Source organism: Phoenix dactylifera, chromosome 17 (assembly GCF_051530095.1).
Source record: "Phoenix dactylifera cultivar Ajwa chromosome 17, Ajwa_hap1_PhDact_Kaust_v1.1, whole genome shotgun sequence".
Taxonomy (NCBI): domain Eukaryota; kingdom Viridiplantae; phylum Streptophyta; class Magnoliopsida; order Arecales; family Arecaceae; genus Phoenix; species Phoenix dactylifera.
Window position 1 is genome coordinate 5256871 of NC_143206.1, and position 72089 is coordinate 5328959.

At 39.4% G+C, this 72089-nt stretch overlaps 1 protein-coding gene, 1 long non-coding RNA gene and 1 pseudogene across 8 annotated transcripts; 2 read left to right on the forward strand and 1 right to left on the reverse strand.

Annotated features, from left to right (window-relative positions):
• The first annotated feature begins 23155 nt into the window (after positions 1–23155).
• Positions 23156–23773, forward strand: LOC148699595 (uncharacterized; annotated as a pseudogene).
• A 2251-nt stretch (positions 23774–26024) lies between these two features.
• On the reverse strand, positions 26025–56915 carry LOC103723014 (glutathione gamma-glutamylcysteinyltransferase 1-like). Of its 7 annotated transcripts, XM_088713794.2 has the most exons (10): positions 56577–56791; positions 56070–56226; positions 54298–55914; positions 53341–53395; positions 51432–51670; positions 45224–45387; positions 34649–34700; positions 34059–34286; positions 33467–33976; positions 26025–26368 (listed from the first exon to the last, which is right to left on the reverse strand). In XM_088713794.2, the coding sequence occupies exons 5-10, from the start codon at positions 51642–51644 to the stop codon at positions 26279–26281; spliced, it is 1257 nt and encodes a 418-aa protein (XP_088569920.2). In that variant the 5' UTR covers positions 51645–51670; positions 53341–53395; positions 54298–55914; positions 56070–56226; positions 56577–56791; the 3' UTR covers positions 26025–26278. The 7 variants fall into 7 exon arrangements, with proteins under 7 accessions (XP_088569920.2, XP_008812019.2, XP_026655739.2 ...); XM_008813797.6 differs by lacking the exons at positions 53341–53395; positions 54298–55914 and having other exon boundaries at positions 56577–56915; XM_026799938.4 differs by lacking the exons at positions 53341–53395; positions 54298–55914 and having other exon boundaries at positions 34059–34190; positions 56577–56911.
• A 10281-nt stretch (positions 56916–67196) lies between these two features.
• On the forward strand, positions 67197–70433 carry LOC149751007 (uncharacterized). The gene is made up of 2 exons (XR_016398811.1): positions 67197–67412; positions 70401–70433. It is a non-coding gene; the product is annotated as an uncharacterized LOC149751007 (long non-coding RNA).
• Positions 70434–72089: the final 1656 nt, after the last annotated feature.

The following is a 72089-nucleotide window of genomic DNA, read 5'->3' on the forward strand; positions in this document are numbered from 1 at the left end:
TGGTTGTTGGTTCTCATCCGGAAGGGAATGGACATGCGGAACAGGGGAGAGGATGCTGGGAGGATCTCGGAGGCTGGTAGGAGCTGCACTTATCCGTGGGCGATGGAAGGAATCGGCGCTTCTTCAATGCGGAGAGGATCTTGGATGTAGCTGGGACGCGTTGGATTCATCATGGGCGATGAAGGATTTGCTGGACAACTACGAATGGGAGGGAGTTTGGGACTTATCCGAAGCGGGGGATAAGGATGTAATCCGAACGGGACAAAATCTGGGAAGACATGATGCTCATAGGATGCTCGGACACAGTTGAATGGGGTTGATCCGGAAGTTGCTGATGTTGGTTCAACGCGGTGGAGATGAAGATAAGCCCGAGGGAAAATCTGGGAAGGATTCGGAAGAGGAGGAAGGTTGGATTCGCTGATCTGTAGGATAATGAAATTCTGCTGGGATTTGAAGCTTATCTAGAAGCTGATCTTGCAGCAGAAGGAATCTTGGACTCGGTTCTATCTTGGGAAGATAAGATCGGAAAGGATGTGAAGGAGGTCGCAGAGAAACAGGGGATGTTTTTGTTCTAATCTAGATTCGGTTCTGGATGAATGTCGTGGAACAGGGGAGTTGGGAAGGTAGGAAGATGGTGGGAAGCATTAGAATTTGGAGAAGAGTTCTTGGAGTCGACTCCGGAGGATGTGAAATTGTGAAATGATGCAGTGTCAGTTTAGGCTTTACCTAATTGAGCTTGACTCGACCTGCATACATTAAGCTTAATCAATAATCAAAATTGAATTAAAATGCATTGATGAAGGTGAACATATTTTCTCATGTTTAAACTTTAATATATATATATAAAAATACTAATAAATGCTAGGTAAAATATATTTATTTATATATTATTCATCACTTATCAAGCAGATCCTATGGTTCTATAGGTAAGGATTTCGGCTCAAAGAGTCCTAATAGAATGCTCTATTTCAGGGTCAAAAGGTACTAATCAGGAGATCTGGAACGGCACCCTAGCATACACTAAAACTCTTCTGATCAATCAAGTGCAGTCAAGCATGCATTAAAAAAAAAACATATCAAATTCTTGTGTTTGCCCTAAAATCACTAGACAACTCCTAACTAGTTTGAAGAGGGCACTTAAGCCTCCAATCCGATCTAATGAACTGAGTTGACCAGGTAAGCTCCCAGGTAAGTACGGGGGTTATGATGCGTTCGCAAAGGTCCCACTTAAAAATCACTTGCCTCAAACAGATGAACTGTCTTCCTTATAGGGATAAAACTTGCCTAGATATCAACTGAGCCATAGAGCGAAATTGGTGCAACTTTCGGTGATCTTCGTCCTATTGAGCTCGAATGTCCCTAGGGGCCAACGTCTAATTGATTTTAATTAAAGTGATAGCTATGTGAGAATTGACTCACCTAATTTGGGCAAGAATCTGGTGATGAAATCCAGTTCTTATCTTGTTGGGGTAATTGCCCTTACTATGTGCGTGATATATTAAGTTGTGTGTCCAGCAAGCATACACGCCTTACTCAAATTAAATCAAACAATCATAACAAGGATTCAAATGCATGAGCAACCTAAAGAATATCTATTCGAGCACTCGTAGTTTAAAAGGGGTGACAGACTAGACACACATATGCCAAGACGTATGTGCCGAGCTTCCCCACTACGTTTGCAAGCTGATGCGCGAAAGGACAAGAGAGGTTTAGAGGTTACCACGCAAAAATTGCAGCAAGCTAATTGATCAAACCTCGTCAGTATGTGTCCTTTAGTCATCCAAAATTCATTCCTTCTTTCTTTTTTTTTCTTCGATAGTCCTTAAAAAACAAATAATGATTAGTACATCTCAAAAATATAGCAATATAAGGAAGTCGATGTATCCAATCGCTAAAAAGAAACAAATAAAAATAAATAAATAAAAAGAAAACAACCATGCTTTCAATCCCTGGCAACGACACCAAAAATTGATGGTCAACTTTAAAGACCATGCAATAGCACGTATCCTGTAGGATAATGATTAAGGGTATCGATCCACAGGAATTGGGGTACAGTTATTTTTCTTAAAAAAATATTTTAAAAAAAAGTTTGTGACTACTAATAAACTAAGAAATTTAATAAGGAATGCAATTGAAAGTGATATAAGAAGAAGAACCTAGGATAAGGAATTCACCACTATCATGGCAACAAGGATTAATTGTATTTTAGTTTATTCTTGGATTAACATGCAAATAAGCTACAAGTCGAATAAGCATTCAAATAAAATGTCACAAAAGCAATTTAGGAATATCCATCTTCAGTTTGTATGAAATGTCTACCCTAAACTATTGTGGTAGGACACTGTATCTTTCTTAAGCATAGATGATCTTTATATTTACTTAATGACCATGAAAACCAGTTGTATAAACGTCACATTTAACATCACAGAAATTAAATATGAGATAAAAGAAGATATTCATTAAAAGCATTAAGTTCATTCAACTTTAAGAACAGAAAATTAAATATACAAAACTCTTGTCCTTTTGTTAGGGCTTCAACTATCCTAGTGATGAGCTTAGGCTTCCATGTAGTGGTGGACGGCAGCAGCACAGGAGGCTTGCATCTCTTCTTTCATTCTCCCGTCTCTGGTTCTTTCCTCCCTCATCTGTCTCCCATGGGAACTCCTCAAAAGGATGGATGGGATCAGCCGGCTCCCCTGGAATGCCCCCTTCGATCAGAACTTCCCTCTTTATATAGCTTTACCAGCCCCCTGTTTTACCTCCTGTGGCTGTTCCGAAGCAAGGGAGATAAGAACACGGGATTCATGCGAGAGCTGATCACGGGAAGTTGATACGTTGCTGGGATTCTGGAGGTTGGAATCAATCCGTGAACAAGAGAAAGGGTAGAGGCTGCTGACGTGGATGCAAGGGATGAGAGCGGACGTGTGGCGAAGATGAAGGCTGGTTCGGATTCATGAGCTGCTTTCCGTGAAGTTTGGGGCGCATGCGGAGGCTGGGTAGCTGGACTTGGGAGGATGGAGTTGATCGTATCCCGAAATGGTTGCGGCTGCAGCTGAATTGGAAGAAGCCGATGCTGCTTCAATGTGGAGGAAGACGTGGGCGTTGAGAGGATCTCAGTGGCTGGAAGAAAATCAGTCGTTGAGGATGCTGAGAATGGACGCCTGAGTCTTATCCCGTGGATGATGGAAGTTCATTATGGACGGGATGAAGGCTGGGTCCGATCTGGAGTAGGGAATCTAGGAGGATCAAAGCCAATCTGGACCGATTCAGAGGGTTGAGGCGCTGAAGATCGCGCGCATGGGATGAGCGTGGGACGGGGATAATCCATTGCGGGTGGCAACCGATTACGAATGGAAGGGAGTTTGACTTGATTCGGAAGAGAAAATCTGGAAAGGTCAAGTTCGGAAGATGAGCTAATCGCGGAGGTTGGGGCTTGTTTTAATCCATAAATAATGTAGTGTCAACATGTCCTTTAGAAAAATCATGGTCCAAAAGAAATTTGTTTAATCTCTCATACCAAGCCCTTAGAACTTGTTTTAATCCATAAAGTGCTTTGTTTAATTTAAAAATATGATCTGGATAATTATGATTTTCAAAACCGGAAAGTTGTTCCACATAAACCTCTTCAGTTATATACCTATTTAAAAATACACTTTAATATCTATTTGAAAGAATTTGAAATTCATATGACAAGCAAATGCAAGTAAAAGTGTAATTGCTTCAAGTCTAGCTACAGGAGCAAAAGTTTCATCAAAATCTATGCCTTCTTCTAAAGACCCATTTAGTTATATCCTTTGGCTACAAGTCTAGCCTTATTTCTTATTACAATTCCATTTTCATCAAGTTAGTTTCTAAAGACCCATTTAGTTCCTATTACAAAAATTTCATTGGGTCTTTCAAGTAAGTTCCAAACATTATTTCTAGTGAATTGATTTAGTTCCTTTTGCATTTCATTTATCCAATTTGAATCATTTCAGCTTCTTCTAAAGTTTTAGGTTCAACTTATGAAACAAAAGCTAAGTGATTATTTACATTTCTAAGAGATGCTCTTGTTCTTATCTGTTGAGATGGATCACTAATGATTAACTCTTTAGGATGACTTTTTGCATATTTCCATTCTTTGGGTAGATCATGATTTTACTGTTCAATAGTTTAATTTTCAATTTATTCAGTTTCTTCTTCATTATTGTAGCTTGAAGATTTATTGATTGTTATTTTTTTAATTTCATTTTCTAAGATTCCGGCTTCTATTTCAGGGTCTTTCTCTCTTGAGAGATGATTAAAAGTTTCATCAAATATGACATGAATAGATTCTTCAACCACAAGTGTTCTTTTGTTAAGGACTCTATATGCTTTACTAGTTAAGAAATATCCTAAGAAAATTTCTTCACCTGATTTAGACTCAAATTTTTCTAGGTTGTCTTTATCATTATTATGTATGAAACACCTACATCCAAACTCATGAAAATAGCTAATACTTGGTTTTCTACCTTTCCAAAGTTCATAAGAAATTTTTCTTAAGATTGGTCTGATTGAAACTCTATTTAAAATAAAGCATGCTGTGTTTATGACTTTAGCCCATAAGTATCTTGGAAGATTTTCCTCATATAGCATGGTACGGACCATATCAACCAATGTTCTATTCTTTCTTTCCACTACCCCATTCTGTTGAGGTGTCCTAAATGCTGAAAAATTGTGAGTTATTCCATTTTCATCACAAAAATTTTCAAAATGGTGATTTTCAAATTCAGTGCCATGATCACTTCTAATTAAAATAATGGTTGTGCCTTTCTCATTCAAAACTTTCTTATAAAATTTTTGGAAAGTAGAAAACATTTCATCTTTATGTGCTAAAAACAGTACCCATGTATATCTAGAAAAGTCATCCACTATTACAAATCCATACTTCTTTCCTCCTAGACTAGTAGATCTAGTAGGACCAAAAAGATCCATATGAAGTAAGTCTAGTGGTCTAGAGGTTGACACTATGTTTTTAGATTTAAAAGAATTTTTTGTTTGTTTACCTAATTAACATGCTTTACATATTCTATCTTTTTCAAATTTTAACTTAGGAATTTCTTCAACTAGTTCCTCTTTGATTAACTTTAATATTAAATCCATACTAGCATGACCTAACCTACGATGTCATATCCAACTAGCTTCATTAATTCTAGTATCCATGGCAACTAGGCAATGACTACTCATAGTAAGATAATCTAGATTTATCATGTATATATTGCCATGTCTATATCCCATGAAGATGATGTCATTATCTATGGGGTTAACTACAATGCATAGAGATGCTTCAAAAGTAATCCTAAATCCTTTGTTACACAATTGACTAATACTAATAAGACTGTGTTTTAAATCATTAACATATAATACATTATCTATAAAAGGTAAAAGGTGTGATTTGTATTTTACTAATACCAACAATGCGTCCTTGGCTATTATCACCAAAAGTCACCACTCCTCTTTCCTTTGCTTCAAGGGTGAAGAATTGATCATTGTAACCCGTCATGTGTCTTGAGCAGCCACTATGAAGATACTAACTTCTTTTGCTATGCTGGCTGCAAGACATTTCTAGAAGCAACAATAAAATGGATTTAGATACCCAAGCCTTCTTGGGTCCATCATGGTTAGTTTAAGTGGTTCCTTTTGGAACCCAAATTTTTTTTTATTTTCTTTTGTTTTTTTGTTTTTCTAAAATTGCATATTTTTGCTTTGTGACCTACTTTACCACAACAGAAGCAAATTATATTTTCAGTTTTAGTCTCTTTTGCTTCAACAAAGAAGTTTGAAAGAAACTTATGTTTGTTATTTGATTTATAACCTAAACCGGCTTTGTTAAAAATAGCTCTTTGATTGTTCAAAATCATTTCTAATTTTTCTGAACTATAAGTGAACTTTTCTACAATATTGTTGCCCAGTAGATACAACCCAAGAGGGGGGGTGAATTGGGTCTTTTAAAACTTTTATGCTACTTCTAAAACTTTTTGATTAACTATGCTAAGTTGTATAGATGCACAGTGAAAGTTAAACTTAGCAAGGGTTTGATGTATAGACTTCGACTTGATTAAATATGCTTGCAACTAAAGGATGTGCGGATAAGAATTAAGCAAGCAATTTATCTAAGTAAGTAAGTGTGTTAGTTAGACAATAACTAGAGGCATTACAAACACAAAGGACATATAGTGGTTCGGTGCACCCCAGCACCTACATCCACTCCCCAAGACCTCTTGGGAATTTCACTATAATCCTACCGATTACAGCCGGTTGTTTTACAAGCTCACAACCCAACTTGTTGTTTTACGAGCGCACAACGAACTCGGTCGGTTTTCCCAGGCTCATCGACTAGAACCTCCCCGATTGTTTTTCCGGGATCACAATCAAACCCTTACACGTTGGTTTTACCCTCGGCTCACCAACAAACCTATCACCGTTGGTTTTCCCTTTGGCTCACCAACAAACCTTACACCGTTGGTTTTCCCTTTGGCTTACCAACAAACCTTTAACCCCTTGATTCAATTCCTTGATTGAATCAAGTTACAAGATATTAAAACAAAGAATAAAAACAAATCAAAGCTTCTTAAACAAGCAAATATAACAATATAAACAAATAGAGTAAAGAGAAGCCCTCAAACGAGTTTTGAAGATGGAGGAGCTCGGCTTCTTCTTTACTTGATCCTCCTCTGATTTGGCATGAAGTAGAGGATCCCCGAGGCAGCACACGGATGGAGAGGAAGCTTTCGGATTCACTTGGATGCTCTTCTTCTCTCTATTTCGTTTTGGATGGCCCTTTTGTGCTTATGGGAGATTTCCTTTGTAATCTCTTTGAGATCTCTTTCCTAGATGATCTCTCCCACTTCCATGAGTTCTCCCCTAGCTCTCTTCTTGTTTTTATAGCTTTAGATGGCGTGGAAACAAGAATATAGCCGTTAGAGACAAGAAAAAAGAGCCGTTGGACACAGTCTGCATTTCCTGACAATGTTACCGTTGGGATCGGAGTCGACTCGCGCGATCAGGAGTCGACTCGCCTGTTGCAAGAGTCGGCTCGTGCTTTACTGGAGACGACTCGGCCACTGTTCCAAATTTGAATTAAAGTGCATGCCTTGACTGGGAGTCGACTCGTCTTAACCTGGAGTCGACTCGCCAACTTCTGGAGCTAACTTGGCAATTTCGGAGTCGGCTCATCCACTGAAGTCCGTGGATCCAATTTTGAATTTGATCCACTCGAGTCGACTCGACTGTCCTGGGAGTCGACTCGAATCTCAGAGCCCGAACTCCCGATCCTCTGTCTTTTGGCTCATCCAGTCTTGGAGTCGACTCGAACTTCCTCGGAGTCGACTCGGCTCTCAGTTTCTGAAAGTTGGTCTTCTCCCTTTTGACGTGAAGCTATCGTGGAGTCGACTCGAGCTGTCTGGGAGTCGACTCGAATCTCAGAGGCAGTAACTTGATCTTCTGTCTGTTGATGGTCACGCAGTCTCGGAGTCGACTCGTGCAATGCGGGAGTCGACTCGAATCTCAGAGTCCCAAAAATGCTCTCTGACTTTTTCCTTGTGTTCCGCTGAGAGTCGACTCTTGCTTTCTTTGGAGTCGACCTACCAACCATCGGAGTCGACTCGCGTTCCACTGGAGTCGACTCGAATCTCAGACCCGAAAACTGCTCTCTGACATTTTTGCCTGTGACTCCTAGGAGTCGACTCATACTTCCCCGGAGTCGACTCGGTAAACATTGGAGTCGACTCGAATTCCTCAGGAGTCGACTCGAAGACTATTCTTTTGAATTTTTTCCTTTGATTTTACTCCTCCAATTTGAATCCTTTGAACTTTAAGCTTGAGAGCTTTGGAGGCCTTCTTGTGTTCTCCCAACTTGCTATGTTCCTTGCAAAATAAATATCTTTCTCCTTGCAACATAAACATTAGTATCTATACTTCAAGGTTTTGTGATCATCAAAATCAATCTATGAATCAATCTTTGGGTCATCAATCTCCCCCTTTTTGATGATGACAAAACTTGGAGTATATGCAATATAAAAGATATTGATTTCTAGAAGTAATACATAGCTAAGTTGCATGAAGTAGAAAACATATATATGTAAAAACATACTTCATGATAATGCTTTAGATTTAATCAGCTTAACACAATTAACATATTTAAATTTTAAGCTGATTTGTATTCAATTCAAAGTAATAAAGCATTATGAGTATATGTAGCATATACTTAGATATTTCTCCCCCTTTTTGACAACATCAAAAAGATAGTGAAACATTAAGCACAAAGATCAGAGCAGAACACATCGAGTGTGAATTCAAGAGGTTTTCTAATTTGATACCACAGATAGTTTTCTAATCAAGTGTAGGTGGAATCTTCCTTAGGTTAATTCAAGACATGAGTGGAAATCTAACCTCTTCAATAAGTATGAAAGCTTGTTCATTTAAGACCTTTTGCCCAATCTATTAAGTATTTTGAGAGCAATTTAATTAAGTTTCAGAGTAAAAGATCAAAACTTATATATGTGAAAGACATATCATCATGTTGGATCATTAATTCTTCTATGACTTCAAAGTTCTTCTATGATAATAAGAGCATTGGAGCACAAATACCAAAATATGAAATCATGCAATTTTTTAATACATCTTAGAGCTCTTTTAAAGACTTTCTTTTATTTCTTTAGAAAGTAAGCACAATTTGATACATAAAAATATGAATTGGCACACAATTTAAGTTCTAAAGATCAAGTCAATTAGGACTCATTAGTGAATATCAAAATAGGTTTTCTAAAAGATGCTCAAGAAAATTTTACACGTTATTCTCCCCCTTTTTCATTAAATTAGAGGCTCTTAAGATTTGCAATTTGGTTCAAGAGTGATGCATGAGATATACTAACCAAATAACACGCCTCAAGGTGTATCATAAAGATTTTCAGATTTAAATTTCAGATGATACATATTGGAGAGTATTAGAATCACTTTTCATTTAGTATTCTTTCTCTCTCCTTTAGTTATAGATTTATGCGATTAAGTTCCATAAGACCTCTCCTTCTGAAATTTTTTTTCTCCCCCTCAATTGATCATTCCATTTAAGAGTTTAGAATCCTAAGATAATGTTCAATAAAATTGTCAATCTCAAAAATATATTTTCTATAAGTTTCAGCTTATTTTCATAAGACTCAAGGTTTGAGATAAGACAACCTTTATAGAACTCATCTCAAGGTAATTTAAAGCATGTCTTGCAATATAAGGAAGTTCATAAAAATCAATCCATAAGATTTAAGGTATACATCAAATTGAAGTAACTTTAGGATAAGATACTGAATATCTAAAGCTCCCCCTCAAAAGATGCGTACTTCTTTAATCATTCTTTTCTTTTGTTGAATTTCAGATTTTAATGACAAACGTGAATAGAACTGAAATTCTATGATATCGAGAATGGAGAGTGATCAAGAATTATTCAAAATTTATAGCAATCACCCTTTTTAATCTATCAAGAACAAGTTATGCTTCCTCTTAATCTTTGAGAAAATGTACTGAAATATTAATCAGAAAATGATTCATTTGACGCTCAGTTTCTTTCAACAGCATTTACATTTTCTTTCTTTTAGAGTCATTTGAGTGAGGTGAAATATTTCTAGCTTTTAGATCATTCACTCTATTGATGGAAGTCTTTAATAATGTAGGAGAGAAAAATATATAGATGATCATTGAGGTATATATATTTATAGAACTCAATTTCTTAATCATAGTTTTTCAGCAATGTATACATGAAGCACAATAAATATTTTTTTTTATATCAAAATAGAATCATAAAAAAAAATTGCTTGTAATCAAGATCATTGAAAGACACATCATTTAGACCAATATTAGTACATTGTAACGATAAGAAAAGATATGTTTCGGATGCGTACCGGAGCAACCAACCAGGGCATCAAAATTAATTCTGTTTTTCTTAAATTAAGATTTTATTTAGAAATCATATTGAGTTTAAGCTTTTATACAAAATCAGATTCTGAATTTCATAAAGATTTTCAATAGAGGCTTTCAAAGTCATAATTTGAGATATGGATCTTCCACATTGTAGCTCATCTTAAATCATTATGATTGAAGACACATATTTCACACATATAAGAGGATATTCAGAATATTTGTATTTATGTTTAGCACATTATATACCAAAGTTAAGAAAGTTGAAGGATAGAACAAACTCAATTCATTTTGCCTAAATAGAAATATCCTTCTCTTCTCCTTTTTACAAATTTATTCACCTTTCAGATTTTAACGATGATTGTGAATGACAAATCTGAAATTTCTTTTTAATAATAAAAAAAATTTTATATAGTATTCCAAATATTCAATCAAATTATCCAAGCATGAAGCATTGTAAAACATTGAGAACCCATAATTTAAAACATCATGCCACATGCAAAATATATTATGTGTTAAGTCATGCATTAAAATATTAAGAACAAGCATGTCAAGGATCAAAATCAATTCTTTTCAAATAAACTCCCCTTATTTAAACATTATCTTGCACTGATTTCATCCTTAAAGTGTGTTTTCAAGTGATTAAAAATTTGACTTGATTATTCTTATATATTTTCATTTACTTTGTCTTTCATTTTTATTTTTTTATGCTCTATACTCTATTTGCTCCCTATCCGGTGGAGTTGAGAAGGGGCACGAGGTACTACCACTAGCCTCCCTCTTGTGCCGTCCCTAATATGCCCTACACCGAATAGTTGGGTCAAATAGTGCCGGGTACTACCACTAGCCTCCCCATTGGCACCATCCCTATGATGAGCAATATAGAAAGGTTAAAATGTTCACTTCTAACTTTTCCTGTTTGAGTGTAATTAGTTACAGATTTTATCTCTTCCAAACGTCTCACAAATGTTCCGAGTATACTATGTTTGTTTTGCTTTTCCTTAAGATTGGAGTATTTGCCTTTACTCAGATTTTTCATCTCTTGAACAATGTCCATTTTCTTTTCTTTATCTCTCTCCCTTTTTGTCATTCTCAAGTAATTTACATGAAAGAGTAGAATAAAGAGATAATCTTATGTATCATATAGATGTATATTATGCAAACAACATTTTCATTGTGCTCAAGGATTCATAACTTCTCACAAGTTATTTTACATCAAAATTTTAAGCATATACTTGTGTATTTCATGGTTATGACATAGGCAAAGATATATTTTAGTTTGGGCAAACCATGAGATAATTTCTAAAAGTATAAGTCAGTCAATACACATATAGACATGATATCAAAAATTAATAATTAAAGACCTTAATCATGCCATAATAAGATTTAAGTTATTGACTTTGCTCAATTAATTTGTGAGAAAGGTATCTAAAATTACCTATTCATTATATGTTCTTCAAGCCAAACTAGATTTCTTATGTGTGAACTTTTGGCTGAAGAAGATCCTCTCTCTTGTTTGCATGTGAATGTTTAGTGTATCTTACATGAAGATATCCTTCAAGTTGAAATTTCTCATTTTTCTTTCTTGAAGGAAGGTCATTAGTTTCTTTAAGATACAAAGCATTCATCCAACATATATATTTTTTTTTAACTAGATGACTCAATATAAGATATGACAATAGTTGCATGTTGAGTCACTTTACTCAAGAGATTCCCTAAATATAAGCAAGCACATATCACTTGAACTAAAGAGATAGTTTCATTAAATCAGATGGTTCAAGGACAAGCATGTGAGGCAATAGGTAGATTTATCAAGGTCAAATCAATTTCTTATTTTCAAAATCAATTTAGTTTAGATTTTATTCAATAAGGCACGCTAGCTAAGTTTTAATCAACTTATCTTAAACAGTTGTTTCTATCACAATTCAGATTATGATTTATTTGTTTATCAATAAAATATGATTCATTAAAGTTAGATTGATGTCTTGCACAAGGTCACATAATGAGCATACAACCTGGTCTACTAGCTGTATGATAAAATAATTATTCTATCATGCTTCAATACAGCTTTAAACAGTAGATCTATTTTGCTCATTCTTTTCAAATTCTACAAGATGGGGTCATAGACATACCTTCTTCATGCCAATCTTCTATGAGAGTTTTCTTGTGGCCTAACATTGGTCAATGAAGATCCCCTTTCCTGTTTGTCTTAATTTGGAGTTTGAGAGAAGATGTTAATTCATTCATCATACATATTTCAAACTCACCTTGCAATATAACTCTTCATTAGTAGAACCAGAAATGATGTCATTAATGTATACTTTGAGCAAGTGAGGTGTCACACATTTTTTGATGCAAAGAATTATCACTATTACCTTCTATCAAAAAGGTTATTTAAGCTTTTATATCATGCTCTTGATGCTTGTATCAAATCATATATTGCTTTATCATATTTGTAATGAGTGTTTTCAAATATGGTGGTTATTTAACATATATCTTCTTTAATAAAGTAAGCACATAGGAGTCCATTCTACACACTCATTTGATGGACTATAAAGCTCATAAAGCAAGCAAATGATGATGGTGATCTTTACTTCTAATCATGCAAAAATTTCATCAAGATCTATTTCATCTTTTCTTGATTTAGTCTTTTAGTAGTCATCACTTTTTCTTCATTAAGAGCATATCTGAAAAATCCAAGTTGGTTCTAATTATTAACAAGTTTTTCAGATTGTTATATGTAAAAGATTAACCATATATATACATAATTTAATTTTAGTATCTTGATAATAAATCATTAGTCTCATAAAGAATAAAATACCTTGATATTTTTGCAACTAAAAACTTTTCATTGAATACTCTATATGCATTGCTTGATGAATGATATCCAAGGATAGACATATCTCTATCAGATTTGGCATTATTTTCATAAGAGCATATCAAGCATAACATGTACGACTGAAAAATATGAAAGATATGCAATGGTTCATTTTTCATTTTTTCAGAAGATCAAAATTTTCATCAGAAATAGATCTAATAGAAATCATATGTATGACAAGCAGTGATGATAGTCTTTTAAAAATTATTTAAGTAGATGACTATCATACATAATTGTCTTTTTCATTTCTTCAAGAATTCTATTAACCCCTTTTTACTTATGATGTCCATGGAGCTGAAATAATTGAATTTAATACTATTTTCTGTATAACCTTAATCTGGATTTTGGTTTTCAACACTGTGCCATGATCTTCACAGTTTGGAAACCTTTTTCATTTGAAACGCTTCTACAAGATTTAGTAAATACAGAAAAATACTTCAGTTTTATTCTCCAAGAACAAGTCCAATGTAAGCTTTTGAAGACTTAGAGATGGAAACAACATCTTTAGATTTAGAAATGATTTTTGTTTGTTTCCTTAGTTAGCATGCATAGCAAAACTTTGACCTTTAAGTAGATAATCTAAGCAAGCCTATGGCAAGATCTTTTGAGATTAAGTACATACTAGCATGAGTTGATTCTATGTGCCAAGGATGGTTTCTTTAATCTTGGTATTCAAAAGCATACCAAGTACACATTATCATATTGATGATCAATAAAAATAATGCCATGGACAAAAATTCTTAATCAAGCATATAGAGGGTTCATAGAGTTATTTTTAATGAATTAATTAATCATTTAGCAACTTATCCAATAGTGAGTGGAGCATACAAAAAAAAGAAGTGATTTGAATATATTTTCTTTTCATACCCAAAAAGACAAATATCACTTATATCACAAAAATGATTAATACTTTCAAGTTATGTTTTAATCAACTAATAAAGTAATTTCAATACGAGAAGATGTAAGAATTACTTATTTCATCCTTTCTTTCATTTAAATCATTCTTTTTAATTACATTTTAAATTCAATTCTTTAACACATGTCTAGAGCACTCATTGTTTAGATAACATCTTTCATTAGAACCTTGGATAGCTAGACATGCTTGCTGAAAGAATAATCATATTTTCAACTTAGGAACCCAAGCTCTTTTGGGTCCTTGTAGGTTAGCTATAATTGTTCCTTTTGGAACCCATATTCTCTTAATAGCTATTTTGTCCATGAATTTACAGATTTTAGGATTACAAGGGATGTATTTCTGTATCCTCTTGTTGAATTTAACAAACTTAGATCGAACATGAGTAGTAGGAAAACTTTTAATTTTCTGTTTCTCCCTTTTTGGTTCATCAAATTTGTAATGTATAGATTTAGGAACAACAGAAGAGATTTTACTTAGCTTTTGTTTATGAGAATCTGTTTTAGAGTAATTAAAAACTGTTTTAACAAACATATTCTTAAAAGGTTTTTGGGTGTACCAAGGTTGATATCCTAATGTAACTTTATCAAATTCAGCTCCTTGATCATTTATCATTAGGTTCAATTTTTCAGAGCTGAGGGTAAATCTTTCAACAACAGGTTTTAATCTGTCAACTTCTTTAGTTAATCTTCTGTTATCTTCTGAAAGTAACTCATTATTTTTCTTAAGTTTATCATGACTTTCAGTGAGAAGTTGATCTCTTTGATTTAGTTCTTGATTTTCTTTAATTAAGATTTCAGTTTTACTGGTTAGTTTCAGTTTTTCATCTATTAGAATTTGATTTTCAATCTTCAAGTTTTTGTTCTTACAAATAAGTTTCTTATATTCTAAATACAAATCAGAAAAGGCATCATGGAGTTCATCAAATGTAAAATTACTTTCAGTTTCAGCATGTACCTCTTGTGCCACCAGGCATGAATTTTCAATATGATACTGCTCTCCTTCTACACATGATGTTTCAAATTTGTTAGTGCATTCATATTTGTCTTCAAGCATATTCCATATTTTTTTAGCAGTCATGCAAGAAGATATGCAATTAAACTCATTCCTATCTAATACACAATATAAAAGGTTCATGGCATCAGCATTCAATTGTGCTAAATCCTTTTCATTAAAAGTTTGAGAGAGTGTGTGAAGATCATTTATTATGATTTTCCATAAATAATAGTTTTGTGATTGAATAAAGATGCGCATGCGTATTTTCCAATGTGTATAGTTTATGCCATTAAATAGTGGTGGTGTATCAATTGATTGTCCTTCTCCTAGAAAACTATCTATTTGAGTTGTCATGATCTTTGGCTCTAGTCAGTTAAGACTACAAATAATATTTGAGCACCTGCTCTGATACCACTTGTTGCCCAGTAGATACAACCCAAGAGGGGGGGTGAATTGGGTCTTTTAAAACTTTTATGCTACTTCTAAAACTTTTTGATTAACTATGCTAAGTTGTATAGATGCACAGTGAAAGTTAAACTTAGCAAGGGTTTGATGTATAGACTTCGACTTGATTAAATATGCTTGCAACTAAAGAATGTGCGGATAAGAATTAAGCAAGCAATTTATCTAAGTAAGTAAGTGTGTTAGTTACAATAACTAGAGGCATTACAAACACAAAGGACATATAGTGGTTCGGTGCACCCCAGCACCTACATCCACTCCCCAAGACCTCTTGGAAATTTCACTATAATCCTACCGATTACAGCCGGTTGTTTTACAAGCTCACAACCCAACTTGTTGTTTTATGAGCGCACAACGAACTCGGTCGGTTTTCCCAGGCTCACCGACTAGAACCTCTCCGATTGTTTTTCCGGGATCACAATCAAACCCTTACACGTTGGTTTTACCCTCGGCTCACCAACAAACCTATCACCGTTGGTTTTTCCTTTGGCTCACCAACAAACCTTACACCGTTGGTTTTCCCTTTGGCTTACCAACAAACCTTTAACCCCTTGATTCAATCCCTTGATTGAATCAAGTTACAAGATATTAAAACAAAGAATAAAAACAAATCAAAGCTTCTTAAACAAGCAAATATAACAATATAAACAAATAGAGTAAAGAGAAGCCCTCAAACGAGTTTTGAAGATGGAGGAGCTCGGCTTCTTCTTTACTTGATCCTCCTCTGATTTGGCATGAAGTAGAGGATCCCCGAGGCAGCACACGGATGGAGAGGAAGCTTTCGGATTCACTTGGATGCTCTTCTTCTCTCTATTTCGTTTTGGATGGCCCTTTTGTGCTTATGGGAGATTTTCTTTGTAATCTCTTTGAGATCTCTTTCCTAGATGATCTCTCCCACTTCCATGAGTTCTCCCCTAGCTCTCTTCTTGTTTTTATAGCTTTAGATGGCGTGGAAACAAGAATATAGCCGTTAGAGACAAGAAAAAAGAGCCGTTGGACACAGTCTGCATTTTCTGACAATGTTACCGTTGGGATCGGAGTCGACTCGCGCGATCAGGAGTCGACTCGCCTGTTGCAGGAGTCGGCTCGTGCTTTACTGGAGACGACTCGGCCACTGTTCCAAATTTGAATTAAAGTGCATGCCTTGACTGGGAGTCGACTCGTCTTAACCTGGAGTCGACTCGCCAACTTCTGGAGCTGACTTGGCAATTTCGGAGTCGGCTCATCCACTGAAGTCCGTGGATCCAATTTTGAATTTGATCCACTCGAGTCGACTCGACTGTCCTGGGAGTCGACTCGAATCTCAGAGCCCGAACTCCCGATCCTCTGTCTTTTGGCTCATCCAGTCTTGGAGTCGACTCGAACTTCCTCGGAGTCGACTCGGCTCTCAGTTTCTGAAAGTTGGTCTTCTCCCTTTTGACGTGAAGCTATCGTGGAGTCGACTCGAGCTGTCTGGGAGTCGACTCGAATCTCAGAGGCAGTAACTTGATCTTCTGTCTGTTGATGGTCGCGCAGTCTCGGAGTCGACTCGTGCAATGCGGGAGTCGACTCGAATCTCAGAGTCCCAAAAATGCTCTCTGACTTTTTCCTTGTGTTCCGCTGAGAGTCGACTCTTGCTTTCTTTGGAGTCGACCTACCAACCATCGGAGTCGACTCGCGTTCCACTGGAGTCGACTCGAATCTCAGACCCGAAAACTGCTCTCTGACATTTTTGCCTGTGACTCCTAGGAGTCGACTCATACTTCCCCGGAGTCGACTCGGTAAACATTGGAGTCGACTCGAATTCCTCAGGAGTCGACTCGAAGACTATTCTTTTGAATTTTTTCCTTTGATTTTACTCCTCCAATTTGAATCCTTTGAACTTTAAGCTTGAGAGCTTTGGAGGCCTTCTTGTGTTCTCCCAACTTGCTATGTTCCTTGCAAAATAAATATCTTTCTCCTTGCAACATAAACATTAGTATCTATACTTCAAGGTTTTGTGATCATCAAAATCAATCTATGAATCAATCTTTGGGTCATCAAATATGTTTGTATTTATCTACTTCTTTCATTAAAAATAGCTTTTGGTTTTCATTAATTAAATATTCTTTTTTCTTATCAAGAATTTTTGAATGATCAACAAGAGTTTGATTTTCAGCTTTCAGTTCTTTGTTTTTCATTCCAAGTTTTCTATATTCATCGATTAGTTCATGAAAAGCATCATGTAGTTCTTCAAAAGTAAAGTTCAATAGAGGTTCGGATGTTACCTCGTTTTTGAGGCCATGAGACAAGGGTTAGTCACTTCTTGTGGTTCTTCTTCGGATGATGTCTTATCACTATCACTCCATATGGCTACAAACACCTTTTTTTTCTTCTTAAAAGTCTTCTTAAATAGAGGAAACTCATGTCTGAAATGTCCAGGTTTCTTACACTCATAGCATACCATAGGTTCCTTCTCTTTTTCTTTTTCTGGTTCTCCTCTAACCAAGGGATTTCTATTGAAGTGTGTCTTCTTTTTCCTTATAAATTTGTTGAATTTCTTTGCTAGGAGTGCCACATCGTCGTCTTCTTCTTCTTCATCCTCACTGCTGTCCTTATATTCCTTTTGAGCAGTGGTCTTAAAGGCTATCCCTTTCTTTCTCTAGGTCTCATCCTCATTATGTTGATTTATTGTCAGCTCCTGTGTCATTAGGGATCCAAGGAGCTCTTCTAGCGGAAGTATGTTGAGGTCTTTAGCTTCTTGGATGGCTGTCATTTTAGCTTTCCATGTGCGAGGCATGGATTAAAGGACTTTTCTAACAAGATCACTGCTAGAATAAGTATTTCCAAGGCTTTTCAAGCCATTAAGGATATCAGTGAATCTTGTGAAGATGCATGTGATGGTTTCAGATGGTTCCATTTTAAACAGTTCATATTTATGTACAAACATGTTGATTTTAGACTCCTTCACTTGGTTGGTACCCACATGGGTAACCTCAAGTCTATCTCATATTTTCTTTACAGAAATACAGGTGGAAACCCTATTGAATTCATTTGCATCTAAGGCACAATAAAGTATATTCATTGCCTTAGCATTAAGTTGGGCCCTTTTTCTATCATTATCATCCCAATTTTTTTCAAGCTTGGGAACAGCAATATTATCTACAATGTATGTGGAAATGTATAGTCCATTTATTATTATGCTCCAAACATCATAATCTTGGGTTTGTATGAATATCCTCATTCTAGCCTTCCAATAGATGTAGTTTGTTTCATCGAACAAAGGTGGCCTATTGGTAGACTGCCTTTCACTTAGGGTAGACCCAAATTGAGTTGCCATTTAATCTTTTGCTCAAATAGATTGGATCAACAATCAATATTAGAGCTCCTATTCTGATACCACTTGTTGCCCAGAAGACAACCCAAGAGGGAGAGGGGTGAATTGAGTTCTAATTAAAACCAGATTCTTCAAATTTTATCTAATGTGATTAATGAAAGCTTTTTTGATTTTAAGCAAATATAATTGAGTAATTTATAAGAAATCAGTAAAGAAGTAAAGCAAGATAGATCACAACATAAACATAAGGTTTTTATAGTGGTTCGGAGCCAACTCTTGCTCCTACGTCCACTTCCTAAGCTTTTCTTAGGAGTTCACTATAATCTCAAGATTACAGCCCGGTTGTTTTACAAGCTCAAAACTTAACTTGTTGTTTTCGCAGGATCACAACGAACATGGTCGGTTTTTCTTGGCTCACCAACTAAAACCTCTCCGTTTGTTTTTTCGGGCTCACAAACAGCCCCGTTGGTTTTACGGGCTCACCAACAAACCTTAACCCCTTGATTCAATCCCCCGATTGAATCAAGTAACAAATAATCAGAGAAATAAGGTTTAAAGATTACAAGCTTCTAGATAAGCAGATATAGCAATATAAGCAAAATGTAAAGGAAGAAGCCTTCAAACAGATTTTGCCGATGGAAAACTTTGCTTCTCCTTTACTGGATCCTCTCTTAAATGCACTGATAGTTGAGGATCACTTCAATGAGCCTTTAATATGAGGAGTGCTCTGAAATCGCTTGGGATGCAATAGCTCCTCTTTTCGTTTTTGAATGGCTCTAACACTCCTTCGGTAGTTGATAGACTTGAATGCTCTCAATGGATCTTCTCTCTTTCTTTTGTTAATACTTAGAACCACCTTTTATAACTTAACTCCTTGAAAACTAGCCGTTAGAGAGGAGAAAAGAGCCGTTCTGACAAAACTGCGCGTCCTGACAAAGAATCCGTTAGGATTGGAGTCGACTCGCCCATTTTGGAGTCGGCTCGGCTGAAACAGGAGACGTCTCGTGAAAATCTGGAGTCGACTCGAAATCGGGTTCTTACAAATAGGCTCTTTGTCGATCCTGTAAGAGTCGGCTCGAAGGAATCGGGAGTCGGCTCGCCCACGACATTTTCAAATGTGAACTTCCAGCTATTCTTCAGGAGACGGCTCAAGCAATTCCGAAGTTGGCTCGCATTCTGGTCTGTGCAAAATTGCTCTCGGCCTTCTTCTGTAGGAGTCGACTCGTGAATAGTTGGAGTCGACTCGATCACTGTGCCGAAGAAATTACTTTGCAGCTTCAATTTGCAGGAGACGACTCGAAACTTCTGGGAGTCGACTCGCACACTGTAGCTTGAAAATTTGTTCTCTGTTTTCACTGTAAGAGTCGGCTCGTGAACAGTTGGAGTCGACTCGTGCTCTGCACTTGAAAAAACTACTCTCTGTTTTTACTATAAGAGTCGACTCTCCTCATTTGGGAGTCGGCTCGAGGAAGTGCCAGAAGGTAATCATGTGCCAGAGTTGACTCGTGAATTTTGGGAGTCGACTCGAGTGCAAGGCAAATACTTTAATGGTTCCAAACATGAGTAAAGTTCAACTTGAATTTTCTGAACCATTTTCTAAGGCATTCTTATAAGTTTAAAAGTAATTTGCCTGAAACACTCGCTTGAATTCATTAGTACAATATGAAATATACTCAAGTATTTTGGGCTCATCAAAAGCAGATAGGGGATCAACAATCACTCAGCAATATGTATGTAGAAGTATAAGCCTCGGTGATAAGAGCCAAGGTTCCTTACTTTCATTTGCTCTAGCTTCGATGAATGCCGATCTAGCATAGTGGTTGGGCTCTTTGTTGAGGAGCTAACGTAAAATAAGCTTTTTTATTTATCCTTCTAAGCTAGAACATATCGCTACTAAAATAAACCTTTTTGTTTTGGCAAATGCTCTAACCTAAGCTAGCCCACCTTAATCCATTCTTTTTTTGAGGGTCTTACACTTATTCCAACCCTCTATTTACATAGCAAAGAAAGGCTCTTGCTCGAATGCGTGACTATGGAGCGCCTATCGCTTGGCATAGCATGCTAAAATGCATGTTGGGTTGGGACAGCAAGAAGACAACGACTAGGGACACAAAGAATGGAATTGAAGAAACCATAGCCTAACATAATATAATGGAACACAAACCAATGAGTGAGTAGTAGATTTCGATGGAGTCTTGCAGAAGAAGAGTACACACGCTAGCACACCCCAAGACTTTAGTATTTCTACATGCTGGAAAAGAGAAACTTCCATCCCTTCCAACACCAACCCAATCTCCATTCCTTGATGGGAAATGAGCAATCATATTTTTATATAAAATATAGCCCCCTATATCAACGTACTCCTTACCATCCGAACTTACTTCTTACCTTCAAATAGGACTAGCTACTTGAACCCACTTGCTTATCTTATGCGATCTAATTAAGTTAGGAAGTGGTTATTTAATGAATATGAATATAGTGACTAGAACTTCTATCCGCACCTAGGTGTGTGCCATATCTTTATTCTTTGATTCAAGTTTCCTTTGATCAACTTTTTAGGTTAGACAATTTTGTAGATCTTCTTAGTGATCCAATCTGATTTTTAGAAGCCAAGGCCTGACATCTATTGTGGGGATCATCTTTTATTGGGAGACATGGCCTGGTGGTTTTTGATTGAGACTCCTAATTAATAGGGTAAAGAGCTCTTTGCATGATCTGGTCGTACATTTCATCAATTCTCTTCTATTTTTTTTTTGTCCCTTCTCAGGTCCAGTCCTTACTATTAAAAAATGATGTATGATGTGTTAGCATGAAAAGTGGCCAAAACATGTAGAAAGCACAAGGCTGACCGAAACAAAACTTCTCAAACCATGCTCTTGGAAGGAATAAAGGTGTTAGAGAGAAAAAACTTGTCTTAAGGAAAAATATAACTCCAACTGCATACTTAATAAGGTGAGGTAATATTTTAGATTAAAAAGTTCGATTAAAGTTGAGTATAGACAATGAATCAATCATTATGTAGAAAAAACAAACTAACAATTGACGCCGATGATCTTCAGTCAGGAATGACTTAGAAAGGATAGCAAAAGCTAAGCTAAACAAAAGATTATCACATTCACTCAGTTGGTCAATCATTCAATTGAAATTTCATTCAAGTTTGTTTGTGATAAACTCCATACCAAGGATGGTTATATTCTCCTTCTTCTTACTCGTTCAATAAATGGGTCAGTCATGGAAGGGTACTTATGAGTGTTCTAAGTACTTGATCAATCGTGATGGAATCTAGGTCACTAAGGTTGCACTATCCGCCTACTCCTGAGTTGGCTAAAAGGAATTTATTCTTTGAGTCCGTATGAGTGTTCTAGGAAGGCCATTGATCGCTCATGAGTGCATCTATGTCTTGATCCATCATGCTTCCATTCATCCTGTGAGGACCACGCGGGCGTATGTTTGTCCCACATCGGTTATTCGCTAGATAGATCTTGCATACTTATAGGATCAAGAAATTCAAATAATACCTTCCGGCTAGCCATTTTAGATGAGGTTCTATATTATTACAAATGGTATCAGAGCGGACCTGGCCTATAATCTATGCGAACTAGGGGACGCTGCAGCACAGATCCATTGGGGCTGACCACAGGCCGATTGTGATATTTGTGATTAGATTCGAATGGATTTGAACCCTTAGCCTGATGAAGACGTTAGGGTTTGAACAAAAAAAATATGTGAGGACCCATGCAGGCGTGTGTTTAGTCCCACATCGGTTATTCGCTAGGTAGATCTTGGGTATTTATATAGGATCAAAGAATCTAAATAATACCTTCCTGCTAGCCATTTTGGATAAGGTCCTATATTGTTACACATCCATGAAGCTGTCGGTCCTTCACAGAAGAGTGTAACTAAGTCCGCTTAGTAATCTACTCTATCGATCAATCTTCTTCTAAGAAGAGGCCAGAATCAAACACTCGTACCATTCTCGGTTAAGTCTATTTTCATTACTTTAGTAAACTTTGTATTAGGTATCGTCCCTATCCATGGTACAAATATCCTACTTATGTAAAGTAGAATTATGCTTGAATGGGCACAAGAAGATGGGGCTGACCATCTTTCCGAACGCCATATGTTCGAATTGTAGAGAGTGTGGACCTGTAGAGGCATTGACCATTGTTTTTAAAGTTTGGTATTTACACCCAAGTTGGAGAAGATTTGTTGCCGAAAGACCCCTTGTAAAGCACATAGTGCTCTCCTCTTGGGCACTAAAAAAAAAGAAAATGAAAAGAAGGCGAGTAACCATCCATTCATCCATTGTTTTTACAATTCGACAAATTGTCCTCCAGGTAGTAGACAGACTTCAGGCAATGGGGATTTAGCCATTGGCAGGCTAGATCACATGATTCTAATGGCACCTTTGGAAACCTAAAAAAAAGAAATTGGTATTTACTATGATGTCGGTAGAGAGACAAAATGAATGAAGGAAAAAAGTTTTGAGATGATCTATGAGAAGCCAAGAGGCACCCATATTCTCCGATGAGTGCAACGATAAGAGCCCAATGAAAGGCAAGGTTCCTTGTCTAATTCCAACAAAAATCTATGTTAATAGTTTGACTATGAAAAATCCATAAATCACTAAGTAATAAGTTTCTTCGTTCCTCACTCCTTGCTAATCCTCCTATTTCGATCGTGCTTGGCTTCGTTGTTTTCATCTCTTGACTTATATGGAGAAATTAGTAGCTTAACTCTTTATACTAGTGTGGCGCTGTTGGATACTTCTGATCAATAGGAGTAGGGGGAAAAATGAAAGCTTATGATGAGCATCTATTGGAGTCGATCTTTCCAAGATTTAGTTCTAGTTTTTTATTATATGGTAGAAACACCTCACAATCTTCAGTTTTATACTTACGCATAAGAGAAAAAAATATTCTTGGTGGATGGAGGACCTGATGCCCCCAAAATTTGTATGCAAGAAGAGCCTATAGGAGTGCCAATCGACCGAGCCACCAAGTTTGAGAGTAAGGTGGGATCCCTAAATGTAGTAGCTCATGAATCACTGATTAAAAAGTGTATTTTGAGAGATTCTTTACCGATCTAGTAGTCGGTGAATTACTGATCAAAGAGTGAGTAGCTGCTAGGTTTAATGATTTTGTTGGACCCCTGGATGCAGCGGCTAGTGAACCGTTTCTTCTTCCATGAAGATTCAGACAACTTAGCTTGGATGGAACTAAAGAAGATTTGAGGAACGAAGAAAAAGGTCACAGGGTTTGTTATTGACAAACCATCCCAATCTTGCTTGTTTCGACAGCTATAGATTGGTCGGTTAAAGAACACAGATCGGGAGCATTAAAGAATCCATTTGAGTAGCAGAATTTTGAATGTACCCCTACCCTCTTGCTTTGGCGGTTGCAGATGAAGTTGCTTTGTGTGAGCGGCTTTAGCTGAGCCTGACATGCTACCACCTAACATTAAAAAAGTCAGACTAGAAGGAGTCCTAGGATGAAGTTAGAAACCATTAGGTTTGAAGGTTTGCTTAATGTATCCAACCACCGACTTTCTGCAGTCACGAAGGATGACAACAATGTCCAAAATGCCCTGGCTACTGCCTATAAGATCTTCCAGAATAGGCCTTTAAGTTATTGATTCAGAGAATTTGACTACAAGTCAAATGACTAAAAAGAAAGATCCTATCATGTAATGTATAAAAAAGTTTTAGGCTGGAAGGTTGTATGTGGATGGAAGGATCTCCATATTTCTATAGCTAATATAGAGCAAATGGAGCCAAAAGTTGGACAAACACCCGAACAATCCATGCCATGGCGATGCCTTATAGCCCGAACTTATCTCAGGTTTGATCGAAGATCAGTCTCACGTGATAGGAAGTGTGCTTTAGCGAACTCGTGGGCATCGATTTCCTCATACCTTGAAAAGTTTACCAAACCTACGATGCCTCTTATCAAGATGGTATTGCTCGGACTTTTAAGTACCAGATGCTAATATCCATTTTGAGACTGGTCATATAATATTAGATGTTTGTGCTATCTTACCTAAAAAACCCATGTTTCTCATAGAATTTTGGTGCAACATAGGTTCTACAATTGTATGTAATAAATATTTAGCATATATCATGAAATGTCATACATCAAAATTTATCATAAGTTATTAGTAAATATTATGTGAAAGCGCGCCAGAAAGTGGTTTCGATTTTTATAACAAGCCTTTGAGTTGATCTTTTGAGGATAATAGAATTATGGTTTTTGAAGAAATGAAAGACTGCCTCTTACTTTTGCACTCAAATTTGGAAGTTATCACCATAGTTCAAGATACTTACTATTCCTTTCTACTAAGTGTTGCCAATTTTTACTTAGATCCTAAGGGAACTTTTTTATTTTTAAGGTAGAACTAATATACTTGATGCAATTTTATAAATAAGCTAGGTAATTGAAGATCATTTGGGAATGTTAAACTTTGTAAATATAAATATTAGCAAGTACTATATTTACAAGTAGAGAATTATATACCTAATACATGCTAACTGTGGCTATTGAATCCTTCGCTAGGATAGAAAAAAGCATGCATGTTCCTGGTAGGTTCATGCAGTTCACAGACATGCCACTAATGTCTAACCGGAAAGAACGGAGCATGAAGGTGTCATGTCTCAAACCCATCATCTGGGTCAATCATGTGACACCACCGCAAAGCCCGAGAGAATACACAAGGTCTGTCAATTCATCACAATCTCAATGCTATTGGACGATATAAACATTCATTTGATAACAATATAAAATAATCCATCATTCACAAGCAATAAAAGCTGTTCAATTACAAATTTAAATTATTTGACTGACATCAATGATATTCTAACTATTCATTCTCTTATCAAGATCCCAAATCTGTAGCCAATAGCTAAGTATCCTATAACTCTGAAAGAAAAAATAAAGGATTGGTTTGAGCAATCAGCTTAGTAAGAGCCCACACATACACACCAACATAATAAATTTAGAGATTGAAAATGGCATAGCATGGCGGGCCTATAACCCATAGGTTCCAAAAATTTGGAGTTAGAGATTATCCAATGATAGTCTAGTAGTTAAATCGTGAGGGAGGCTAAAAGTCCTATGCTCAGGTACTCTTTTGCTTCTGTTGACGATAGGGCTTACATCTCCGAGCGCCACAAAAGTTAATGAAGGAGGACTAGTGGTTGGAATGTCCAAGGCCAGCAGGCCCGCCGCCGATTGGGGTTGAAAAGGGGCTCCTCGTGGAAGTGAAAGGGAGAGCAGGGTAGTGGAGAGGAGCGGAGGGGAGGCATCAAAAAAAATTTACCAATACAGTAAGCTCGCATCAGCAATGCTTGGTATTTTATATGCTGATACACCTCATATAATATTTATATACTATTTTTGTAGCATGACATTCTCACTCACAAGCTACCACTATGTTGTATAAATAAATTGTACTCTTTGCTTTAAGTGGTTGTCGCTGGCAGTCCAACCTTGGCTACCCTATGATAGGTCATCACAGCAATATAACGAGGTAGATGTAACTCATAAATCTACAAGATCAAATTCTTAAGACATGCAGCTCCTGCCTCTTTCTTCATCAATATTGATATTTTTAATCCGCACAAATTGTATGATAAGTAAGATACAATTAGAGTTCCATCTAATAGCAAGTACAAGATAAACATTCACATCCAAATCAGTAAGCCTGGTTTGTTAGTTAGAACATTTTACACTTCAAGGAATTCAAGTTCTTTACCAAACAAATTTTAAGAAAATAATACCCCCTCAACGGTCATTGAAGGTCCCAAATGATGATATCAGGTGAGTGAAGCAAGAACAAGATAATCATCAGCCTCTTTATCTTTACATCTCCTGAGGAATTGAAGCTGCCGTCGCAAGTGTAGAACCTGCCATGTGTCATGCAGGAGACAGTTAAAATTTGTACTCTAAAAGGAGAGCAAAAGATGAGAAAGAACAGGTGAACAATGTGTTTTACAAAGCAACAATGCTTCATCTTGCCATTTGTGGTATAGTTTATGAACTAGTCTTTAGAAAATGTGTTTGAGATCTGTCAGAGTTAAGCAAGCAATAAAGAACCAGTAGACATCCCCATGAAAGCAATGAATTCAAGGCATATAGACGGTCACCTTTCCTAGCAATTATGAGCTTACATTCACGGCTTCTGCAGCATGTGCAAACTGTAACAGACTCCATGGACGGACTTGGATTTAAATTCATGTAGCTAACATTGATTACCATTTGACCAAATAGCAATAGTTCTAAGGAGCAAATTACTCCTTAATTGAAGGGTATTCCTTTATAAAAGATCAAGGCACTATGACTTCTCAAAAGATGAGAAAAAAAAAACTCTTGAGGATGTGGTTGAGCCAGGTGGAGCAATTGCCACTTGAAAGTTCTAAAAGAAGTTTACTCTTTATAAATTCATTGTAATTTATATCTGATTGTACTTCTCAAACTAATAATCAACCATTAGACCAAATCAGAACCTTACTGTCTTCCAAATTTGTTTTCCTCTGAGTAGGGCGCTTCTACTCCATTTGAGGGAGACTCAAAAGTTGTCAATGGAATGAGAATTTGAGTAACCAAATTCCAACCAACAAATCAAGCAAATTGTAATTTGCAAATACCAAGCCCACAAGTATGTGAAGATATATTGAGACAAGACTTCATGGTTATGGTAATCATACACAAGCATGCAAACAGATGTAACTTCGAAACTTTAACATCAGCACCTGATTTCCTCGCATCTGCTCTGATCTGTCCATACCCATCTAATGACCCAGCTTATCTAGGCATACAACCGCATTTTCAGTCCAGTATGAGAAAAATCCTGGCTCCATATATGAAGTATATACACTTGCACATCACTACATACAGAAACAAAGCAGTCACTTTTATTCTTTTTGCAGAGCTTCTTTCTGCATAGCACTAATAGAAAAGTGATGGAGACATCAGAGCCCTTCATTCTGATGATCCTAAGCCCTCGGATTAAGTCAGAACCGGATTGGGTCCATTTGAGTCCGAGTCATTTTCTTTTATTACATTATTTACTTTTTATCTTAGTCAAGTCAATTTGGTCAGTTGTTTTGTTATTATACTAGTCAATTGGGTTTATGTAATTGGGTCAATTTAGTGGACCAATTTTGGTAAGGGATTAATTGATATAAGGGTCCAAATTTAGTCAGTGTCAATTGATTGATTTGGTCAATTGATTACTTCATTTGGTCAAGATGTAAGGTCTATATAAAAACCATCCCTCTCATGTATGAGGATTTGATGATTGAATGAAAAAATCCTAGCCTCCCTCTTGTTCTTCTTCTTCCTCCTCTTCTCTTCAATTTTTCTGCGTCTCTATAACCTCTTCTTCCTTCTCCCTCCCTTGTTCTTCCTCCTCTTCTCTTGCAGTTGTCCGCCATCAGCTTGGTATCAGAGCAGGCCGGCTTTGCCCCTGCTACCAAAGCCACGATCCAGTTTTTATTCTCCTCTTTCTGTTCTCTCTCTCGGCTTCCACCAAAATCCCTCCTCTCGGCCGAGTCTTACCCCATCCGCCACCTTCCATCCTCCTTCATCCATCCCCAACACCCAAAACCCCTTTGGCCTCCACATCTCCCCACCACAGGCCGACGAGCCCCAACTCGCTATCCCTCATCTCCTCGTCTTTCCCTCTGCATACCACCCGACCTTACCACAAAATCCAAACCCCCTATCCTCGGGCCTCACAAGCCGCAACCGACACCACCCTGCCTCCGCCTTCACTATCAGAAGCCGCCTGCCGGAGCCGTGACCGCCTTGCTGTAGGCTCGCCACCGGACGCCACCGTCTGCCGGAGTCTCCCGTCGCCAGTACAGCCGCTGCAGCCCTCCACCCCCCCTGAAGCAGCAGCCGCAAGGATCGGAAGCCCTCCTCCAGAAACCATCGGGAGGTTGAAGAAAGGATTAACGGGCAAGGCCTAAACCCGTTAACCCACAATTCGGTAGCCCGGATCTGCCCAAAAAAAAAAACAGTGCACGTGAGTTGCACGTGCGGGCCGTACAGGTATCGAGTCGAGTCAAACCCGATAACCCGAATCCTAACGGGTCTGAGTAAAAAAAAAGGAGAAAAAAAAGAAAAAAAAACCCTTACCTCTTCTTCTTCCCCGATCGTCTGCTTGCCGACGCCGTCTTCGCTAAGCCGCCGAGGTGCTGCCGTTTTGTCCACAGTGCCTCCCCGCTGCCTGAGTCCAACCGCCGTTGCCCGTCTCCGAGCGCCGCCACCTCCGAGCGCCCCCTCCGGCTCCACCGCCTCTTCCAAGCACCTCCTCCTTTGAGCCGTCGCCGCTAGACCTCCGGTGACCGAGCCGTCGTCGCCCTCCCCGACGAGCAGCGTCGCCGCGCCGGCCAGCCTTCCCCACCGCTGCCGAGCCCCGTGCGCCTCCTTCTCCGCGGCCGACCGCAGCGCCGCTCCACCTTTGCGCTGCACCGCCGCCGCACCGTGCCGCCACCGCGCCCCTCTGCCTCTCTCCACCGCATGCGCCTCTCTTCGCCTGAGCTTCCCCCTCCAATCCGTCACTGACCTCCTCCACAGCCTCCACCCCTCAACCGAGGCATACCCTCACCCAGACGCCCACTCCGCTTAGCCTTTTCGGGCCCAACACCACAACCCACTCAGCCGACATCAGCGCTCCACTTCTGCGCCCAGCCAAGAGACCGCACCCCTTTCCCGCGCCCAGTCTACAGGTCGCGCCCACATTCGCACACCGATCGTCGCCCCAGCCCACGAGCATACATTCTGGTCGTCTGCTTCCCGATAGGTGATAGGTTTCCACTTTTCTTGGGTTTGTTCATTTAATTATGTTCTAGTTCTCTTGCATGTAGCCACATTTTGAAAACTTATATTGTTGTCAAAATTCAGAACATTGAACCTTTCACTTTCGAACCGGTCCTATTATCCATTAAATCTTGATATTAAATTAGCACACCTTAATAACAGGACGTTTCTCAACATTATTCGATCATATTACTTTAGGATCAGAACAACCATAATACTTGATTGCAATCTAATTTCTTAAATTGAATAATCTTAATCCTTAATTCCGCATAACCGAAGTAAAAATCAGCAATATTTAAACTTTAAGTTAATCTTGTGAAAACTTGCTGATCTCTGAAATCATAATAGATTGCATTAGTAGGTTGTCCTGCATCAAATTTGGTCCTGCATCATATTTATTAGGGTTTCATTAGTGACATTGCATTTTACATCATCATATATAGTGTTAACATTGCATGTCAACCCATAGTGATAGGGAGTACCAAACCGACCAACCTAAAGTCCCCTTAGCTACCATGGATTCCGAAGTCCTGAAATTCCTCCTGGACCAATTCGATGCTATACGAGCTCACAAGGAAAAAATCATGCAAGAGGTCTGTGAGTTCGTGCAGAATTCTAGGACCCCTAAACCGCCGACACCCGTTGCAGTACAACCGAAATTTGGTTTGGTTGCACCACATGTAGCCCTTCCCCATCTCCCTAGGAACCAACCACCTTCCGATCACCAGCGCGATCTAGATGAGAGGCTGCTGCGTACCGTAAGAGTAGAGGCCCTTACCTTTGCTGGTCAACTCGAGCCAAGCGTGTATCTCGATTGGAGAGCCGCCATGAACAATTACCTTGAGTGGAATGAAATGACTGGGCAAGCTCACTAGTACTGGCATAATGTTGAACATATGCGTGAGACCAAAGGATTCCTCGTATAACTACATGGGAGGATATGAAAGAAAAGCTAAATAAGAAGTATCTGCCATTTTCGTACCGATAACGCCTTATGGATAGGTGGTAGAAGCTAACTCAAGGGACATCGACGATTGCTGATTACATCGCACGATTTCAGAAGTTTCATATGAAGTGCGGTGTAATAGAAGAGGAGACTCTTACCCTCTCTAGGTTTCGGACAGGACTCCGCGAGGTGATCCAGAAAGAACTACTCCTTCGAGAGATTACCACTCTTAACCAAGCATACCAGTTGGCTCAAGATGTAGATAGTTTCTTAAGACTACCTGTGGTGAGGCCAATCAACCCTCGAGCACTAGCACCAGGAGCCCAACCTAACCAAAATTATCTTCTACAACCTAGACCACTTTTCAATACTCCTAATCAGGCCGGCCTAACCCAAGCACCGACTAGGACCTCCCCGATGCCTGTCCCGAACCCTTCAACTGATAAGGAAAAAGGAATATTAGGTTCCAACCCTCCTTCTCGAAGCCAAACCCAATGCTTCTGGTGCCAAAAGTCCGGCCACATCGCGTCCCAATGCCCTACCAAGACTTACCTGATTACTGAACTAGAAGCTGGGATCCAAAAGATTGAATATGTCGAAAAAGTCTATGAAGCAAATATAGAAGACTATGTAGAAGACTTTGAAGATGAACCCACAAGATTAGACATTGTCCAAAATGATTTCCAAAGGAAGACTATTGATTTAAGTACAACCAAGCCACTTCACATCACTATTGTGGAAGTAGTGCAAGATATTGAGAGCCAGTCACCTGAGTTGGCACTTGTGGCTAAAGATACCAATGCGGAGTCCAACCTTGAACATTCCCTTGTAGTAGTTCTCCTTCTAGAGGATTTTCATTCTGTAGTCCCTGATGATCTTTCGGATGCACTTTCTCCGATGCGTGATATCCAACACGCAATTGATCTAGTTTATGGAGCATCTCTACCCAACCTTCCACAACATAGGCTCAACCCAAATGCATATGTTAGGACCTGGGATTTAATGTTACCGACAATTGAGTTTGTATATAATAGTTCGGTTAACAAGTCCATAAGCATGACTCTTTTCGAAGTGGTGCATGATTGCAAACCTAGACAACTCATAGACCTATTTTCCATGTCTCATCAGTATAGTCTTTGAGTCTACACAATCATTTGCATCACATCCACATTCATTGCATCAAGAAATCAACAATTGCATTTACTTTAATAACTTAAAATATAAATTTCTTGCTGATTTACACAGATGTTATAAAGAGTTAAGTGAAAGAGGTTATGTCATGATAAGAATTAGGCTTGAACGACTTTCTTCAAGAACGTATTGCAAGCTTGTAGTGCGGAACCGTTCAAAGTCTTAGAGAAAATCAGTTCAAATACATATGTTGTGGATCTTTCTGATGACTATGGGATTAGTGCGACATTTAATATTGAAGATTTAGTCTTATACAAAAAGACAACATTTATGCCTTCTGACCCCTTTATTGATATACCTGCCCACGTTGAACACCCTGACCTATTACCTGCTGTTGAGCCACCACCTCCCAAATTTCATGCACACAGAGAACAAATAGAACATATATTGGATGAGCAGGTTATGTCAACCAGGAATGGTGGTTACCAATGTTATCTTGTTCGGTGGAAAGGTCGACCAAGGTCTTACGTGACGTGGATTTTCAGAGCACAATTGCAGCGCCTTGACCCCGATCTCCTGGAACAGTACGACAGCCGGCCAGACCTGTATTCGATGGGGTCGAGTTTTTTCTATCCGAGAGGAGTTGATGGGAACATCAGAGCCCTTCATTCAGATGATCCTGAGCCCTTGGATTGAGTTAGACCCGGATTGGGTCTATTTAAGTCTGAGTTATTTTCTTTTATTACATTATTTGCTTTTTATCTTAGTCAAGTCAATTTGGTTAGTTGTTTTGCTATTAGACTAGTCAATTAGGTTTATGTAATTGGTTCAATTTAGTGGACCAATTTTGGTAAGGGATTAATTGATGTAAGGGTCCAAATTTAGTCAGTGTCAATTGATTGATTTGGTCAATTGATTACTTGATTTGGTCAAGATGTAAGGTCTATATAAAGACCATCCCTCTCATGTATGAGAATTTGATGATTGAATGAAAAAAACCCTAGCCTCCCTCTTGTTCTTCTTCTTCCTCCTCTTCTCTTCTTCTTCCTGCGTCTCTATAACCTCTTCTTCCTTCTCCCTTCCTTATTCTTCCTCCTTCTCCTCTTCCTTTGCAGTTGTCTGCCATCAAAAAGACTCAAGAATTTCTGGAAGCTCCTATAAATCATGGGTTTCTCACTAAAACCATTGGATTTTTCATATCCATATAAATCTGTATTTTTTGCACAATAATCTATGATACAAACCATAGATTGAGTGAATTCATCAACCAGTTATAATACCTTTATATATGGCAAAGTTTTTTTTCCCCTTGCTTAGTTCAAATTATTGCCTTTAGATCCCAATTAGCTAGCTTGTAAAAATATAAATCTTTAGAAACTGAACTAATAGAAGTTGCCAATAGTTGACAAACATAAAATATGCAATGCAGCAAACCTTATCCAGTAAATGCTTTAAATGCAATGAAGCAAAATATGATATTTCCTATGTGATTAGGAGTGCAACAAGTTGAACCAAGTACCAAGGCTGCTCAGGCTTGCAAAGTTATATGACAGGAGTATCCAAGCATGAGCCCAGGTGACAACAGCTGTCATGCTTGTAATATTTGTTAACTTGACAAGCTTGTTATCGAACTTCACCTGAGTTTCTATTTATTTTTGCAAGCCCAGAGTGTTCAGGCTCAGCTCATTTATGAGACAAGCATCAAATGCTATTTGAGATTGGGTTATCTCCTAAACAAATGAGCTTGATCAAGCTTGTTATTAGGCCAGCACCGAGCAATTCATTGACAGCATGGTTCACTTGCAGCCTATATCTGATCAATTAGTGAAAAACACAATTTTTAAGAATCTAAATAGCAGTATATAAAGTCTCCTAACAGAGGGGAAGAAAACATATAAAGCCAAGAAGTTCTAATGAATACGAGAATGGCTCCATATAATGCAAGAAAAAATGGAACCATCTTGTGTAAAGTTGATATGTAAGGAACTGGAGGACTGTAACTGCCAGCCTTTTGGGTTGAACTAGTGAAAAGATTCGCTCATGTGTTGTGTCTGTGTGGGTGCATGTGCTTGGGTGGAGAAGGCAGAGCAGAATGACCAACCTCTTCTTGAAGAATATCTGGAAGATTCTCAGTTGAAAAAATATCTTGAATTTTGGCCAGCAGTCTCTCATCTTTAATACCCAGCCATGTATGATAAGGCAAGGCCAGTAACAGCACCGTTAAAAGATCATTGGTTGTTGGATGAATTTCAGTTGAGTTGTGCAGACCAGAGCCGGAAGAACTTGAATTTGCCAGTGATATTGGAACCAGCACATCTAGTAGTTGCTCTCTGCCACCTGATACCACTTTGCCTGAGACAAGAGTCATAGGCAGGTCTTCCTTTGCCCTCAAGGATTCAATACTTGTTCCTCTACAGCATAACTCTTGGTTTGCTCCATCTCTGCTGTTTGATAACTCTGCCCCCTGACAACAGACACTTGCAGCAATCTCAGGTAAGGAATCTTTGTCACACACAGATGGTTCATTTCTGCAACATGAGCCCACAGAAAATGACCACTCTGTCACAAATTTAAAAAGTTTGGTCTCACGAACTTCTTGCAGTACCCTTTCCTGAAATACAATGATCTTGATGAACTTTCAGGAAAAACAAAATTAATGAGTAGGAAAATGTAGGAATTGAACAATTCAAGACCTTAATAGCAAGCCTGCCTTTCTCCTCTACACTCAAGCTTGATCCATCTTCCTCTCGTCTCCGAACTTCAGCAATCCATGCAACGAAATCTCCAGCATTTGCAGGTAGATGTTGAAATAAAAGAGAAAGAACCTGAGGAACAGTTTTAAGATCCTCTGACTGTAAAAGAAGAGGCACATCATCTACGAAGTATTTTGCAGTGCTTAACCAGCTCTCTTGTCTGCAATTCTGCATAATATCCAAAACTTAACAGCAGAATCTTTCACTCTACAATATTACAGACCAGGTAATTATTCTTAATTATTTCAAGAGTACAAAAATTTTAATTATTCGATGCAGTAGAATGCATGATTCACATAGGGAACATGCAACAGCACCCGCGGTGCAGCCACCAGCGGTAAATTAGTGCTCTGGATTAAAATCCATCAGGTAGGATAGCACAAAGACAAATGTCTGCCCTATCATTAGATTATTTGCTGAAATATTAAATACCATATCAACATATTACACAGAAAAACAAAAATCAGGTGGCACCATAAGCAGTCATATTAAAAATTGCTAAAGTAAATGAAACCTAGAAAGATCATTACCAAAGTATACAGCAGAGATGGTGCTTCCTGAGGTCTTGAAATAAGCATGTACCTGCAAAAGGACAAACTGATAAAGTCTCGACAAGTTGATATAACAGCAATTGAAACACGTGTTAGGAACCTCATGCATAAAGATACCCCAGATGTACATAACAGGGGCACAGCAAGCTTGTTATGGGCCAACTTAAAATATTGCATGTGCAGGGAGTATCAATAGTCAACCAAGAAGATTCGATTAAACAATTCAAGGGTCAAACCTATTATGCATTCTTGTTAACAAAATTTAGATAATAACAAAGAAAACAGTAATGTAGCAACAATTATTTCAGAAAAATTTTAAATATTCTTTCCAAATTCTGTTTTTATTTGACAGACCTTGTTCACAATTTCTCCCCTTTACAAACACATCAGCGCAATCTGTTACAATCTGCTCACTGAAACTTAGATATTTTCAGGCACAACCTTAAAATCACAGAACATATTTTAAGTATTAACTTATATCATATTCATGTTAGGCTTAGATAAGACAAGCTAAACTGCTAAAGTGCGGTGAAATGTGCAACAAAACACTAGGGCAATAGCCTATGAAGTAAGAAAATAGAAGGATAAACATCTAAATATATCCACGCTAACAACCTAATACCCCCTCTAGAACTCACATTGGATCATACAACAAGTGTTTGATAAAAAGGAAAGAAAGTCCATGAAGTATTTATGTCTTTTTGAATAAATCAACAATCTATTACATAGAAGAGATGTATGGTAGTGGGAACATCTGAGAAAGTAAAAGCAACGATCAATCTCAATGTGCTTGTTATGCTTTTGAACTAGCAATATAAGCAGCACTGTGGTTAACACAATGTAGAGGATGACATGTCAATGGACACCTGCCGACTATAAGTGTCGTAGCAAAGCAACCTCTAAGGCCATATCTGTCATAGCACAGTACTCCACCTCAACACCTAAACAAGATGCAATAGCATGTTTGTTGGCCCTTCAAGAGATGAGGGAATCACCTAAGAATACATAATAGCCAGTGTAGCATCGCTCATTCATTGGTATCAAAATATGCAAGGAATTGAAGAATAAACTCAGAGTGACAGTGTTGTTGAAGTAACCGAAAAGATAAAGAACAGCATCATAATGAGATGTTTGAGGCATAGCGGTAAAAACTAGATGACCACACTAACCTTTTTTCTTTTTTGTTGGTTGGGCAGGGGGGTGGGCGGATGGGATGAGAAACTAGACTTCGAACCAGCTAAAAGTACCATGAACAGTTAGCCAAAGGCTTGCCTAAAGAAAATTAAATAATGAGTTCCTCTCATAACGTGTGAAGTATGTAACAAGAAGAAAAAAGAATGCCTTTTCTACTTTGGTAAAGTATACAACAAATTGAATGAAAGAACAAGAATTCAAAAAGAAGAATAGGAAATTCATATTTTATCATTCTAATTTGAAATTTGAAATTCAAACTCTCTCAAAATTTATGACAACGGTTTATCACAGAAAACATGTTTAGAACTTGATTTACTCCTTGAGTTCAGCTTTTCATGCAGCTCTTTGGTGAATCTGAATCTTCAAATTTTGCCTTTCCTTTTTTATACTCCCCCTGAAACTACATTAATGGCCTAACTGCAGGTCTAGTTTTTTGCATGAACCATGCAAGATATTATGATGCACAGGTTTGGGAAAAATCTGCAAGTCATCATTGAGAGGGGACAAAACAAGTGATAAGCAACCAAAGAGCCAACTTCTCATAGATGTAATAGTTAATATTTCAATGCCTTTGGTCGAGCATAGAACATTGGAACCACTGTCATTACAAAACTGTCAAGTTGTCACAAAATATTGTAGAAGGCTTGAGTTGAGAAATACAAATGTTGCCAAAGTACAAGAAATCCAAGTGAGTTCAGTAATTGTGGAAGCCTTTGTGTGATGTTCTGCCTCCAGCTAGACCAATCAATAGTGGGCTGTTTCTTGGCACACATGAGATGCCATTTAAGCAAGAAACACATAGTAGAATGATGAGTGGACAAACACCCAATCCAATCAACATCAGAAAAGGTAAAGAGAAAAGGCTGATTTTAGCAAGAATTCATAGAACAAGACGGAGAGTACCATTGGTGTATCGAAGAATATGCTTGACTGTTTTGAAGTAACCAATTGCAGAATTGGGCATGAATTGGAAGTGCCATAATATTAGAAAAAACTGGGCAAATCACGACCGAGCGCACCAACCATACTCCAATACGGAGTGTCATCTAGATCTGGAGCCCCATTACTTGTGGTCCTCATTGATTTTGTCACCATCAATGTGGCAACTCGCTCACAAGATTGCATATAAACACAACTCAGAATATCATAAACATAGTCAATTTGGAGAAAAAAAGTCCACCTAGAGTGTAGTGGAACTCTATCCCAAGAAAGAAGTCCAATGGCCCAAGTCCTTCATAGAAAACATCTATCACGAAGTTCAAATTAGATCATTAAGAGGAGATGGAGTACAACCGGACATAATAATTTCATTGCTTAACAATAGAATAATAATGTTGTGGCCAAGATGTTTGGATACAAACTGAGAAGAGTCTGCCATGTTGCAATAAAGACAATACCCAAGAACGAATGAGCTAAATTGGTCAAACCAAACTCTAGGCACCTGTTTAAGCTCATATAAGGCTCACTGAAGTTGGCACACATGTGGATAGGTTTGGATCTAGAAGCCTCGTGTTTGATGCATAGATACTGGATCTACAACATGCCCATGTAAAAAAGGCATTCTTGACATATAACTGCCAGACGGACCATCCTTTGACAACTGCTATAGTGAGGACAGCCCAAATACTAGTCAGAATTACCATTGAGCAAAGGTCACTCGACCGCATTTTGTTATATCTTTGGGCCACAAGTCTTGCCTCCAAACATTCCAATGCAGCATCAAACTGAATCCAGGTTTTCAAAACCCCATGGCAACCAACCACATTCATGTATGATATTATGAGGAACCAAGACCCAAGTATTATTGGTAGCTAAGCAATAATCTCCTCAGGCATGGCTAATTTCCAACCCATGTGTTTCAAGGCACTTTGGTACCTATGGCCCAGTAGGAATGGTAGATGTTGAACGAAGTGAGCATACTTTGGGTTGGGTTTCAATACACAAAATTTACTTCAGGTTATCATGATATGTTATGGTCTAGTTGCAGACAAAAATGTAGGAGATCGAGGGTCAAAATGGTCCCCAAGTATAGATGGCTTGTTTGTATAAGGTCGATCAATAGTGACTTGTTAAATCAAGTCATGGTTTGTTCTCATGATATCATTTTTTTGTTTTTGGGATAAGGTACCATGATATCATCACCAAGAGATGGTTGTGTGGTGATAACTTCACTGAGATCCTCATTTGGTGCAGGCACTGCTGTAGTCTCAATGCAGCATATGCTTGGACTAATGGCTAATTAAAGAGCCTAGCATGATCAGATGATGTGGGATCATCTGGCAAAGATTGATCTTCCTCCCATGGATCAACCTATTCATGGAAAATAAATAGCTTGCCCCCCCCACCAATGTTGCATGAGATGAGCAAAGCATATAGCAAATGGAAATAGATTTCCATAAAAAATCATGAGGTGGGAAATGTAAAAACTCTACCCTCTGACCAGCGACGAGAGCAATCTCCTTTATGTTTCTCACTGCACGCCAAAACCATGCATGGCAAGGATCAAGAATCACATTTATTATGTTGCATAATTTTGAAGATATGTATAGCAATAAAATGTAAAATATCTAAGAATAAAAAATATAAGCTCCTTGTGATGGACAAAAATATTTTATTGTATTTTCAGAATTTTTTTCTCAGGCATTTTTCTAAAGTTATAGAGTCTCGTTTGAGTGAGATTGGTGTGCAAGAGTCCTAGTTTTGTTAGGATCTATTTTTTTATTTTCATTTGAAAAGTTGGATGTAGCAAAATTTTATAATGATTAGGAGTCTTTTATACAGTCAACCTACATGAAAAGAGTCCTAGGGTCCTAACAAATAATCTAAGAGACCTTTCTTGGATAGCAAGCAAGGTTTTTAACTGTTACAAAGTCTATAAGCATGGGCCTCATGTAAAGTGACTAATTTATGAAGACAACTGAGCTATTTTGTGTGGAAGAAGTTTTTGCCAGGTTCAGCCCTCGCTCCCTTCTCTCTCCCCCCCTTGCTCTCTATCTATTGTTCTCTTAATCTATATCTTTTTTTCTATTTTTGCTACAATATACTCTATTACTCTGCTAATTTTCTTATGCCTAAGACTTGAATACTTCTGATTTTCTACAGTGTATAACTTAATCATCCCACTTCCAGTGGATTGAGTTCGTGGCAGGATTCAATGTGACATAACATTCAAGGAGCAAGCAACTAATGCAGCCATAGGCATCGCAAACTGAGATTTTAAGACTGACTTCACATGAGAAAGTATCATCCACCACATTAGAACAATCATGAATTGATATGATAGAACCAAAAGGTAAATGGAGCTGAGGAGCCGGGTGAAATGAGGAGTTAAACATTATCACATTGGAGGAAGTAAGGGACCAACTCAGGACGAATATGTGAAGGTGATATGAAACAAATATTCTATTTGTTTCACTAGATATATATTGCAAGGTAAATGTGTGCTTAAACTTGTCCCACAACAAAATGCAGGGAAATTCAAATGTTGAACCATGTATGCACAAACCAATCAAACAGAATAAGGTGTATATGATCATCTATGGGGATAACCAAGCCACTGGATCTTTTACAAAGTCCATATATGAGGACTTTGGAGAACGTTTTAATGAAGCACTGGATCTTGAGAGGGAAATAAATGTTTTAGATGATACAGAGGCAGATGATATGCCAGTCCACCTTGAAGGGGCAGATAAAACATTGTTCTCACTTCTATTGTGAGATCCATGCATGCCACAGGAGAAGGAGCTGTCATTTTAATGCTTTACTAATTACTACTGAGTTGATTACCATAGTATAAGCTGCAGGAGCTATCCAAGAAACCAAAGCTAACAATATAGTGAAGCGTTATGCCAAAAGGGTCTGACAGAAAGATGCATCTATTATGGGGAGGAGGTGCAAGGGCATTCATTTTCAGATCCTTGCCAAGTGAAGGGCATGGATTTAGTAGTACATGACCTCCAACTACAATGACTGATTGTCCCATGTGATGGCCTTCTAGTCATGCTCCATACTTTCTGATGATAGTAATGTTTAAATAGTATGTGTTGAAGCAAGGTCTGCTTAACCGTGTCGAACTAGTTAATTCAGAGCGTGTACCAAACTGGACCAATTGTTAACCGGCATGGTTTATTCCATTGGCTCGAAACAGAAGCCCTACCATGTGTTCGACTCCTACGGAGGGGGATGGAGAAGGAGAGAGAGAGGGAGGGAGGGAGAGGAAGAAAGGGAAGGAGGAAAGGAGGGAGAGGGATGAGGGGGAGAGAGAGAGGACTTGAAGCCCTCATCGATAGGGTTACCCCTGTTTCATTTTGAAATAAGAAATTATTTCGAATTGATATTATCAAATGGTTAAGCCTTACCTCACATTCGAGCTCCTACAGAGGGAGAGGGAGGAGAGAGGAAGAGAGGAAAGGAGGGAGGGAGGGAGCGAGCAAGAGGGAGAGAGCTAAGAGGGAGGAAAGGAGAGAGAGGGAAAGTGAGTCAATGAACCATTTGCTGATTTCAATTCGAAATTAAAAAAAAAAAAAGGATTCCCTATTTCAAAATGAAACAAGGGCAACCCATCAATGAGGGTTGTCGAGGCTTCTCACTCGGCCTCTCTTTCTCCCCCTCCCTCTCCCTCTCTCTTCCTCTCTCTATCTTTCTCTCTCTTCCCATCCCTCTCCAGCTCTCCCTATGTCGGTATGCCCCAAAACGGTATGGTACATATCCATAATATGCCGAAACGGTTGTTAGCTAGTAACCCCGCCATTCAAGGAACCTTGGGTTGTAGTAAATTCTCTCAAGAGAATGTTGCTTTGTAAGAACATGTGGATGTTCTTTTAAACTTACATGCATTTGTATGGGTTAACTCCAGAATATTTCTAAAATTTTACTTTGGATTTTATGATGCTCTTGTAGGCAATCATTTTGACAAACATTTGATGTTTTAGACATTTCATATATATAGCCGAACTCATAAAAATTAGTCACTTTATATATGCTTATGTTAGATATATGCTGGTTATGATGGTATTTGATGGCCATTGGGCTTATATGGTAATGTTTTGTGGCCGTATTCCTTGGGTTCTCTTGGCTTGTCTCTTAAGTTAATTATATTTTGTGCCTACAGTCTTGTTGTTCAGTATGTACAGTCCTGCGCAGGTCCTTATCAGTCAAGGAGCCTCTTATATTCAGATTATATAATTATTACAGCTTTCTAGTGTTATGATGAGCAGACTATTTTGACTATATGACAGATGTATAATTTGTCCACAATAGTTGTGATGCTAGCTTTAGCTCCAAGTGACTTGGGCTTGCCTCTGGTATTTCTTATAATATCATATTCTTACGATTTAGTTGACAGGCTTATTTGTGTTCTGGCCTTTTTATTATTGAAAAAGCTTCTTACCTGTCTAATTGTCTAGCTTAAACTGCAGGTGCATGGATTATTTGGAATAAATGCTTCATTGAGAGAACCTCTTACTGCCCAAGTTTTTTATTTATTTGGAATGATGTTCTAAGTCATTGGACTATGATGCTGATTTACGTTTGTGGTGGACCCACTGGATTTATGGTGATGGTGGGTTGCTGCTGTTCTGACATTATATTTCTTCATTTGAGGCTTTGAGCAAGCTGCTACAATATTATGTTGTTGGCTGTGGCTGTAACATGTCTCATGAACTGCTTTAAATGGGTTTATATGAGACTGGAAATATAAATTGTGTTATAATGAAACTATTATGTCTCAGAATATGAATGTTTATAAGTCTCATGTTCCATTTGTCTCATAAATCATGATTTGTTATGTATTTTAACCACAAGATCGTTTATACCCTGATGTTCTTCATGACATAGTACAACAGATTTATACAATTGGTTTCAAGCTATATTCAACATATCTAGTATTAGAAGTCATGATGTTGCATCAGCTATAATTTCTTCATGCAAAAATATGCTTTTGAAGATAGAAGGATGGTGAAAGAGAAAACGTGGGGATCATGATTGAGGCTCGGAAGTAAGGGATCAGCCGCTGGAATCAAGCCCATATAGCGAAGGATCGGATCAAGGTACGCGGTACCGATTGTACCGACGTACCGGTGGGCATCGGTACCGATACAGTACCGAACCAAACCAAGCCGAATCGGTACTGTACCGATGGGGCTAAAAGCCAAAAAAAATTTGGAGCCAGTACGGATCTGTCGGTATGGGCCGGTACCGGACCGGTACGCGCCGGTACCGGACCGGTACGCGCCGGTACCGGACCGGTACGCGCCGGTACCGGTCGGTACGGTTCGGTACCGAAATATGTAGCTGTACCGTACCGGTAGGATCCGGTACCGGTATGTACCGGCCGGTACCGACCTGTACCGACCGGTACGGCAGACCATGGATCGGATAATATTGGTTTTCTTGTAGTTGTTATCTTAAGATATGTTAGATCCAAGGAGGACAACCCTCCAGCCCCGCCCATCCCCCCCCAACCAAAAAAAAAACATCGCCCCACACTTTTTGTTGAGAAGGACATCTTTGGATCACAGGATTTTGGGGGTAAGGCAGGAAATCCCCCTCCTTGTATGACTTCTTTTGTGGATTAATAAAATTTTTGATGAGAAGACTTCCTGCTTTTTCCGGTGTTTATTTTCAACAGGCTTATTAAGATGAATTATATAAATTCATCGCTTCTAGTTTGTTTGCATTCCATGACCCATAATTTATTGGTGATCTGCAAATAAATATAATCAGATTTTAAGGATTGTCTCTATATAAAGGAATTGGCAATATATGTTTAGAATATAATAAATATCAAAAATGAAAATTTATTTGGTTATATAAATTTATCAAGTTATAAAATAACTAAACAGTTGTATGTAGATTAATTAAGCTATAAGGACAGACTGCATATGGTGACCAAGGATTGCTACACCATCCTAGATGGTCGTTCAGGCATACTAAACCAGATCGTCGGAACCAAAACAGTTTGACTACTCAATTTAATCTCAGCTAAGAACCAACCTGAACTAGGGTGAACTATTTTGTTCCACCTAATTTCAAGTCATTTCTAGCTGTCTGGATCAAACCAGGCACTTTGGTGGTTCGGTGGTTTATAACTTGAGTAGCAAGTCACCACTCCTCCCAATCCTTCTTCCTCACCTCTCTCCCGATCCTCCTCTCCCTCCCCCATCTTCCCTCTCCCCTCTCTCACGATCATCCTCACCTCTGGCAAGTCACAACCCCTTAGGGTTTCATCGCCACTGCCGACAATGATGAACATGGAGCCACCGAGACAACATCGACATTGGAGGTCCGTCGTCCCTCCCTTCCTCCTTCATCTCCCACGCCCCCCCCCCCCCCCCCCCCCCCCCCCCCCCCCCCCTCCTTTCACCTTCTCCCTTTCCCCCTCTCTCCCTCCCTCCCCCTAATTCCAGTTTGACTCAAGTCAGCACAGTATGTAGCAATACCATACTAAACCAGTAGCTGGCTGATACTTATCCATAGCCTTGATGAAGAATAGTTTTGATGCAACAGTAATGCTTAGGCTACACAAGGTGTGAGCTTATCACAAAGATGCAACCAAATACCAATAGTTCTCCAAAACAAACAATGGAACTATTGGAATTGCAGTCCAACACCATATGAATTACAAAACAAATAGAGCAAACCTAAAGTAGTACACTTTCATACACACATACAAACTACTTTAGTGGTATACATTACAGTTCCATGACAGTCCACTTCACTGTCCTACACTTTTGTGCTGCTTTTCGATTTCCTCCCAACCAAAGGGGCCCAAAAACAATAAACATATAGGTATATACACTAGCAATCAACTAACAAGTATATTTGTTTTGAACATGACATCAGTGAGTACTCTTTATGGCCAATCCCCTCTTCCTCTATCTACCTCAAAGTTGCAAATGCCCTGCAACTAAGTCTAAATGTGTATTTAATGTAAAAACGAAATGTTTTAGTGCCATGACCATGGTACGACATTGCACCAAACCATATAGCACCGAGCGTACTGTACCATATCGGTTCGGTACCGGTGCACAGAATGGGAGGTGTACCGACACTCGATGCGCCGAACTAGCCTCCATACCGAGCATATCAACATAATGACAAGATGACACCGGTACCGGGCCCAATATCGAGACGGTGTACCTAGACCATGACCCTATGAGCATTTGAACCTAAGCAATTAGTTGTATTACCACTGAACAGAGAACAAATGAAGTGGCAAACAAAATGTTCTACTAAGAGATCCCTCTTTAAGCCTCCAAAAATCATCAGTAGCATGAACCGGTAATCTTTAATGAAGATCAATATTGTATTTAAAGTGTCGGACCAACACACAACACTACATGATATGTACAGTAATGCAGCCTCGGCACCATGATGTAGAGTTATGTATTACTGGTTAGATGTATAAATAAAAGCCTGAGCATATTGACTGACAACTATGATGGATGAAATGTTGATATATGCACTAACAGAATATATGTTAGCTGGATTTTGATATTTTCCTTTTTATAAGATTTGTCTTTCGCAAAAATGTTATGTTGAAAGCTGATTTGTGTAAGAGGTTCTCAAAATATTGCAGCATAAATCTTCAGTGTTATTTTCAGAAGCAACTAAACATATGCTTCTCTATAATTATAAGTCAAACAAAACAGTTTGGATATAGAATTAAAAGAAAAAGTTCTAGAAAATCTCTGCAGTAACTGAGGCAAGACTGCATATCTTCTGTTGCTTATGGGTGCCAACACCAGCAAGGTGTGAATATTATGCCAAGAAACAACACAGAGAGGAGCTAGACGGTCTCTACGATCTCTTTCCAGAAAAAATGGAATAGGGTGCAAGGACACAGTGCAATTGTTTCATTCAACTATAATAAACTATACATGCAAGCAAGATTCAGAACTTTGTTACACCAAAATCATTAAAAAGTAGACTGGACAGGCATAAGCAATACACACTTGAAGATGATTGCATAAGAAATTATCATCACTATGGCTAATATCATCATATTCTTTAACCAATTTGCACAGAGAAATTGTTTTATTCCACACATATGCAGGTAAAGACTATGATGCAAAATTGCAAGGTTTTGCATTACCGTAATAAGAGTCAACAGTAGATTCTGATGTATTTGATGTTTTAGAATCAATCCATAATATGCCTGATCTGTATGTTTACTTGGACAGATTTAGGTAAATTTAAAAGTGATTTTTGTGCCAAATAAAAGAATAAAAAATATTGCCACACTACCACCAAATGAAAAGGATTTCCCTTGTTTGAGATGGCACTAGCAGACCATTGAACTTCATAATATAAAAGATGAAATTTTGTTCTATATAACTAGAAGTGCATAAGAAATCATACCCCCTACGATATCCAGTTGCCGCATCAATCGTATCCATAGCTTGCCAAAGAAGTGAAACTGGAACCCAATGAGGAGGATATTTGAAACGAGCCACATCCAAAATGAGAACCATATCACTTCCAGCATGATAAGCACCAATTGGTGAAAAATGGCCACTTCCTGTCTGAGACCAAATGAAACTACCATTACCCAGTTATCCCACGAAATTACAAAATTTGAAAAAGTAAAAAGAAAAAAAGTAGGAGTTTCTAATATTAAGAATCATCAGTAGAAATGTACTAAGTGTGTTCCAACACATAATTGTTATAGCCACCCCCTGTTTATTTTTAGTGCTAAAGCAGTAACTTTAATCATGGCATATGCATGGAAACTAAGTGCATAAACATTTTATGAGAACACTACAACAGATAAGTGACATGTAAAAAAAGCATATAATATGTAAAACAACAAGCTTGAAATTCAAAGTTATATTTATTTTATGAGGACTAAAAAGTTATTGACCTTAAGATATGCTCATAGTGTTCTGTTATAGGTTTGATTTTATGACGGTATGACTATATATTACCATTTCATTTACTAGAGATGATATTTCCACATTGGATTTTAGGTTTCACATTATATGTTTACCATATGCTTCATACTTTGAGGTACAGAAATCCTACACAAGTTCCACTTCAACCATCCTATTTCCCGAAAAACTATATAAATGTGCCAATGTCTCATGTGAAATCTTTCTTATGCTCAATATAACCCTCTCCACAATGCCCTTATATGTTTTAAATACTCCACAATGCCCACCAATTAAAAATCTTGAATCTTGATTATATGGAATGTACAACAATTAAAAGTCACAATGGGATGGTTTCCTTTCAGCCTTGGTTAACCATATTGGGAAGGATTGATATCAGCCAACATATGAACACCATCAAACCAATTAAACCACAGGAATCCTGGTTGAAGGATCAACACACTGTAACTTTGTCCTATTTGAAATACAGCCCCATTCAGATCAATTACAAGAAGCATCTCTCATGCATATGTTCTGAGAGCAAAAAATCTCACATAGAGTAAGATGGCATAGAAATAACAAAGGCATACAACTACACGCATATCAGTCCAGGGAGAAGAAAAATAAGAAGGATTCAGCTTTTTATTTCAACATTCATCCATGGTCCACTGAAAGGATCATGGAATGGATCAGGTGTCAAAATCCTACAATCAAAATCCTAACTATTACCTATTTCTCATTCAACTTAATAATTTATTGAGGTTGCAAAGAATTGAGAATAGATTTTTTTTATATATAAGATAAAATAATCAGATAGGCCACAAAGGTACATTACACAGGACTTTACACCATCTCTGCCTCCATGGACTGAGTAGCTGGCTGAGAGATGCTCATCGAGACCAAACATCCCAGCCCACAAAGGGCCACCATATGCAGAAAATTGAATAGCAAGATTAACTTAGAGGTTTTTATTTTGTGAAAAGATTGATGCTTGAGATGATTATGTAGTTAGATGGGATGATTTAAACGATGTACGTTATGGTTTATGTAGTTCTCATGACCAACACATGATAAGTATTGTAACATGATAGCAATCCGTAGCCAAAAGAATTTAAAACCTAATTTTAATTTATTATATTGCACTAAACAGCAAATCTATTTTTAATTTATTATATTGCACTAAATAGCAATATTATGCATATTTTTTGTATCATTATATTGTTTATGTTTATATAGCCATAGTCCTAATTCTAACACTACATAAAATTGGCTAGATTTCTCTGCTAAAGGTTTTATATTTAGGATAAATTTGAAAAAGATTTTAAGCATGGATTAAGCATTAATTGCTATCCTCATTAAGTTGTTTCTATAATATATTCTTAGTCTGGTTGAGCTTTTAAGTTTTACTACAATCACCAAATCACTATGAATTTGGATTTTGGAAGATGTGAGACTCTTATTATTTATAGAATGGAAATCTCAAATTAAAGATTGTTTCCTCCTTTTCATGAGTCCAACAACCTTAAAATCTCTTTTTCTAGAAGTTTAACATGGTTTAATTTTTCAAGGAGAAATCTAACTATAGTTCATTGACAAATTGAGAAATCTAACTATAGTTTATTGACAAATTGAGAAATCTAACTATAGTTTGCACATGCATTATAACTAGTACTTTAAGTGCACCTAAGATGAAGATGTATTCATCATATGCCAGATCTTAATTAGAGTGAAATATACTTTATCATGCCTGCTTTGCTTCTGATATCTTTTTTAAGAGGCTAATGTAATTCCTTCATGGCAGGAGGCTATGGTTAAGGAGTTTATGTCTCATCTTTCCTGTAGATCTGGGTAAGGTACCATCTCCATCAAGCCACAGGAAAGATTCTGTATCTAGCAAATGGATCTGGGAATCAAAACTCATTTTGATGATTTGATCAAACAAAACAAAGCTTGATTGGAGGCCTAGGGCTTAAATCAGGAGGCATAATTACAAATAAACCTCAAATCAATTTTTCTGAAATGACCACTGTATGACTACTTCATTGAAATTGCACCAATTCATTTTTGTGCAACACAAAAGGTAGACATGAAAAATAGTTCTTTATAATGACCTTCAGGAAGACTAATAAGAAAGTTTATCTGGCATATCCTCTGCCCTTCCATATATTCCACAGCATGTTTGTCATCTTCATTTATATATGATCTCAAATAGGAATATCAAGTATTGCCTGTTAAAGTCATTTAGGCAGCCATCAGAGCGGGCTTTATGTAAAGTGACCAAGACCATAATATGTTTGCTCTCTTTTTCATTAAACCTGGTTATTCTCTTTTGTACATATAACACCATAATTACTCAAAATGTCTCTTCCCATTCAATCTATCAAGGCATATCTTCAAAATTACTTTGACATAACTTATCTTGACCTTCTTTATTAGCCTAATCCTCGAGTCATCTGTCTTCTAAGCATAAAACACTTTAGGCAGCATTTGGTGACCCAAATGGGATGACTACAATCATCTTAGATCACTGATGATCCTCATCTCGGGGTACTAATCCTCGATGATCTAAGATCACCACATATAGCATATTATATTCCAGTGCTTAAAGATCTCCGATTATTCATAAGTAACCTGTTTGGTATGCCATGGGAATCCAAGATCAATAACTATACAGTACCAAAACAATCTCTGATATATTCCATAAATTTTGCAACTACTAAACAGAATTCTAAAATAATTCATAGGAAAACACACATGCATGGCTAGCACCAGGCCCATAAAATTAATATGTAGAATTGTTTGGAACCAATTACAATTTTGACAACAAATTATTAATCCTATAAAAATCTATTAATTGTAATTATAGAATTAATATTTTCATTTATACATACATTATATTATTATTTTAATATAATATTTATTTTGATGAGGAAAATAAGGTAAATAGAAGTAATATATTAAATAATTTCATAATATAAATATTAAGTACAATCATATATTTCTGTTATAATTATAAAAATATAATTGAATAATATAATAATAATAATATGATTAATAATATATATAAATAATATATCATGAATACTACATATGTAATATCAATATAATATAATATATATAATATTGATATAATATATTAATGGTATGTTGATATACCAATTTTTTTTGCTAGATTAAGGGATATTTTGTCTCCAAATTTGAGCCCAAGATCACTACCCTGGGATGATCTTGGAAACCCATTCTCAAGGATGGGTTTAAGATCACTGGGTTGGGCGGTGATTTTAGGAGTAAGGACGATTTGGAATCACTGCCATAAAATGCAACCAAACGTGATCTCGTCACCTCAACCCACATCACTTTTGATCTTAGGGTCATCATTCCATACCAAATGCCCCCTTAAGAATCACTTCTCATGCTCAACTAACAGACAAAACAGCATCCTATGCACCCATCATTGATCTTCTTGAGGCTTAACATAAATGATTATAAGCCCCTATCTCCTAACAGATATTGTTGACTTAATATAAGAACTGTACATCTGATATTTCTCATCCCAACATTCACTAACAGGACTGACACACTAGGATATGTCGCAATTTTTCTATCTTCAGTATCATCATTAAAGTCTTTTTGCTCCCATCCACTTTGTGGTTTTAGTTTCAAGCATACTCATGTTAATTACGCTAGTGATGTCACAGATTGTTCATCTTTAATTGCCAAATGTCTCCCTCAAAGACCCTCTCATCTCTCGAAAGACACAGAAGCCAGATTTCGCTCTTTCTCATAAACTAGAGTAGAGTGCTGCATTATGCTTTATTTATGCACAAGGACTATGTCAGCCCATGCTATTATGCTGGTCCAGCGCATGGCACACTTGCATGGCGAGTAACACCAGCCCCCAGCAAGCTGAAGCTGGGGAAAACCAGTATTGTGCATGAATGACAATCCATAGAAAGCACTAGCACAGCATGCCATGGCACATGCATGCCAGTGGCAGGCTAGCACGACACCTGCATTCTACACTTAATTCTTGTTTACATGGAAGCAAGGATAGTTTAGCTGTAGCATTGTATTGTTAATATGAGAATATTTCTGATGCTCTAAACCCTCTTTCACTGTAATGACAAAGAGAGTGTTTTCTTAATAGCTAGCAACTTGGTTTATCACAAGTATAACAAGTACATTGCAATTGATCAGTGCTTAATGACCTACTAGAAACATGTTGGGATTCTTCCACTATTTCTTCTCCAATATACTTTGTCGAACTTCTTTACAAAATCATAAATTACTTTGTACTTCTTATCCCTCTTGAGACACTTTGTATAATGGTTTGCCATACCAATCGATACCATTGTGCACTGGCCGTACTGTGCCGTACCGATATCAAACCGGTACATGGTACAGGAGATGTACCAAGTGTCAATATGCTGAACAAGCCTCCATACAAAGTGTACAAACATAGTAACAGAAAACTACGATACGGGATCTGATGCTAAGATGGCGAGCCCTGCTGCACATCATCCATCATGATTTGAGCATGAAAAAATGGGGATTGGTGTATTAAATTGTACATACTCCTCTTGTACAGTTGGTAGCATTCTTATAGGACGTGTATGGGATGTATATGTATCTGTACATATATATGTCATGCCTGTGTGGAACATAAAGGATGCATATGTTACACTTCCCCTAAAGTATCAATTCAAACAAAAATGCTGTTCTAGCATCATTCAAATAATCTGATGTGGTTCAAGGCTACATCTTTAGGCAAAGAGCAAAGCAATTCAAATAAACCAATCCCCACTCTGATATCATAGCAATGCATATGGTCTTGCTAGGGAAAGCTGAAGAAATAAAAAATTTGCTTTCCCTTGACTCTTGCTTATACCAAACCAATAACTAAATTGAGTAACTACAAGTTCAGGAAGTTGGTTTCAACTCATAAATTATTAGTCGATTAAATTTTTGAGTTTACTGTTTTTCTCAAGGTAGAAAAAAAGGTAAGTTCTACCTTTACAAGAACAAAACCAAGAAAAAGAATTCTCACATGGCCTTTGTCCAACAAAGCTGAAACCTTAAACCACTAGAACAATCGACAGTCATGTTGGCAGAGAAACCAGAAAATGATTACCAATGATCAAGCGGGACCTCACTTAACCAAAAATGTTCAACTGGTATTATAAATCTAAAGATTACAGAAAAAGCTAGAATTAAGACTTGCAAGAACAAAAGCACCAGTATTTCAGTTAAGCATAATTATTAATAAGCCTGGTAAAAGATCAATTCCAATACTAATGGAGATAATAATTGTCACTTTTCAATCTTTATTGAATAATATAGTTGAAATAACAATTGTTTCAGAGTACACATCAGCAGACAGCATCATCTGAGCATGGTTTCATTGAATATGACACTGACCATATGCCAACCAGAATCATGGTGCAAATACCACCATGTTCTTTAACTTATGAGTTGAAAACCTACCTCCAATTGACCCTGTTAAGGAGATGTATCATTTTGTAGTACGTGAATTATAAACAATCAATAGAAGTTTAATATCGCATCTTGAAAATTTAGGCATAACACTACAAATGTGGACCAAAATTGTATTCATAGTCAACTGACCAAAGAAAAAGGATGAACTGAATCAATATTACTGTCATTAAAGGAAATATATATTAGAAGAATCAGAGAGAAACCTGCTTGAAAATCTTCCTATGATAGGACGTGATTAGATGACAGTCTTCAGAGTTAGTACATTTTATGACATGGTTGCGAAAGTCATTGATGGTGCTTTGAGCTGTACGAAATGCTTCAACTTTGGCTCCGGCACACTGGGCTAAACAAATAACTTGTCCAAATGTGGTACCTTCAGCTTTGATTTTCTCCAAAGGTTCACAACAATCCAACATGGATTCGTCAAACCATCTCCAAGGGCCTGAAAAACAAAAACAGCAAAAGTAACCTAGTTTAGTACTATTGCAAAATCAAAACTTAAAAGAAACAGAATTCTTGAAGTACATAATTTCTTTTATTTCATAATATGATCCAAAGAGAAAAAAGATATGAAGTCAATAACCAATGGAGCATGGATATTTTTCAGTTGGTATCTTCTTCTCTACAACCTGTGCAACTCTTACAATTGTTTCTTGACTAGAGAAACTCTTATACTAGTTGTAAGAAAAGCTCATAGCTTGTTTACTCTTTCCTAGTTGTCCCACAAATCTATCTTATTAATATTTTCCACATTCATCTTGTTTGCCAAGGCCCACTATATCATGAAAACTTTAATCTGTGCAACATTTCTTTATTGCCATGCCAATTTGAAACTGATGCTCCCACAAGCCGCAAAGGCATGTATTCATCACCAAACACCCGATCCTCTTCTCTCCATTTAAGTTGCTTAATTTTATTAACTATGCCCATTTATCTCTTCATTGTCTGTGTCACGTCCCCGGCCCGAGATCGCGAGCCAGGGGTTGCGCCAACCACCACACTCTCCCCACGAGCATGCAAGGCATCTTAACTAAACATCACAATTGTATAAATCTAAAATAATTTAACTGAATAAATGCAATTTTATTCCATCAACTGACTCAAGTCATAAAGTCTCACAGTTCTAAATACGCAGCGGGACAATAATTTACCAACATGCAGAAACCTAGTTCTTAAAATAACAAAAAACCTTGCAATATCCAGCAATCATAATAAATGTCCAAGATAACAGATCAACTTAAATAACTCTAATCTAAGATAACTTGTGTCACAATCCTTCTAGTCGCTCTCCCACTTTGGAACCCCAATAGACTAGTTTTCGAAATCTGTAAAACAACAAAAAATTGTATAATGAGCTAAACAGCCCAGTAAGTAATGGACACTCTAACTAGATAATCAAGCAATAATATATAGAAAATAAATATATATGCAGTTTCAAGCTACAAGTCAAATATTTCTTAAATTTTAAGATTCTTTTTACGGTTTCGAGATTCTTTCACATATTCAATTCATCTTATCGATCCTGGACTATGACCACATGTTCCCTGAGGCAGGATCATTAACACCGACTAATCTTCTTGCGGTGAGTCCTTCAGGATAGTCAATTGCCAACGTATCTGCCCCCATTGGTGGGTTCCTCAACATAGCCAGGTCGAAATTCATTTAGTTCCCTATTTCATATTTCAGTTATAAAAACATACAGTGTCAAAACCAAATATCGTTCATATCTTAATTTCTTTTAATTTATCAGATTCGACTCAACAGCCAGGAACTATGACCACATGTTCCCTATGGCAGGATCATATCACCGACTATTCTTCTTGCGGTACCAATGTATTAGTCTCCATTGGCAGGGTCCTCAACATAGCCCGACTGCAAGTCTGAATCTATTTCAAGTCATTATCTTTTCTTACATTATGTTCAATGTTCTAAGCCAAAAGGTACAATATCAGAGTAATTAAATACAATTCAAATCAGAAGCAATCTGAGTCATACAATATTCTAAAAATACACATATAATCCATGCATCAAATTCGAAATCACGAATAATTCGATTCGTAAAATATATATATAGTTTGCCGATAAATCTAGACAAGAGGTTACATCACTTACCTTGCGAATGCGATTCACAACAGATTCAATTAATTCGGCAAATCCCTCGCAAAACCTAACATCCAAAAATCATATTCTTCTTTTAAAATTCATCGCAATATATGTATACAAAAACTTAAATTTTAATATCCTCCCATGGCTAACCCTGCAGATGTGCCTAGCACCCCGAGTTCGGATTCGAATCCGGGTTCAGGTTCATATCCGTAAACCACCCCTTCCCTTTATATATATATATATATATATATTTCTTTTTTCCTTTTCCTTTTCTTTTCTTTTCTTTTCATTCCTTTTCTTTTTTTTCTTTTCTTCTTTTCCAGAATCTTCTCTTCTTCTCCCGACTCCTCTCTTCCTTCCCCTCTTTCTTTCTTCTTTCTTTTTTTTTCTTTCTCCTCCCAACTCCTTTCTTCTTTTCTCTTCTTTGTTTCTTCTCCTTTCCCCGCTTCTTCCTTTCTTCTTTTCCTTTTTTTTTCTTCTTCTTCTTTCCCGATTCACCTTCTCTTCTCTCAGCTCTCCCCTTCTTCTTCTCATATTCTTCTCAACCCTCCCCCTTTCTTCTCCCGAAGCTTCCTCTCCTCTCTCTCTCTCTTTTTTTCTTCTCCCCTTCCCCTCTTCTCCCGTGACCATGGAGGGGGAGGTGCGACCCCATGCCGAATTGCCGAGGCTTGGGGGGGGGGGGGGGGGGCGGCTTGAGGCCGGCGGTGCCCGCGGCTCGTGGTGGCCGGCCTTCTCGGGAGGACAGTGACCGACCCTCACTTCTTCCCATGAAGGAGAGAGAGAGCTCAAAAGAGGAAGAGCCCGCAGCGAGGACCAGCAGCGTCGGCGACGCTCGCGGCCGCACACGGGTAAGTCCCCTCTTCCCTCTCTTCTTCTTTCTTTCTTTCTTTCATCTTCTTCTTTTTTCTTGTTTTTTTTTTCATTAAATGGTATGACAAAGAGGTGAAGGCTGAGAACTCTTACCTCAACCCCGGCGGCTTTCTTTCTCTCCGGCGGCTCTCTTCCTCTCCGACGGCAGTGGAGGAAAAAGGACCACCCAAGCCGCTGCTTTATCGGCTCTTCCTCTCTTTTTTTTTTCTCGGCGGCAAGCGAGGAAGAAGGTCGCCCAATCGGAAGGGGACTCGGCATGGCGGCTCTACCTCGGGTGGCTTCAAATGAGAAGGAGAAGAAGCCCTAAACAAGGGCTCCTTCTTCGGGATGAATCCCTTCATCCCGCTGCCTCACGTGCGATGCACGTGAGGCCGAAACTTGGGACTAGGCCGGTCAAATTATGATTAGGGCTTCTATTAAGACTTATGTATGAGAAGGTTACTAGGAAATTATGATTGAATTTACTTATGAGGTTTGATACATTATGGAAGGTTGGGCAATCTATGAATCAAGTTATAATTAGTTAGATTTGGATCTAAATTAAGTGCAAAAGGATTGGCCATGGAATATTATCATGCATTGTGATTATTTATTATTTAAGGGAACTCGTAAACTCAAAAAAAAATGATATAGAGGTATACTATGATATTGCTTAATTTTGAAGATAATATTGTTTAGAGGCAAATTGAGATCCATTTATATGAAGTTGTTTAAGATTTGGGCTATGAAACCTTTTTACAGTGCTTGATTGAAATATTCTTTGAGGTTTGAACCTATATGTGGATTAGGAATGAAACTAGCATGTAGAAGAAAAATGTGCAGGGTGTATTGCAAGTAAGTCTATTTTCTTATTGAAGAATTGATTTCATTGGAGATTGTAAAGTATTCATCTTGGAATAATCATTAATAATTTTAATTGTCGTATTTGGATCCAAAAAAAATAGATCTCAATCGGATACTACGTGATGTATAACAAACTTCAATTCAAAGTTTGAATTTATAAGTTGAACTAGGATTTTTGTTAATATTGTTGAGGTTGCTGATAAAATCTAGATTTGCCTGAAGAATTTGAATTTTAGAGGCTTACATGGTTATGATGGAAGATTTCTGATAAATATTAAAGATCTCGATGAAGAAACTGTGAGGACCCGTGTGGGCGTGCGTTTAGTCCCACATCGGTTATTCGTTGGGTAGATCTTGGGTACTTATACAGGATTAAGAAACTCAAATAATACCTTTCGGCTAGCCATTTTGGGTGAGGTCCTGGGTTGTTACAAATAGTATTAGAGCGGACCCGGCCCATAACCTATGTGGACTAGGGGACACTACAGCACGGATCCATTGGGGCTGACCACGGGCCAATCGTAGTGTTTGTGATTAGATTTGAATAGATATGAACCCTTAGCCTGACGAGGACGTCAGAGCTTGAATGGGGGGAATATGTGAAGATCCGTGCAGGTGTGTATTTAGTCCCACATCGGTTATTCGTTGGGTAGATCTTGGATACTTATACAGGATTAAGGAACCCAAATAATACCTTCCGGCTAGCCATTTTGGATGAGGTCCTGGGTTATTATAGTCTGTATGACAAATCTAAGATAAACAAGGCAAGTCATACTTTTGGTTTTCTCTACTTCATTGTAACCATGTGAACATCCTTGTCCTCAAATGCTCTTCTTTGCACTTTGAAATCAGCATCTAATCCTATTCCTGTTTAAGGGCAAACTACATTATATACCATCAATCATAAGTTCATTGAAATCTAGAAATGAGAGAAACAAGCTCCGTTCAAACTTACAGCAAACTAAATTGCATGGTTGAATTTCTATTTTTTTAATTGAAGGGTTGCAGAAACTTGGCGCTACCTTTCCACTTCCTTCCTGGATCGATTGCAAGGGCATTCAAGACCATAGCGAGACTGGCTAATCCACAATATGCGGGCTCAGATTGTGTTTGGAAGTAAGAAATTAGCTTGAAGAATCCACCCACATTTCCACTCTGAAGTGCCTCTGCGAAGAGTTGCTGTAAAATTTGATAGTGAGGTTTAGAGAGAGAGAGAGAGAGAGAGAGAGAAGCAATATGCTAATATCAATCTATCATACACGACTAAACAAGAACCAAATGCTAAAATCACAAAGGCTAAAGCATATAACTCATAACTTTTACGCATCATTAATTAAACAACAGGTCCATTCTTCTTCTGTTCCATGCGCTTCCAACGCAATGAGCTGATTGATCGACAACATTGCCGTCAATTCCTAGAATAGCCCATCCGAAACAGATCCAGAAACCCTACTAGAAATAGAACAGAGATTGACGGAAAGAAAATAACAGAGATAAAAGAAGAGATTGGAGGCGGTTGGTGTTATCACCTTCCCATCGAGGGATGCGAAATCGATCGCCGGAGGGGAGGGGAGGGTTCGCCGGTAAAGTCCAGCCAGCGCCATCTCTCTCTTTCTTCGTCTCCGCTTCTGGCTCCGGGGGTACCACCAAAGCACCTTGGCAGTGCTACGTTTTCTCTAACCAACGGAAGCAGCAAACTCCAGCCTTTCAAAGGCGGCGAGATATAGCTATATGAAACTCCGTTTTCACCAAAAAAACAAATGGGAGGCGAGATAAAGAGATTCAAAGTGCCCTTGCAGAACGTATGCGCTGACGCGTTACGCCGCGCCACTTACTCGTCAGCCGCGCCACTTGCTTGTCCGTCAACCGTGGCGGCTCGGTTGGAGGAAATGAACGAGTTGGGTGAGTACGTGTCAGACTGTGATTGGGACAATATGAAGGAGAAGTCATTTTTAATTAGTTTTTCTATTTAGCTTTATTCATGCCAAAAATCCTAATTGTTGTGGATTTTTTTTTCATTTTAAACTTTAATTTAGTACAGTCAGATAATAGAGGGGCAAGGGAGGCACCCAGATTATAAATAACTAGGTTGAGAAAAATTAATCTTCGCCGTACTCAGAAAGAATATTAAAAGATTTGTAATTGTCTATTCAATTAAATTTTAAAGATAAGGTTCCTTTCCGCATGATGATCAAAATAACGAATTTTTTTTTCCTTATAGAAAATGATGAAATCTTGCCTCCTTTTCATTAATTAGAAGGATGAAATGATACAAAAGGGAGGGGCTAAGGTGGTACCTCCAGAAAGATTAGACACTCGGTATTTTATAAACCGAAAGGAAAATAACACAATTGACATCTTAATATAATTATTTAAGCAATATTCTATATAAACATACGATGTGCACTTAGTATGAGAAAGAGCAACAATTAGAAAGGTCGGAAAAAAAAAATAGTGATTATTAGTGTTGTGGAATGGGGTTCCGAATTTTAATCCCACATCGGCTAATCAGCGGAAAGGTATGTGCCTTAAATGGGGAGCTCAATAACCTCTTCTCATCGAGGCGCCTTTTGGGGGCAAAACCGTGAGGGGTGGAAAGGATGGTTCCACCCGGGGCGCCACCAGAGGGTGGACCCCCGGGAGCAGTCGACGATCCCCGATCCTCAGAGCGGACAATACCTCGGTGAGGACGCAGTCGCTTTCCCTGCTCGGCTGGTGTGCGGACTGTTGCCGGGGTGAAAATCCCGCAACAGATGACGCTAGAAGGAGGGCCCCGGCCACGCACAGACCTTTCCGCTTAAGGGGGCTGTGTTGTGGGATGGGGTTCCGAACTTTAGTCCCACATCGGCTAATTAGCGGAAAGGTCTTGTTGCTGGAAATTGGACCCGGGGGCGGCCGTTGGCTGAGGAGGAGGAGCTCCGGCGGGAACTGGGGGGTGGCGATCCGTCGGCGGGCTGCGTCCTCCAGGAGACCTGCAAAATGCCGGTGGCCGGGGTTTCTGGCGCCGGCCCTCCGATGCTTAAGTCAGAGGGGGGCTTAATTTTGGAGAAGGAGAGGGACCGTATGTAGAAGTCCGAAAACCTCCTTTTTTATAGGAAGAGTGGTAGGGTTACCTGTGATGTGACTGGGCGAATTAATGGGTTACCGTCACGATTGGACGTGGGCGTGTGAAGTAATGAGTTGCCGTGGATGGCCCGTTCCCATCATGGGAGGAAATGGTGCGTAGCCAGAGCTTGCTTGTGGCGCGCAGTGCAGTACATTCTTGGGAATGGTGAGGCGTTGACAGTCGTAGCAGGGTATGGTCCCTGATTGACATATCATGGCGTGGCCGGCAAGTAAAGCATGGTGCGGTGAGGCTACTGCAGGGCATGGCCGCAGCATATAGACGACGAGATCGGCCTTCTGAGGTCAGCTCGGCCTTCTGTGCTCGGCAGCCTTTTGTGCTCGGCAGCCTTCTGGTCTCGGCCTGCTGTGCTCGGCCTTCTGTGCTCGGCAGCCTTCTGGTCTCGGCCTTCTGAGCTCAGCAGCCTTCTGAGCTCAGCAGCTTTCTGGTCTCGGCCTGCTGTGCTCGGCCTTCTGAGCTCGGCAGCCTTCTGAGCTCGGCCTTCTGTGCTCGGCCTTCTGAGCTCGGCAGCCTTTTGAGCTCGGCAGCCTTCTGATCTCGGCCTGCTGTGCTCGGCCTTCTGAGCTCGGCAGTCTTTTGAGCTCGGCAGCCTTTTGAGCTCGACAGCCTGCTGTGCTCGGCCTTCTGAGCTCGGCAGCCTTCGGAGCTCGGCAGCTTTCTGGTCTCGGCCTGCTGTGCTCGGCAGCCTTCGGAGCTCGGCAGCTTTCTGGTCTCGGCCTGCTGTGCTCGGCCTTCTAAGCTCGGCAGCCTTCTGAGCTCGGCCTTCTGTGCTCGGCCTTCTGAGCTCGGCAGCTTTCTGGTCTCGACCTGCATGATGAGCTCGACTCGGTCTTCTGAGCTCGGCTCGATCTTCTGAGCTCGGCTCGGCCCGCATGATGAGCTCGGCTCGGCCCGCATGATGAGCTCGGCTTGGCCTTCTGGGCTCGGCTCGGCCTGCATGATGAGCTCGGCTTGGCCTTCTGGGCTCGGCTCGGCCTGCATGATGAGCTCGGCTTGGCCTTCTGGGCTCGGCTCGGCCTGCATGATGAGCTCAGGCTTGCTGTCAGATTTGGGTGCTTTAATTGTACTTGTGGGGTGGTCTATTTTTTCCCCCAACACTACCCCTCGACTTCCGAGTTCGAGCCGCTTTTTGGCTCGGGCGAAGGAAGTAGTCCAATCGTCGATCATCCCGTAATATAGCCAAATATATATGGAGATGTGCATGCCAAGCAGGATGTACCTTTCATGCAGTTAGAGTTAAAGTGCTTCAGGTCGACTCAGCGGCCTTTTTTGGCTTGTGGTCAACTCAGCAGGGTGCCCCCACTCAGATCGGTGCGTGTTGTCATAGGAGGCGTCGAATGGCGTTGAAAGGCATCGAATGGCGTTGAATATCGTCGAATGGCGTCGAAGTGTCGTCGAATGGCGTCGAATATCGTCGAATGTTGTCGAATGGCATCGAATGTCGTCGAAATATCGTCGAATGGCGTCGAAGTATCGTCGAATGGCGTCGAATGTCGTCGAATGTCGTCGAATGTTGTCGAATGGCGTCGAATGTCGTCGAAGTGTCGTCAAATGGTGTCGAATGTCGTCGAAGTGTCGTTGAATGGTGTCAAAGTGGCGTCGAAATGCCATCGAGCACTTAGATGAGCATAACGGAAGAGCTCGATCACTTAGACGAGCTTGAGAGCGGAAGAGCTCGAGCACTTAGATGAGCTTGAGAGCGGAAGAGCTCGAGCACTTAGATGAGTATAACGGAAGAGCTCGATCACTTAGATGAGCTTGAGCGGAAGAGCTCGAGCACTTAGAAAAGCTTGAGAGCGGAAGAGTTCGAGCACTTAGATGAGTATAATGGAAGAGTCTGATCACTTAGATGAGTTTGAGAGCGGAAGAGCTCGAGCACTTAAATGAGCTTGAGAGTAGAAGAGCTCGAGCACTTAGATGAGCATAATGGAAGAGCTCGATCACTTAGATGAGCTTGAGAGCGGAAGAGCTCGAGCACTTAGATGAGCTTGAGAGCAGAAGAGCTCGAGCACTTTACATGAGCTTAAGAGCGGAAGAGCTCGAGCACTTAGATGAGCAAAACGGAAGAGCTCGATCACTTAGATGAGCTTGAGAGCGGAAGAGCTCGAGCACTTAGATAAGCTTGAGAGCGGAAGAGCTCGAGCACTTAGATGAGCTTAAGAGCGGAAGAGCTCAAACACTTTAGATGAGCTTAAGAGCGGAAGAGCTCGATCACTTAGATGAGTTTGAGAGCGGAAGAGCTCGAGCACTTTAGATGAGCTTAAGAGCGGAAGAGCTCGAGCACTTAGATGAGCATAACGGAAGAGCTCGAGCACTTTAGATGAGCTTAAGAGCGGAAGAGCTCGATCACTTAGATGAGCTCGAGAATAGAAGCTCAGCTCGAAGGTAAGCATCAGCTCGAGAACATAGACGAGGGAGGGCGATGTTGGAGATGGAAGTACCTTTTGGAGACATTTTAACAGCTCCCAAGCTTTAAGGTCCCTCAGGACTTTGCTCAGCACCGGCTGGGAGACGTTGGAGGCCGTTAAGCGATACGCGTTGAGCTCTGGGCCGCGCTGCTTCCCCTTGAGGTCGAGGAGCTATGATTATGCAGGATCCATGGCTACCCAAGAGCCCCCTTTTTTTTTTTTGGGACAGGCTGGACCCGATCTCGTCGTGTCTTGGTTGGCCAAGAGTTGCGTTGCAGGCCGAGCTGACCCGGGCCATGAGAAGGTTTAACTTTATAGTACTTTCTTGGGACGGAATCTCTTGTGAATCTAGCCAGATGAGTGCTCATCCTTTGAAAGGCATTACAAAATAAGGTGTCAACCGAGCTTCCATTATGTACTAAAATACTTTTTAAAGCCTTGCAATGATGAAGGAATAGCTACAGCGTCGTCATAAAGAGGGCTCAACATCCTTTTGGTCTTCATCGGAAAAGGAAACAACTTTCGCAGTGCACGGATGCTTTGAGGAAGCTCTTTATTCCGAGCTCGGAGCTTCTGGTGCCTCTACTTGCCCGCCCTCTGATGGTATTGATGATGCCCGTGAGAGGTCAGTTGTCATTCTGCTCCTCATGCGGTACTGGGTTTTGTTCCTCGGGCTCTCTCCTGTAGGCATGATCACGGACAAAATAACTCAATCGACCTCGACGGACAAGTGCCTCGATCTCATCACGGAGCTCGTAGCAATCCTCCGTATCATGACCGCGATCTCGGTGGAAGCGGCAGTACTTTTTCGAGTGCTTCCGTGACTCTGTCGGACGCATTCTCAATGGAGGTCGGAGGTAGCCCCGACCCTCAATCTCCATGAGGATTTCTGCTCGGGTGGATGTGAGAGGAGTGTACGTCTGAAATTTTTGGAGGGGAGACCCCGAGCGAGCTAGGCTCTTGGGCCAAGGAGGCTCTTTCTCATGCCAGGGGAATCTGCTACTTGGTTGGGAGTGCTCCTGGTGCTTCTTCTGCATCTTGGCAGGTTGTTCGACTGCCTCCCACCGAGAGGCCATGGCTTCCTCAACCTTGGCATACTTGCAAGCTCGGGCCAACATTTTAACAAAGTCGGTGGGGAAGCTCTTCTCGATGGAGAAGAGAAATTTGTAGGACCGAGCTCCAGTCTTCAATGCCGACATGGCGATTGATTGATCGAGATCGCGAACCTCCCATGTGGCCGAGGTAAAGCAATTGATGTAGTCTTTTAAGGATTCTCCCTCCTTCTGCTTGATGGCAAAGAGAGAGTCTGAGGTCCGGCGCTGACGCCGGCTAGCGGCAAAATGGGTGGCGAGCTGCCTGCCCAACTGTTCAAAGGAGAGAATCGAGCTGGGCTTTAGGTCGGAGAACCAAAGACGTGCTGCCTTGCGGAGAGTTGCTGGAAAGGCTTTGCAGAGTAGAGCATCTGTGGCTCCTTGGAGTGTCATAAGGGTCTTGTAGCTCTCCAAATGATCCAGAGGATCGGATGAGCCATCATATGGCTCAATTTGTGGCATCTTGAACCTCTGGGGGATTGACTCATCCATGATCCATTGACGGAATGGAGACTCTGTTGTAAAGTCAAGGTCAGCATCTCGCTTTGGGCCTCGGTTTTGAAGCATTTGTATCTGCCGCTCTAAATCCTCGACTTTTCTGCCGAGCTTGGGTGGAGCTCCTGTTGCAACTTGGCATGAGGTAGATCCTGCCTCAGATGGGTGCTCCCATACTCGAGGCATCAGGCTTCGGCGCAAACTCTCAGGATGATGGATGCGCGACAAGCCCTCCCGGCTTGGGGGTCGAGCTCGGTGGGAGCTTCGGTGATGGCGGCGCTCTACAGAAAAATGATGTCGCGAGCGGCATCCTGAGGACTCATGGTTATGAGGAGGGAGTAGAGGTTGATCTTCTACTTGCTGTAGGCCTAGGACGGCTGCAGTGAGTGCTTGGACTTGTTGAACAAGCAGGTTGAACTGCTCTGGTTGGACTTGGGGGACTGGATCTGCCGGAGGTCTTGGTGGTGAGTTTTGAACAGAGTGCCCAAGGCATGGTGAGGGACGCCGTGAGGCATTGGAGGCTCCTTTGCTTCTCAACTTCATGGCCACAACTCGGGCCCTTCCTCTAGCGCCAACTGTTGCTGGAAATTGGACCCGGGGGCGGCCGTCGGCTGAGGAGGAGGAGCTCCGGTGGGAACTGGGGGGCGGCGATCCATCAGCGGGCGGCATCCTCCGGGAGACCTGCAAAATGCCGGTGGCCGGGGTTTCCGGCGCCGGCCCTCCGATGCTTAAGTCAGAGGGGGCTTAATTTTGGAGAAGGAGAGGGACCGTATGTAGAAGTCCGAAAACCTTCTTTTTTATAGGGAGAGTGGTAGGGTTACCTGTGATGTGACTGGGCGAATTAATGGGTTACCGTCACAATTGGACGTGGGCGCGTGAAGTACTGAGTTGCCGTGGATGGCCCGTTCTCATCATGGGAGGAGATGGCGCGTAGCCAGAGCTTGCTTGTGGCGCGCAGTGCAGTACATTCTTGGGAATGGTGAGGCGTTGACAGTCGTAGCAGGGTATGGTCCCTGATTGATATGTCATGGCGTGGCCGGCAAGTAAAGCATGGTGCGGTGAGGCTGCTGCAGGGCATGGCCGCAGCATATAGACGACGAGGTCGGCCTTCTGAGGTCAGCTCGGTCTTCTGTGCTCGGCCTTCTGAGCTCGGCAACCTTCTGTGCTCGGCAGCCTTCTGGTTTCGGCCTGCTGTGCTCGGCCTTCTGTGCTCAGCAGCCTTCTGGTCTCGGCCTGCTGTGCTCGGCCTTCTATGCTCGGCCTTCTAAGCTCGGTAGCCTTCTGAGCTCGGCAGCTTTCTGGTCTCGGCCTGCTGTGCTCGGCCTTTTGAGCTCGGCAGCCTTCTGAGCTCGGCCTTCTATGCTCGGCCTTCTGAGCTCGGCAGCCTTCTGATCTCAGCCTGCTGTGCTCTGCCTGCTGTGCTCGGCCTTCTGAGCTCGGCAGCCTTCTGAGCTCGGCAGCCTTTTGAGCTCGGCAGCCTGCTGTGCTTGGCCTTCTGAGCTCGGCAGCCTTCTGAGCTCGGCAGCTTTCTGGTCTCGGCCTGCTGTGCTCGGCCTTCTGAGCTCGGCCTTCTGCGCTCGGCCTTCTGAACTCGGCAGCTTTCTGGTCTCGACCTGCATGATGAGCTCGACTCGGTCTTCTGAGCTCAGTTCGGTCTTCTGAGCTCGGCTCGGCCCGCATGATGAGCTCGACTCGGTCTTCTGAGCTCGGCTCGGCCCGCATGTTGAGCTCGGCTCGGCCTTCTGGGCTCGGCTCGGCTTGCATGATGAGCTCAGGCTTGCTGTCAGATTTGGGTGCTTTAATTGTACTTGTGGGGTGGTCTATTTTTTCTCCCAACAGGTCTGTACCTTAAATGGGGGGCTCAATAACCTCTTCTCATCGAGGCGCCTTTTGGAGGCAAATCCGTGAGGGGTGGAAAGGGTGGTTCCACCCGGGGCGCCACCAGAGGGTGGACCCCTGGAAGCGGTCGACGATCCAGGATCCCCAGAGCGGACAATACCTCAGTGAGGACGCAGTCGCTTTCCCCGCTCGGCTGGTGTGCGGACTGTTGTCGGGGTGAAAACCCCGCAACAATTAGGATAAAGGGGAAGGATGGGAAGAAGACTACTTAGGGTAGAGTGGGGGACAGATAATATCAATAAATGATTTTCCCCAAAAAGGAAAAAATAAAAGAAGTTTTTCTTGAAAATATAGTGGTTAATTTGGAAGAAAGACAAATGGACCTAGCAGCCCAACTTTATCATTTTAATATATTAAAAATGATGTTCATCTAACAGAGTTACCATAGTTAAATCTCAAGCTCTTGGAAGGATCTGACTGACTTGACAACATTTAGGTCTATTATCTAAATGCGATAGTTATGTGGGAGGAAAATTAAGGCCCCGTTTGGGAGAGCTTTTGGAGGACCAAAAGTACTATCGGCCCTCTAAAAGCATTTTCAGATAAAAAATGGTATTTAGTAAAAATTTTGAAAAGCCGTTTTAGCTTTTTTAGAAAGCTAAAAATAGCATTTTGGCAGAAGTTCCATTTTGGAGCATTTCGAAAAAGCTATTTTGAGCTTTGTCGAAAAGCTATTTTTTTAGCCAAAATACTTTCATTCAAAAAAACATTTTTCTCCAAAAATACTCCTATCTCACCGCCTCTTCCTCTTCCACCCATCCCCTCCTCCTCCCCCACCGCCGCCTCCCATGCCCCCGCCCCCACGGTGGTGAGTTGCCGAAGAAGAGAAAAAAGAGTCGGTTTCCCTCTTTCCCTAGCCGCCGCTGGCCACGATGTCCCCGTCACGGATGGAGAGGTGCCGAAGAAGAAGGGGATCGGTTGCTACGGATGTCCTCGCCCCAACGATGGGGAGGTGCCGAAGAAGAGGAAGAAGAAGGGGGCGCCCTCCTGTTTCCTGTGGCCGCCGCCGGCACTGACCCGACCCCCTTCCACGTTTGCCATGGGCCTGGCTCCTTTTTGGCGTCGTCGGCCTCGCGGGAGGAGAATACTTCGCAAGAGGCCAACTGTGGCCACCGCGGCCCGGCCCCCTTCTGGCGCTGCAGGCCACGGCCTGGCCCCCTCCCGCGGCCGCCGTGGCTCGCCCCCTTCCGGCGCTACCGGCGTCGCGGGAGGAGAAGAAAGGAGAAGAAGGGAGGAGAGGAAGGAAGGAGAAGAAAAGAACAAAAAGAAAAGGAAAGAAAAAGAAGAAAAGGAAAGAAAAGAAAAAAAAGAAAGAAAAAAGAAGAAGAAAAGAATAAATAAATAAATAAATATGTATATAAATGAATAAATGAATAAAAAATAAATAAGATAATAAATAAATATATTTTAATGAATAAAATAAAATAATAAAATAAATAAATAAATGCATAAATAAATATGTATATAAATGAATGAATGAATGAATAAATAAATAAGATAATAAATAAATATATTTCAATGAATCAAATCATAAGTAAATAAATATAAATACAAATGAACAAATGAATAAATATATAAGCAAATAATGAGTGAGTGGTAAATAATCTGATCTTTATGGTATTGATAAGTACCGTGAATTTGTCACCATGGCAATTAGTTAAGTAAAAAAGATAATTTGTTAAAGGGATAAATAGTCATCAGAAGGATGCAAAATTAATTTACACTAATAATTATAATATTTTATAAATTTATTGTTGTATTATACTACAAATATAATATTATATTATATTATATCATAATATATTAATATGCTATGTTAAATAATTTAATATTATATTAAATTATTATCCTATAGTACATAATATTATAGTACTATATTATAATAATATTATATTACATTACAGTAATATTATACTATATTATATATTTATGTATTAATATATATTATATTTTATTATGCTCTGTTTCATAATACTCTGCAATATCCTTTATGGTAATTTTGTCATATAAAAGTACTTTCTAAATTTGTTTACCAAACAAATGTTAAAGTGCCACAACATTTTAGAAATATAGTTACCAAACAGCAAATAGCTTTTTATAAAAGTACTATTTTAGAAGGCTCTACTTGCAAAAGCTCTACTACCAACAACTCTTCCAAACGGAGCCTAAATCATCGTCAGGATAGTTATTAGCACACTTGGTTGGTATCCTTTCTCTAAAGGCTTACTTTTGGAGAAGGTCCAGAGTTCAAAGTGATGCCATATTGCCACTATATTACTCAAGAAAACTAAAGACACTAAACTATTATCAAATTAATTCTGACTTAATTATTTAAAGTTGGTTTCCTTGAGTGTCAAACTATGGAGAGGTAAGGGCTTTAATTGTGAGAGGCTATATAATTTTTTAACTCCTGGGTGGGAACTTTCTCTGCCTTAAATAGCTAGTCAATGCTATTTTTTAAATGTTGAATGAACTGTCCAAAGTCAAATCTTAAGGCTCCTTTCACAGAAAAACAAAGCTATACCCATCGTACTTAAACAATAGTTTACATTCATGTGCTTGTTCGTTGAAGCAATCATATATTAGTAAAAATATTACTATAGCAAAATAATAAATATGGACAATGAATAGAAGCTAGATAGAGAGATCATGGAGGTGTCTGGTATAACGCATGTACATGCAAAGATGACGTGTGCTGAGAGTATGCCTTTATCCACATTTTATTCCCTCTTTATCTGGCATCAAAACTGGAACTAGAATAAGTTGGTGGTGTGGATATAAGAAATTAATCAGCCAATTCCCAAAGCAACGGATGAGGATAAAATGAGCATAGAACTTAAGAAGCTAATAAGAGGGTCACTTGACTCACTGGCATCGTCACATATTACTGCCACCAAGAAGTTTTCGGGGTCCTCAAGACCAGTTATATCCAGTCTCAGTGCAATATGGAACCTCGTGAAGATTCTAGGGTGAACATAGCAAAGTCTGGCTTGGAAGTGGGATAGCATCTTGGATAAGTTCTCGTTGGAATTGGGTCGCGGTTGGTGGTGGGCTGACCCGACTTAACCCAAGCTAGTTTAAATGAGTGGGAACATTTTTGGATGGTTTGGAATTTGGAAACCATCTAAATCGTTCTATGTAATTAAAACTCTTCCTCCTCTTTCTGGATCTATGTAGAAAGGAATTAGAGAGAGAGAGAGTCCTCCATTGGTCTACAAAGACACGGCATTTGAGCTGCGATTACAGAGGGCTTTCCATTCTTATGTTTGCTCTCCAATCTGGGCAATCACTGAGAGCAAGAATGGAATCGGTGATTCAACCCAAAGTTTTCCTTCATGCTCCTACAGGGTATGTACTTTTCTTGGTCCCTTATTCTTCCTTCATTGGTATTAGAGCTGTATTTTAGTTATTTCCTGGTTCTGTGGCTTTCAAAACCGAGAATAAACTCGAGAATGATGGCAAACTCATCGTTGGAGGAAGATGTGGAAGTGGTGCTCGCCATCACAGTGCTTCTTCCTTTCGTACTCTCTTCTTCGGGGCTGGTTACGAGGAAGAGAAGAATAAATATTGACTCGAATACCGTATCTTTGCCACCCTACTCTTCTTTGTCGCGCTAAAGCGGGCATTTCATACCTCATGGTACGAATACTCTCTATAGGATCATAATACAAAAGGTTCAAAATATTCTGGGCATCTCTCTCTTTCCAGCCCATAGGGTGCCTCCTGAGAGACTCGCTACATACGTTGTTACCCAGTTGGCCGCCCCATTGGCCTCACGATATACATGCACAGCCTGTAATGTAACACCCTTCCTCACCATCATTCAAATGTCGCAAAGCAAGGGATGAGCACCTCCATGACTACTCGGGCCCCTACAGATCCAGCTAATCATCGCGGTCGAGTCACCCTCCAGAAAAACCGAGCTTGTCCGGAGCACCCGCTACGCGTAGGACAGGCCCATCCAGGCTACTCGCAACTCTGCCCCTGAAACCAAAGTAACAAAAATCTGACAGTCCCCTGCTGCCACCGCATCAGAACTCGGGCCCCTAACAACGAATTCGGCCCCTCCCCTTCTGCCACCATTCAAGACAGAGCCATCAAAATTGATCTTGAGGAAGTTCGAAAGTGGGGGTTTTCAAGTAAAGAATACCCTATATGGAGCTGCCGAAGCAATGTGGGAGCCCCATATGTCCCGAGCTGTCAAAAGTCTATGGGTTGACTCTATATGAATAATCTCGGTAGCCTAAGCACGGGCCAGCTCCATCACAAACCTCAAGGACAGCCTGAGCATGGGCCGACCCTACTCTCTTCTCGGCGTCGTAATTCATCTGCATGCCGAACATAAAAAGAAAGGTCGCACGTGGCTCAATCATGTGCGACGTTGACTAAATTATATCTGTATAAGTGAAAGCGTGTGAAGCGGGAAAAGATTGCGACAAGGGCTCCAGCACTTGGCTAGTGTGTCGTTTTATGTAGTTGGCGCACATGGCTGGTGCCGTGGTGCGCCATCCTCTTCTTGGAAGGTTGAGGGGTTCTCTCACCCCTTTTATTTCTCAAGTATATTTTTCTTGCATTTTTTATTATAGGTTCATAGAAAACTGTAGGAAGATGGGATTAATATGTTCTTTGTTTTAAAAACTTTCTGATTTTATGTCCGATACTGCTGTTATGATAGATTGGTATGAACTATTAAAAATGAATAAAAAATATATATGTGGTTTTACCCTATTTATTTATGAACATGTAGTGATAATGGTCATGGTATCTGACTTCGTGACCTATAAGATGAATGCAAAATGTATTGTGAGTCAACATATATGGATACTGTGGGATATGATTTTTGACCTTAGAGATGGGAATATCATTCTCACCAAAAAAGAAAAAATTCACAGCTTGATTAACTCCCTGCTAGAGTCTTGGGATACAGTAAAGCTCGCTAAAAGACATAAGGATGACATCAAACTTTTGATAGATGTTATATATGAAATTGAGCTAGAGGAGAAGCGCCGAGTACTAACAAGCTTAAGGCAAACTATATTCTATCAATGTTCCCAAACCTTCGTAGCAATAGGCATTTGGATTTTCAGCACAGCGACAAAGGCTTTTGGCTAAATAGGGTGGGATCCAGATTTCATCGTAAAGAAAGAGTAACACAAATATGCAATGAAAGAGAATACAAAAATTGAAGGAAGACATCATAACAGTAAGGCTGATCATAAAAAATCTAGTGTTTAGCAAAGTTTGCTAATTCTTGTGTTTTGTTTACAGGTATATATTGCATTATTGTATATTTTTGAAAATGTTAATGGCATGTTACCTTGTATATGCGTGCGTGCACACACACACATATTGAGTATTGGAATATGTTTATATGCATTTAATTTACTATTCAAGATGAAATTATGCAATTATGGTAACACACCTTGGAGTCTTATTTTCAATGGGAGTTATAAGGTTAGTAGGATTCAAAGGAATGCTCACCTAGAACTGAAGTTTTACGCAAATTGGACTAAGTTTATGATAATTAGATATTTGCATCATAAATGATGACTAGGAGCATAGAAAATTTTCAATTTTGTAACTTACGTTAGATTATCATTAATTAGTTCTTTTTTGTTGCAAAACAATTGTGTTGTTCTAGTGTTATTGTTCCGTACTTATGTCTCTTTGTAGTTACCATTAACCATGACTTCAACTTCTAAGAATATTATAGTTTGATTTGAACAAGAGTGAAAAACTGAATGGTGACAACTTTGACATATGGCACCGAAAAGTTTAGTACATCCTTGAAGATCAAGATGTCCTAGAGATCCTTAACCACACCATGGCTGAATCTAAGCATAGAACTCTGCTTAACAAAAGAAGAATCTAGAGGCTTAGCAAGTTTGGAAAAAAGAGAACAATATTGCTCGCATTACATTGCTAAGCAGTATGCAAGATGATCTTATATGTGAGTTTGAGGAGTGTCTTATGGCTTAGAAAATATGGGAAGCCATGAAAGATAAAGTTTAGAGATACCTTTGCCACTAAGCTAAGGAGACTGACTATCAAGTTTAACACCTATAAAAAGCGTGAAAGTTATACTATGAGGTAGCATTTAAGAGATATGTCAAACATGATAAAGGAATTAAAGTCAGCAGGTCATACTCTAATAGATGAACAACCAGCACAGGTTGTAATCCAATCCCTACTTGATAGTTGGAAACAACTAAAGGTTAATAAGGCACATAATGAAAATATCAACATTTTTGATGATAATGCTGTCACTTAGAGCTAGAAGATAAGCATTTGAAGGCAACTAAATCTTTTATGTTGCTGAATCTAACATGAACGAAGTTTGGAGCTTCAATCACCAGAGGGATTGCAAGCGTTTGAAGAACCAAAAAGGAACTGGGCCAGCACCCAAGAAGGCCAAGACCAACCAACAAAAGGGTTAAGCACAATTGTAAGAAAGACAAGACCAAGATGAGCTACTACGATTATGGCAAGCTAGGTCACTTCGGTCGTGAATGTCCTAACCTGAAGAAGGTATTACCCCACTCCTCTCCTTCCAATTATATTTACATTTCTTGCTGTGTATTTCTCACTGAATCTCATACTATGTAGATAGTATACTCAGGAGGCACAGACCATGTAGCTAGAAACTGAGAAGCATTTATGGAGTATTGTCGAACTCAACCTGGAACGAGATGGATATAAATAGAGAAAAACTCTAGAGTAGAACTTAAGGATATTTGTACTTGCAAGTTGAAGTTGCGTGGTGGTCGAACCCTATTCCTACATGATGTCCTCTATGCGCCGAAATTTAATAAAGTTTGATCTCTATGCAAGTCCTTTTAGGCCTTGACTATAGATTAGATATCCATGATAATTGTGTTGATGTTTGTTTGGGAATAGATTATTTTGGTTCTGGTTGTCTATTGGATGGTTTCATGGTGTTGAATGTTAACAATGATATGGTTAATTGTTATCATGATAATTGTTTTCCACTAGTGGCAACTTCTAGTAATGTGAATGTAGATGCAAAAGTTTGGCATGCTAGACTAAGTCATATTGGATAGCAAAGAATGAATAGACTAGCTAGAGAAAACCTTTTAGGCTAACTCGCTAAAATTGACCTGCCTACTTGTGAATCTTTTCTAGCAGGAAAAACTACTACGAAACCATTCAGTAAAGGAACTAGAGCTAAAATGCCATTGCAAGTGGTTCATTCTAACTTTTGTGGTCTAATGAATATGAGGGTGAGATATAGAGCCTCATATTTCATCATATTTATATATGATTACACACAATTTGGTCATATTTATCTGATCTCCTATAAGTTAAAAGCATTAGACTGATGTAGATGATATATAAGTTTGGTTGAGAATTAGTTAAAGGGCTCTATAGTGTTCGAGAATTGACCATTCCCGAAATTCCATAACAAAATAGTGTTAAAGAAAGAAGGAATAGAACCCTATTGGAATGGTGAGGTCAATGATGGTGCAAGCTAACCTACCAATATCATATTAGGGTGATGCCTCATTGAGTGCTGCCTATGTACCTAATTATGTGCCCTCCAAATCAGTCACTTCCAAACCGTATGTACTATAGATATATAGGAAGCATGATTTAAGCAAATTATGACCTTGGAAGTCGGTTTCCCATGTTTAGGACCCTTCTCATAAATTTGGAAAGTTGGATCCTAGAGGAAAGAAGTGTCTTTATCAGATACTCATAACACTCTAATTAGTATATGTTCATTAAGTGAGTAGGTAGATGAAAGTGTGACTAAACTTGAATCGCAAGATGTCACATTCTTGAAAAATGACTTTCATAGTAGGGTTGAGGTTGATAAGGATGTTCTTCTATACGAGAGGAAAAATCCTGATGATAATGGGATACCAAATCAGTCAGTTGATTTACATAAGAAAATGCTTCAACCTTCTCCAAGTGGGAGCTACACACCATCAAGTAGATTAATATCTTAGAAGCCTTAGTTGTGTAGAGGCAGCCATAGAAGTTTTCCTTATCATCGTTTTTTGA

Bases quoted from the DNA above. Each gene is read 5' to 3' on its own strand.
- LOC103723014 (XM_008813797.6), bottom strand. From the start codon at position 56,651: ATGGCGCTGGCTGGACTTTACCGGCGAACCCTCCCCTCCCCTCCGGCG. The intron at 51,671-56,069 runs GTAGCGCCAAGT...TTTGTTTTTCAG, and splicing joins TCCAGGAAGGAAGTGGAAAG to GCCCTTGGAGATGGTTTGAC. The intron at 33,977-34,058 runs GTCTTGAATTGT...ATTGTATTTCAG, and splicing joins AAGGCAGGCTTGCTATTAAG to GAAAGGGTACTGCAAGAAGT.